This window comes from Leptodactylus fuscus, chromosome 1, assembly GCF_031893055.1.
Source record: "Leptodactylus fuscus isolate aLepFus1 chromosome 1, aLepFus1.hap2, whole genome shotgun sequence".
Classification (NCBI taxonomy): domain Eukaryota; kingdom Metazoa; phylum Chordata; class Amphibia; order Anura; family Leptodactylidae; genus Leptodactylus; species Leptodactylus fuscus.
The window spans coordinates 311,973,209-312,045,297 of record NC_134265.1 but is presented as its reverse complement, the minus strand read 5'-3'; the positions used below and the strand labels follow the sequence as shown (position 1 = coordinate 312,045,297).

Here is a 72,089-nt window from a genome sequence, read left to right as displayed (position 1 = left end):
ATGTGATACTTGCGTAATACATTGAAAGCAATAGGGGAAAAAAGCAGCCCATTCATTTCAATGGGGAGCGCACGTATGTCGGCTCCCATTGAAACGAATGGGATCTGCTTTGTACACCGCTGATTCTGAACGTGTTTTATGTTCAAAATGAGCTGGCGTATACTCAGTGTGCATGCACCCTTATAATTCTACCTTTTGCTCTATCCATTCCATTCCTGACAACTTACTTACTAACTTTTGTATAGCCTGTTTTGCAGCTCTGAGAATGAAAAAAATCTGACAGCACATCAGATTTTTATCATTATGAGACTTTCCTGACACTATATAATTATCGCTTTTCTTCTGCAAATCATTACAAGCCCTAATGTTTCTAACACTATACACATTTGATGATCTCTGGGAGAATAGTATCAGCCAGAATAAAACCCATTTTGCCTTCCCAAGCCACTGTCTGGCATTCCTGATGGAGCATGATGTCATATAAAGAAGCATGGTTGTTCTGAGATCACGACTAGCATGCAACATTATGGCTAGACACAGGTCAGGACAGGCAAACATCTAAAGGCAGAGTCAGGTTACTGGGTCAGATCCAAAAAGCTACCAATTAACACCTACACAAATGAAGAATCAGGAAACCCTGCTGTTCAGGCGAGAAGGGGCAGCTCTGAGCAGGTTTACATAACCAGAGGTAGCTGCATGTGCCTGTCCCTTTAAGATATGCCGGACAGCATAGGACAAAAATTTGGGGTTTTATGTATTAATAAATGGATTGTATGATGAGCGAACAGCGTTCGATCGAGTACATGTTCAATCGGATATCAGGCTGTTCGAGGTCGAGGTTCGATTCGAGTCAAACACCAGGTGGCAAACTCACTAAAAATTCGATTCCCCTCCCACCTTCCCTGGCGCTTTTTTTGCACCAATAACTGCGCACGGGAGATGGGACAGGAACTATGACAACGGAGGCATCGAAAAAAAATCGGAAAAAGTAATTGGCTAGCTAAATCAGGCGACCTCCAATCTATACGAACAGTGGATTTAATATCCAGTTCATATGAGACTGTGAACTATATGAATGTGAGACAGGGATAGATGTATACGCAGGGTTAGCTAGGGATTACCTTTATTTAGGTGGGAATGTCACTCACCCAGCTCTTTGGGGCTCTATACTGTCGGGATCCCTGTCAGCTTGCGATATGCGGGTGCTGACTTTTTCTCATAGGAATGCATTGACCAGCGTTGATTGGCCGATTGCCATTCAGAGTACGCACTGCTACACCGGAGATGAAGCAGAGCTGAGTGTGCGCTGAACCCTGCTGCACACTCAGCTCTGCTGAGATGCAGCAGAGCTGAGTGTGCAGCAGGGTTCAGCACACACTCAGCTTCTGCTACATCTCCGGTGTAGCAGTGCTGTACTCTGCATGCTTCCCCTGCTGTCCCAGTTGCATTCCAGGGTGTTGGCATCATTTCCTGGGGTGTCATAGTGGACTTGGTGACCCTCCTGAGTCGAAGAGTGGTTTCCCCCTAAACGAGTATTTTTTCCCCATAGACTACAGTATAATGGGGTTCGATGTTCAATTGAACACTCGAGTATTGAGCGGCTACCCGAATCGAACTTCGAACATTTCACTGTTCGCTCATCTCTAATTGTATATTCATAAAGTTCACTGTACTTCTGCTTTATTATAGTCAGTTATCAGCATTATCTTTATATTAGATAGAATGACGTTTCATTGAAGATATCATCAAATCGATAAAAAATTTTCTAGGATCTTCTTCCAGGTCAGATATGATAGCGCCGACATCTGCCATTTTCCATACGAGTTCTATAAAGTGAGGGGAAATATAGAATAGTTTATCAGTATCTGTTGTACTAAAGGGATTGTTGCATGAAGATAATCTCTATCCTTAAAGAGCGTATGGATATTATAAAAAGGCTTCTCTGCTTGGGACCCCCCTCCCATTCTATGAGAGTCAGAACAAAGAGACAAGACGGGCATTTACTCTGGCAGATTTGTATAACTTATCCATCACAAGGATAGTCATTCATCTAAAAAGCACTACCTTTCTTTTTTTATGTAGAACTAGCTGGTACCCGCGACTTCGTCTGCAGTGATTGTAGAAGTGTGTAAATACAGGCGTGGGTAAGGTTTTCGTACTGTGTATAAGGGATGGGATATGAAATGTAACTTTGTATCTTGTTTTTGCTGTAATTCTGAGAATACGTGAGACTTTTGTGTTGAAGTTAATTTGTATTTGAGCTGCTATACGGTGTTGTGAGAAACTGTACATAGTGACTTTGGGACAGAGGTATTTGAAGTTAATATACCTCGATATACGACATTGTATGATTTGTTATTTTCTGCCAGTAGTGTGTTGACATTTTTTTGTTAGTTGCCATATTCTGACAGCAGTCTCTTTTTTATTTGTCTGTGTCGGCGGATGTCTTTTTTTGCGGGGCCGGGTGTAGTTTGTAGTTGTTGCATTTTCGGGAAGTGCTATTGAATTGATCACTTTTGATTGATATTTGTATGATAATGAAAATAGTGAAAAAACAGCGTTTTTGGACTTTTCAGTATGTTTGCCGCTACAGCGTTAAGCGTCCAGGCAAAATATTTGTATAGCTTTGTAGAGTGGGTGATTTTGGACACAGGGATACCTAACATGTATGTGTTTCACAGTATTTAACTACTTTTATACACTCACCAGCCACTTTATTAGGTACACCATGCTAGTAACGGGTTGGACCCCCTTTTGCCTTCAGAACTGCCTCAATTCTTCGTGGCATAGATTCAACAAGGTGCTGGAAGCATTCCTCAGAGATTTTGGTCCATATTGACATGATGGCATCACACAGTTGCCGCAGATTTGTCGGCTGCACATCCATGATGCGAATCTCCCGTTCCACCACATCCCAAAGATGCTCTATTGGATTGAGATCTGGTGACTGTGGAGGCCATTGGAGTACAGTGAACTCATTGTCATGTTCAAGAAACCAGTCTGAGATGATTCCAGCTTTATGACATGGCGCATTATCCTGCTGAAAGTAGCCATCAGATGTTGGGTACATTGTGGTCATAAAGGGATGGACATGGTCAGCAACAATACTCAGGTAGGCTTTGGCGTTGCAACGATGCTCAATTGGTACCAAGGGGCCCAAAGAGTGCCAAGAAAATATTCCCCACACCATGACACCACCACCACCAGCCGGAACCGTTGATACAAGGCAGGATGGATCCATGCTTTCATGTTGTTGACGCCAAATTCTGACCCTACCATCCAAATGTCGCAGCAGAAATCGAGACTCATCAGACCAGGCAACGTTTTTCCAATCTTCAATTGTCCAATTTCGATGAGCTTGTGCAAATTGTAGCCTCAGTTTCCTGTTCTTAGCTGAAAGGAGTGGCACCCGGTGTGGTCTTCTGCTGCTGTAGCCCATCTGCCTCAAAGTTCGACGTACTGTGCGTTCAGAGATGCTCTTCTGGCTACCTTGGTTGTAACGGGTGGCTATTTGAGTCACTGTTGCCTTTCTATCAGCTCGAACCAGTCTGGCCATTCTCCTCTGACCTCTGGCATCAACAACGCATTTCCGCCCACAGAACTGCCGCTCACTGGATGTTTTTTCGGACCATTTTTCGGACCATTCTCTGTAAACCCTAGAGATGGTTGTGCGTGAAAATCCCAGTAGATCAGCAGTTTCGGAAATACTCAGACCAGCCCTTCTGGCACCAACAACCATGCCACGTTCAAAGGCACTCAAATCACCTTTCTTCCCCATACTGATGCTCGGTTTGAACTGCAGGAGATTGTCTTGACCATGTCTACATGCCTAAATGCACTGAGTTGCCGCCATGTGATTGACTCATTAGAAATTAAGTGTTAACGAGCAGTTGGGCAGGTGTACCTAATAAAGTGGCCGGTGAGTGTATGTGTTCCAATAAAAAGTGTATGTCTCTTTAAGAAAAATTAACAAAAAAAAAAACATGCTCATAATAAGTCTTTAATATTGGTTTTTAAATATTTCAATTTTTTTTCTTCAATTTTGAGGATTATTGAATGCAGAGTTTTGCAGTTTAGGAAGTGTTCTGATAGTGACTATGGCCGCCTCTGTGTGCCATAGAGCTAAGCTGACAGGGATTTTTCACCCCTCCCCCTTTTTGCCCCCTCCCCACAGTTAAAAGTGTATGTCTCTGTAAGAAAAAAAAATTGGGCCAAAAAAATGCATATAATAAGGCTTTAATATTAATTTTTACATATGTCACTTTTTTTTATTATTAAATTAAGAGGATTATTGAATGCAGAGTTTTTCAGTTTAGGAAGCCTACTGATAATAACTATGGCCACCTGAATACACCCTCCAAATACACCTATATACACCCGCAGACCACCTATATACACCCTTGCGTGTTGGAGGGCATGCGCAGTACGCTTGGCTTGTATAAGCAGTCACAGAAAAATGACTGCAGACATGCGCAGCCGGCTCTGCCCGAGTCCGATAGCAGAACCGACTGCGCATGCCTCAAAATAAAACTATTATTCGCACAGTTTATTAAATGCAGTTAATATACATATTTACATACAATTATAAAGCTTTGATACATCTGAGTAATACATTAATATATTTGACTTAGGCAAAAGCGTATTAAAAATTGAAACTGCTTGAAAGGCCTTAGTCACATCTGTGTTCGGTATTCCATTCAGGGAGTCCGCTTGGGGACCTCCCGAACGGACTACAGAACGCATTTGCAAGCAGTGTGTAGTGAAAGCACATGGACCCCATAGACTATAATGGGGTCCATGTGTTTTCCGCGTGGTGTGCGCATGAATCATGCTGACAGGAATGTACTTCATGAACTACTTTCCTCTCCGCATGATTTGTGCGGACACCACGTGGAAAACACTCGGATCCCATTATAGTCTATGGGGTCCGTGTGCTTTCACTGCTCACTGCTTGTCAATGCGTTCAGTATTCCATTCGGGGGGTCCCCAAGCGGACTCCCCCATACCTCCCAACCGTCCCGATTCCCGCGGGACATTCACGATTCCGGTGATGTGTCCCGCGGTCCCAGTTAGAGGGAGTTATGTCCCGATTTCAACTCAGATCTGCGTCCAGAGGACGCATACGCGGCTAAAGCAAGGAGCTGTCACAGTTCAGCTCCTTGCTTCGCCACTGCACGCCGCCTACTGGCTGTGTAGACGCGATGTGATAACGTCACATCGCGTCTACAACTGTGTGCGAGAGAGAGGCGCGGAGAGAGCGGCGGGGGAGCGAGGAGAAGGTAAGTTTAATGTGTACATCGAGGTGGAACATGAAACTGGGGGCAGATGAAGGAGAGGATGGCATGACACTAGGGGCAGAGATGGAGGGGACATGAATCTGGGGGCAGAGATGTGGGGACATGAATCTGAGGGCAGAGATGGAGGGACATGAATCTGGGGGCAGAGATGGAGGGACATGAATCTGGGGGCAGAGATGGAGGGGGGACATTAATCTGTGGGCAGAGATGGGCGACATGAATCTGGGGAGAGAGATGGAGGGACATGAAACTGGGGGCAGAGATGGGGGACATGAATCTGGGGGCAGAGATGGAGGGGACATGAATCTGGGGGCAGAGATGGAGGGGGGACATGAACCTGGGGGCAGAGATGGAGGGGGGACATGAATCTGGGGGAAAAGATGGAGAGGACATGAATCTGGGGGCAGAGATGGAGAGGACATGAATCTGGGGCAGAGATGGAGAGGACATGAATCTGGGGGCAGAGATGGAGGGGGGACATGAATCTGGGGGCAAAGATGGAGGGAACATGAATCTGGGGGCAGAGATGGAGAGGACATGAATCTGGGGGCAGAGATGGAGGGAACATGAATCTGGGGGCAGAGATGGAGGGAACATGAATCTGGGGGCAGAGATGGAGGGGACATGAATCTGGGGGCAGAGATGGAGGGACATGAATCTGGGGGAGAGATAGAGGGGGGACATGAATCTGGGGGCAGAGATGGAGGGGGGACATGAATCTGGGGGCAGAGATGGGGGGACATGAATCTGGGGGCAGAGATGGAGGGACATGAAACTTGGGGCAGAGATGGGGGGACATGAATCTGGGGGCAGAGATGGAGGACATGAATCTGGGGACAGAGATGGCGGGACATGAAACTGGGGGCAGAGATGGAGGGGACATGAAACTGGGGGCAGAGATGGAGGGGGACATGAAACTGGGGGCAGATGAAGGGTGTATATGAAACTGGGGAAAGATAGAGGGGGGACATATAATTTACGGGTGACTGTAGGAGGATTATACTGTGTGCGGGCACATGTAAAATTAATGAGAATGGGCGGAGTCAACACAAAAGTGGGCGGGGCTAAATCATGTTTGGTCCCTCTTTCGGTTCTTCAAAAGTTGGGAGGTATGCTCCTCAAATGGAATACCGAACGCAGATGTGAACCAGGCTTTAGCAGTTTCAGGTTTTTTAAATACACGTTTGCCTAAGTCAAATATATCAATGCATGACTCAGATTTATCAAAGCTTGATAATGGTATGTAAATATGATCAATTTTATTTAATAAACAGTGCAAATAATAGTTTGATTTTGAGGCAAAATAAGATTTTGACTTCCTGTTGATGCAATGAGGTATATGTGCAATACATAATTTTAGCACTAGATGGCATCCTAGTATAAGCTAAGCAGGAGAAGCAACTATGTAAGAAGCTATTGTAGGTATGAAGGTGCTGTTAAGGACATGGTTATTGGAGTACTAGTGGATGTACCTGATAACCGAGTAAGAAAAGAAAAATGTTCAACCTTTATTTAGCATTTTATTCAATAAACCGGATGAAAACAAAGACATGAGTTACCTGGATATTTGTATCGCTTTCTCATCCGCTTCCAGGAATATGTTCTCGGCTTCTTTTGAAGCAGCTAGGGTCATGGTTTCATAGATTTCACTGAAATAACAAGTTAAATAGATATACAATAATGAAATTATTTTGAGCCCACGCTAGATAAGAAACATGTATTTTCCCACTTTGTGACCTGAGAAGCTTTCTTGTTATCTATGAATCAGACCAAATCTCCCAACTTTCAAAGGACTAAAACACAGGATTTGCCAACTTACGTATCACCTTCAGCCCCATCCATGGCCATTTTGGCTCTGCCCATGTCACCACACAATACAATGTCCCTTTTGTGGCCACAACACAGTGCTGTCCCTTCCTGGTGTCCCTACAGTATTATACCCAATTATTGTGCACCCCCCACTAGTCTGTCAGACTATGAGGAAGGATTAAAAATCCGAAACGCGTCAGTCTGACGCTTCCCCTCTCTTTTTCCTGTGACTCGTGTGTATTGCTGACTTTTATCAAAAGTTTTTCTACAATAAAGGAGAAGTTTTTATTTGACATGCTCCACTGCCGCTGGATATTTCTTTTACTTGGATTTCTTCAGTGTGGCTCTGAACCGAGAGAGTCTTTTTATCCGAGCGGGATCCTCTAAGGAGGCATTGAGGAAATAGAAAGCATTTGGAATACGGACAGGCTGAGTATATTTTTTCCTTTTCCCTTTTCCTACATTACATGACTGATGCTAGTTGTAGACAGATTTCTGATCCGTTCTCATTACAAATCTGGCGCATTTTTTGAACGTCATTTAGACCATTATAAAAGTGATGTAAAATGAATAAAAGTTTCGAAAAGGATACATTTTAATCCTACTAATATTATAAATGTGAAAGTTTGTGTGTTTGTTCGTTAATCACGCAAAAACAGCTGAAAGGATTTAAATGAAATTTGGCATATAGTTTGTAACCTACATTAACACATAGGCTTTATCCCGGTAAATGACATGGCTTCACAACTGTTATGAATTTATGTTCACATACTATATTACACTGCTGCTGCCAGCAGCTTGTCTCAGGTCCCAGGGCTGTTATCTCTCTGTGTAAACACATGCTAACCCTCAGTGGATTGTGTACATGCATTTGCATATTATCTGATCTGCTCCAGGCAGTGCTGACAAAGTAACATGGGCAGACACTTTTCATCCAAATTGGCAATTTGCCTGGAAAAAGAAAATCTAATTTGTCCCAAACAACAAGAGCTATGAAGGTAGCCAGAAGTCAACAGAGTTCTTCTCAAGCAGAGCTGAGGGGGATCATCGATGCCAACAACACACTCATTACATGGCGTCCCAGCGAGCTGCTGAGATGTTGGAACAATCACAGGCACTGTGTGAGGAACAAGTTCAGCAGCAGGACAGCTTAAGAGCTGCTGAGACGCTGGAGCAGCCAAACCATTGACTGCAGCAATTTGATGAATATAGGCGGATCATCAGCACCAACAACCTGCGGGCAAAGGCTATTATTATATATATATTATTCAGGATTGTGTATGTGCATTATTTAGTGAAATATTTAACCTCTTCCTGAAAATGGTGAATAGAAACAGGTATTCCTTTATAATATATATGATAAAAATCGTGCAATACTCCAAAACATTTTAACAATTAAGGTTTAAAATGTTTCCTTTAATGCAAATTTAAGAATGCTCAGAAGTTAGTTTGTTAAAAAAAAAAAAAATCAATTCCAGTGTTGGCATTTTTAGCGTCTGATGCGACAGAAATTTGCCAAAAATCAAATATGTGTGCCAAAATTCATGAAAAATTACAGATTCTTATAGACAAGTAAATAGGAAATTAGATATCGTAAAATTAGACACTTATAGTAAATGTGTCGAGTGTTTGACATGTTTCTGGAGCGCAGCACTGTATTATTCACTAGGATCAGTAGGATCTTCACTGACAAATGCAAGGCTTACTCCCATTGACATCAATGGAGGACAGAATTCAGGCACGCTGTTGCTTATTTTAAGGCAATAAATGCTGCAAAATCTGCACCTAAAAAAGCAGTGTGAACATATTCTTAGCTTGTGATTTGCAATTTTGATAACTGTACAAGAAGAGTATAATTTGATAGCAAAAGATGGGCATAAAGGGAGTCTACCACCACCGTTGCTTCTAAACCAATTATATGGTAGAGGGATGGCTAGTGAAATAGTGAACAGACCTTTTGTGTCAAAGTGCAATCTTGCTATTGAGAAATCAACTTTTAATCCATATTTCAGAACTTTATGTGTTGCGTCAAGTTGTCTTCTTCTGGTAAGTCGCACCCAGATATTGTCCGTTTGATGCACAGATTGTCAATAATGTGTGCCTGCACAGTCTCGCACTGTCACTGCCTATTAAACCGTATTCCACCTTTCACAATAGGATTTGTTACATCCAATTATGAATTTACTTAGACATTTCCAGTAGGAATAACAGAGGAAGGGCACAATGCAATTCTAAGAAAGGCTTCTACACAGTTATGATTTTGTAGGGAATACGAGAATTTACTCCGGAGGCTGACTGATCCTCTATAACATTCCTAGAGACTGGAACGTATTTGATTTTCCTGGTAATAGCCAATATTATACCATCTCACAATGTCTTATTTATCTCTGTAGACTCAGTTTCTAGCTGTGGTTTTATTCTTCATATCCTTAGTGAACCTGTGTGAAACATATCATCTATTTTTAACAATACAAGTGTATAGTGTGTGGTTCGTATCTGCCGCTTGCATCTTTAAAACCAATTTTTCAATTTCCTTTTCTTCTTTTTTGGAGGAATAATCTCACATTCTCTTAAGACGTCCTTCCAGTCTGTGTCTACATTTGGATCCTGTGTCAGTCGGTATGAAATATTTGCATATATTACCATTAATATTTATAATAGCTTCTGCTTTTACTTATTTAATTCAATATTGATGTATACAGATATATGTAAAGCCTAAAGTACAAAAATAAAGTATTGATGCCATCAGCAACATCCGTCTGGAATTTCCTTTGGTCTGATGAGGAACAATAACTCCAACACAGTTGTCTGCAGATGGCAGAGATGTTCAGGTTTGGTTTTCATTATACAAACAATATCATTTATTTACTGAAACTGGACAACCCCTTCAATATCACCAAATAGACCTGACAAGATAGCAGTGGTGCCAGGAATAGTGACCATAATATAAGATGTCTTAATAATATGTCTTTCCGTAGGGTCATTGATTGTTTGGAGAACCACAAAAACACCGATCTCCAGGAAGGTGAAGTCTGACAAGTTTGCTCTTAAACAAGATTTTTTATATACTTCATATAATTATATTCTGCAAAGCTGACAGTGCCCTCAATTTCCTGCTCAAAGTCAACTTTGTAGTGGTATATAACACTTTAAAGGGCTTGTCCGGGTGACACTAGTCTAAACACCCTCCCCCGCCTCCTTTCTAAATTAAATCAATTCTAAAAAATGTATATTTACCCATATCAGATTCCAGAAATGTAACATCACTAATATTCCTCTCCCCACCCCATCATACTTACCTGTTTTCCTTTCATACTTCCTCCTGCGGAATGGCTCCTCCCTCTTTTCTGACTCTGTTGGCGCATGCAATATTCCTGGTGCGGCGCTACATCCGGCAATCTATCTCTACTGCACAGGCATGGGAACAGTAGCCTCCCACACCTGCTCAGTAGAGGTAGATTGCCGGCTGCATCGCAGAGTCAGAAAAGAGGGAGGAGCCATTGCTGGAAGGAAGACAGTTAAGTAAGATGGTGTGCGGGGTGGGCCGAGTTAGTTGAGAAGAGTTAGTGGTGGGCAGGATAGCTAGAGAGACAGAGAGGGGGTGTGATGTGTCACTCCATATTAGCATAGGTTTATCATTCCTTGAGAGCAGCAATATTACAGATTGTAGATTTTATTAGGGTTTTGCCTTCCTCTGGATCAACATTGCAGGATAATAGGCCGGACTAGATTGATGTAAGTATTTTTAAGCCTTATAAACTACTGTATATTATATATTATATTACTAACCAATAGTGATGAGCAAGTAGTATTCGATCGAGTAGGTATTCGATCGAATAGTCGAATATTGAGGTCTACTTTAATCAAATTTTAGAATATCTCACTACTCTCTCATCTCTACTGTATACATTTTTTTTTAATGCCTACATTGTCCTAGTTCCTGTCCCACCTCCCCTGCATAGTTATTGGTCTAAAAAAAAGCGCCAGGGAAGGTGGGAGGGGAATCGAATTTTTACTGCGTTTACCGCGTGGTATTCGATCGAGTACGAGTATTTTGAATACTGTAGTATTCGATCGAATACCTACTCGATCGAATACTACTCGCTCATCTCTACTAACCCAGTATTATGTGCATATGAAATTCAATGCCCGTAATCCTTCTCTCCCACATCATTCCTTAGGGAAGAGAAATAACCCCCCATACACATTAGATAGTTGGATGGTCCTGCCAAAATTCAGCCACCATTAATCTAATTTGTATATCGGCCCTTAGGTCATAGGTCATTAGAGTTTTTTTCTTATCCCTTTAATACAACAGATCAGGAAATGACAACACAATGTGCCTTGTAAAATTTGTTTCTTGTCATATTTTGCATATTTACTTTTTGGAGTGTTTCGATGGAGTCAACGTATATTGTCTTGATCATTCAGAATAACAAACCTGGCCTTAGAATTTACTTTAGTTAATTCTTCTGGAAGCTGACAATTGCAGGGGCTATGGAAATGATGCATGTGAATTATAGGATGAGCTGTGAATAAGTGCATCATGATATTTACCAATATCTTAGGATCTAAGACTAATTTTGCCTCCATCTACCCTCAGGGCAAAATTCATCTTGGGACATATGTATCCTACAAATCTAAAGGCATGTTCCACATGGGAGATAAAGCCTTTGTACTGCAACAGCTGCCGGTACAGTATGATTGGGACAGCGCAGCGAGGCCGGCTGCCTTAATAAATAATAATAGATATAGAACACGTCAGTCATAGACACACAGATTGTTTCTCACAGCGTTCGTTCTCTCTCTGCTCCGTATTATCTAAAGTTACTTTCATGTTTACATACATACAAAATAAATTCATTTTCCTGCAACACAAGGGATGACACCTGCTTGTGGCTTTTCATTTCCACCTTGAATTCAGTTTGCTGTATTAGTAACAAAATCTAACACGCTCTAAGATACTATTATACATTGTTTCGTACTGAAATTCTAATATGATTCCTTCTTTTTATCCTCTCTTTCAAAAGTTCTAAAAGTATTGAGTCATCTTTTTTTGGAGATTTAGTGAATAATGCATCAAAACTGTGAATAGAAGTACTGGTGAGAGGATGTTTTCCTGCAGTGGTTAATATTTTATGCTGGTGCTACTAATAAATAGTCTATAAGGACTGCAAGCCTGTAAAAACGACGGCAATACTGTCACATACAGATCACAGGACAGATAATAAGACCAGAGTTTGATATAGCAGTCTTCAATTATCAAAAGGAGGGTCGTACTGTAGCTATAGGGGGTGCAGAGCAGTTAATACCAGGCCCCAGAGCCTCAGGGGGCCAAAAGGCCTCTCTATAAAAGAAAATGACACTGGTATTATAGATACCACATGGTAAGCGGGAGGCCCGTTAGAGCAGTCACTACCCAGCCTAGAGCCTCAAGGGACCCAAAGGCTTCTCTACAAAAGAAGATGACCCCAGTATTAAAAATAGCACATGGTGAATGGGGGGCCCATTACATATTTTGCATTTGGGGGCCCAGGAGTTTCAAGATACGCCTTGGTCAAGAGAAAGAGACCTTTTAATAATTCTGTTGCATCTAGTGTGGTCTATACACCAGAAACAAGGAGATGGAGGAGATCAGTTAGATGGGTCAGGCAGTTAGGACTCCACCCGGTCCTGCCTAGTTCCCACTCACTAAGAAAGTGGAGTGAGGATCAAAAAGAGGCCGAAATGGTGCAATTTTTGGCACAAATATAGTCTTCACCTAAGATTTCACTTTTTTAACTACATTTTTTTTTTTTTTTTTGCTAAAATAAATATGCTTCAATAAGTATAACTTCACTGGGCACCTTGATATTGATCAATGGGACAAACAGCTATCCAATTATAAACTCACCTTGTTTTTGGATAGAAATCATTCCATGGTCATGTGATATAAAGTCTGTGGTCATGTGATGGACACACAGGTGCACAGCTCGTTATAGTCACAGCACAGTAATCATCCATTTGCCTGGTAATGAGCTGTGCACCTGTGTGCTCATCACATGACCATGGACTGTATATCACATGACCATGGACTGTATATCACATGACCATGGACAGAATCTTATCCATGTAGCATGAACATTGCTTTAGCTAATTACATTTTGCTGATAAAGGCTCAGACAGTCTAGGCTATCTCTCCGTTTTCTCTTCGACAGCCTGTAAGTTTGTTTTTCTTTCCAATCCTGTGTAATGTAATATACATTTACTGTGCATATTAATTGATCGGCATTTATATTAGATTTGTAGTAATCATAATAAATAATCTCTCATGGTAAAGGCAAAGTCTATATTGTGATATTTCATAGTGTTCTGTTCATCAAACAGTCAAAGCCCTCCCATCAGCTTGCTGAATAATACAGGAAGTAAGAAAAAGAGACCGCAGGCAAGCTGTGGAGATAGGGAGATCAGAAAACAATTTTAACTGACAAAATGGAGGGGATTAATGGGATTATTCATTCTTTTGATGTTGATGATGAGCCTCAAGATAGGTTATCAGTATCAGATCATGGTCTGACACCCATCAACCCCATTTAAGTAGCATGGCATGGCAACTGCACAATAGTTGGAGATTTATGCTTCTGGATCCATATTTTAGTTCTGGCAGTGGTGGGTGTTGTGGTCAGCTCATAAGAAGAGGTATGGGGAGTTGGATTGGAATCCATCTGATATTGATGACCTATTCTCAATTTCAAAAGTTTGAACAACCCCTATAATGCAGAATACAGAGCAAAAGACATGACCAGGGTAGGCTTATATTCCAGCCTGTTAGAAATGAAAACATACAACTCCAGATTGCTCATTCATTGTATCCTGAGCTAAATATACAAAGGTTCTCTATGTCATGGCTGGATACATTAACTTTGATGACCTGGATCTAAATGTTTATGTGCCTGGGATATCTTCATTAAAAATGAAATATGGACTACCGTATATACTCGAGTATAAGCCGACCCGAATATAAGCCGAGGCCCCTAATTTTACCACAAAAAACTGGGAAAACGTATTGACTCGAGTATAAGCCGAGGGGGGGAAATGCAGCAGCTACTGGAAAATTTCAAAAATGAAAATGGTCAGAGTTTTTGGGTGCAGTAGTTGCTGTGTGCTGGGAAAGGAGAAGGGGTGTTTTGGTTGTCTCTGCCTCTTCCCTGAGCTTGAGGACTGTCCCCCCCCCCCCCCCACGTGGAATTCAGTCTGGCTGAATATAGGGTATCTGCAGTGCTCCTATTAACCCCCTCCTGATGGAACAGGAGCGCTGCAAATCCCCTATATTCAGTAGACCGGGCACTTTCAGACACAAGGATACCTAATGTGTATCTGTTTCACAGTAAATTTCTACTTTTATATGTATTCTAGGGAAAGGAGGGATATAGAACTTTTATTTATTTTATTTTTTTTACTATATTTTTTAAAGTTTTTTTTCACTATTGTTTGGGAGATTCTATACATTATTATTGTGGCTGGTCATAGACTCCCCCTCTTCCTCAAAAAAAAGAGAAAAAATTTTTTTTGTCTTGATTCGAGTATAAGCCAAGGGGGGCTTTTTCAGCACAAAAACTGTGCTGAAAAACTCGGCTTATACTCGAGTATCTCCTTGTTTCTTGGAAAATGCATTAGAGTTGACTTCTGGAAATACCTTCTGTTTCCTACATTGTGTCTTATAATTCAATTTATACAGTCCTATTTGTATTATTTACCTGCATCATTCTGCGGTGTGTTACAGCAGTGTTTCAGATGCTGGATGATAGACATATTCTAAAGGATGGATTCTAGAACTATTACTATGACAAAACAACCAAAATCTAGAATTAATTATATAGTTGTATAAAACAAATGATTGTTCTATTACCATGGAACAGAGTTTTCCTACATGATGGATATGCCATTAGTCTTGTGGTGGCAAACCAATTGAGATTAGCCCCATCAGGGCCTGACTTTTGCCAACCAAATAAGGTTTTCCTCCTACTGGCCAAGTACCTGCTTGAGTTCAGGAAGCTGTTGTTGTCCTTCGGGAAGTGCCATTGAATTTGGCCACATATTTTTAGATAAGTACAGTGTTGGCCAAAAGTATTGGCACCCCTGCAATTCTGTCAGATAATACTCGTGTTCTTCCAGAAAATAATTGCAATCACAAACTCTTTGGTATTAATATCTTCATTTATTTTGCTTCTAATGAAAAAACACAAAAGAGAATGAAAAAAAAAGTCAAATCATTGATCATTTTACACAAAACTCCAAAAATGGGCCGGACAAAAGTATTGGCACCCTCAGCCTAATACTTGGTAGCACAACCTTTACACAAAATAACTGCGAACAACCGCTTCCGGTAACCAACAATGAGTTTCTTACAATGCTCTGCTGGAATTTTAGACCATTCTTCTTTGGCAAACTGCTCCAGGTCCCCCCTGAGATGTGAAGGGGGCCTTCTCCAAACTGCCATCAAGAGATCTCTCCACAGGTGTTCTATGGGATTCAGGTCTGGACTCATTGCTGCCACTTTAGAAGTCTCCAGTGCTTTCTCTCAAACCATTTTCTAGTGCTTTTTGAAGTGTGTTTTGGGTCATTGTCCTGCTGACCCATGACCCAAGACCCATGACCTCTGAGGGAGACCCAGCTTTCTCACACTGGGCCCTACATTATGCTGCTAAATTTGTTGGTAGTCTTCAGACTTCATAATACCATGCACACGGTCAAGCAGTCCAGTACCAGAGGCAGCAAAGCAACCCCAAAACATCAGGGAACCTCCGCCATGTTTGACTGTAGGGACCGTGTTCTTTTCTTTGAAGGCCTCTTTTTTTTCCTGTAAACTCTATGTTGATGCCTTTTCCTACTTTTGTCTCATCTGATCAGAAAACATTCTTCCAAAATGTTTTTGGCTTTCTCAGGTAAGTTTTGGCAAACTCCAGCCTGGTTTTTTTATGTCTCTGGGTAAGAAGTAGGGTCTTCCTGGGTATCCTACCATACAGTCCCTTTTCATTCAGATGCTGACGGATAGTACGGGTTGACACTGTTGTACCGTCGGACTGCAGGACAGCTTGAACTTGTTTGGATGTTAGTCGAGGTTCTTTATCCACCATCTGCACAATCTTGCGTTCAAATCTCTCGTCAATTTTTCTTTTCCGTCCACATCTAGGGAGGTTAGACACAGTGCCATGGGCTTTAAACTTCTTGATGACACTGCGCACCATAGACACAGGAAAATTCAGGTCTTTGGAGATGGACTTGTAGCCTTAAGATTGCTCATGCTTCCTCACAATTTTGCTTCTCAAGTCCACAGACAGTTCTTTGGTCTTCTTTCTTTTCTTCATGCTCAATGTGGTACACACAAGGACACAGGACAGAGGTGGAGTCAACTTTAATCCATTTCAACTGGTTGCAAGTGTGATTTAGTTATTGCCACCACCTGTTAGGTGCCTCAGGTAAGTAACAGGTGATGTTAATTACACAAATTAGAGAAGCATCACATGATTTTTCAAACAGTGCCAATACTTTTGTCCACACCCTTTTTATGTTTGGTGTGGAATTATATCCAATTTGGCTTTTTGACAATTCTTTTTGTGGTTTTCCATTAAAGACAATTTAAATGAAGATAATAATACCAAAGAATTTGTGATTGTAATCATTTTCTGGAAGAAAATGAGTATTATCTGACAGAATTGCAGGGGTGCCAATACTTTTGGCCAACACTGTAGCATCAGCAGGTAATTGCATATAATAATAATAATTGTTCTTCTGTTCTTCAGAGGAGCACAGTATGAGTACAGCCGAGACTGAACATTGCCTTTTTCTCACCATCAGTATTTATAGAAATATACTGCTGGTATTCTTCACAAGGTAGTGTTTCCAGATTAATTTTTGTCTCTGTCTGTATGTCCAAGCAATGCTCTTGAACATTTGAATATGTCAGAACTTTATGTTTGGATTACTGTTCTTCTGTTTGACAATTTTACTCCTGAAAGCCTTTAAGGAGCTATGTTGTGCTATTGTCTGTATGTCTGTATTATGTTTTAGTTTCTGCATATTATATTTAGACACATAAGTCCTTCTGATATTTATGCTTGGCCCTAGGGTTTCCATATATGTAGCTTTGCTAACATGGATGCTCATGTCCTTCTGCTAAGTATGTCCTTCTGCCATGTATGCATTTCTGTTACCAGTCCTCTGTTATGTGTCACATTTTGCTATGAATTTGGATGTATGTCCTTCTGCTTGAATGTCTGTATGTCTGAGTCTTGTATATGAGTGGTCACTCACACAGTCCCGGATTTGGATCTGTATTTTATCCTTTGATTTTGAGCTATGAATCTTGCACCAAACTGAGATGTGTATCCTTCCTAAGGCCTGGGGTTGAGCCTATTCTTTGAGGCACATATTTGTGTCCTTGGATCCATGGTTCCTGCAGCAGTCTTGCTTCTGTTATGTTCGCCTGTGTTTTGTTCACACCAATGTTACCAATCCTTACGTCCTACCTAGGATTCCTGTGCTGTACCTGGCCTCTGTTATTCTAGTCTTTGCAGGTCAATACTTCTCAATGTCCTGTAATATCCTGCTCATGCTTTGAAGTGAGAGATTTCTAGAGCATATTCTCCCTACTGTCTTTGTGCAGCTAGTCTCTAACCACCAGCTCTGAGAAAACTCACAATTACACTTAGTCTATATTTTAGAAGTTTCCCCTCTACAGGCTCTAAGGCCTGGTTCACATCTGCATTCGGTATTCTGTTCGGGGTGTGCGCTTGGGGACCCCCTGAACGGAAACCTATATGCATTAAAAAGTGGTTAGATAAGAAACCACACGGACCCCATAGACTATAAGGGTATGTTCACACGACGTAAAATGGATTCTGTGTGTGAACATACCGCGCGTCTAGCCGTGACAGAATACCAATGCAGTGCACCGGCATCCCATCGTGGCATTCTGCTCCGGATTAGACCCAAATGAATGGGCCTAATTGGGAGGGAGTCTCGCGCTGTGGACACCACAGCTGAGTCAGCCACGGAATCTGCAGCAATTTAGATCATCTCGCTTCTTTTTTCCGCTACTAGCTAGCAGAAAAAAGAAGCGGATGGCTCCCATTGAAGTCAATGGGAACCGTTTTGGCAGGCGGATTTTGAGGCGGATTCTGCATCAAATCCGCTGCCAAAAAACTTCATGTGAACATACCCTAATGGGGTCCGTAAGGTTTTTTTCTTGGTGTCCATACAAATCATGCGGAGAGAAAAGTACTGCAAGCAGCACCATGTGGTTTCTTAGCTGACCGTTTTAATGCGTATATTTTTCCACTCGGGCCTTAGTCATGTAATGACCATAAGTGGTGGTATGCCTCACATAAACACACTGTATTACTATTTATACAGGTTAGATTAAGTTCAATAAATAATACTTTTATATACACACTATAGATTTTTATTGTCATACGGTTTTATGTAAATTTTTTTCAGCATTTTTCAAATATTTGCTTAAAGTATATCAGCAAGTTGCTATTTTAACCCTGACCTGACATCCACCGTACTACTGTGGTGGAAGTCGGGTTCTCTTTGGCGCTTCTGCCTGAAGTCAGTGGCCGCTGATTGGGTTGCAGGGGTCACATCGGCATCATTATGTACGGCAGAAGCACCAAAGAGAATTGAGCCACTGCGGAGATCAGGAAAGGTGAGTAACAATGTTTTCATTTCAGCCGTGTTTGTTCCCATCCAAACAGCTGGGCAAGGACTCTGGCTGCCCATGCCAGGGGTCAGACATCTACTGATCATTAATTGATGACCCCACCTAAAGTATAGGTCATTAAATGATGAGCCAGGATAACCCCTTTAATCAAACATCTTGAGGAATTGTGATAATATAAGAAAAGATCCTCTACTCACTGATTTACTCAACTGCTCCTCCGGTGCCCCCGATCAGATCCTCCCAACCAAGCTTCGTTAACTTGGCTGCAGGGATGACGTATCCATATTGGCTGCAAAGATGACATGCCCATATTGGCTATAGGGATGACATGCCCATATTGGCTGTAGGGATGGCATGCCCATATTGGCTGTAGGAATGGCATGCCCATATTGGCTGTAGGGATGGCATGCCCATATTGGCTGTAGGGATGGCATGCCCATATTGGCTGCAGGGATGACATGCCCGTATTGGCTGCAGGGATGACATGCCCTTATTAGCTGTAGGGATGGCATGCCCATATTGGCTGCAGGGATGACATGCCCTTATTAGCTGTAGGGATGACATGCCCATATTGGCTGCAGGGATGACATGCCCGTATTGGCTGCAGGGATGACATGCCCATATTGGCTGTAGGGATGGCATGCCCATATTGGCTGCAGGGATGACATGCCCTTATTAGCTGTAGGGATGACATGCCCATATTGGCTGCAGGGATGACATGCCCATATTGGCTGCAGGGATGACATGCCCTTATTATCTGTAGGGATGGCATGCCCATATTGGCTGCAGGGATGACATGCCCATATTGGCTGTAGGGATGACATGCCCATATTGGCTGCAGGGATGACATGCCCCTATTGGCTGTAGGGATGACATGCCCATATTGGCTGCAGGGATGGCATGCCCATATTGGCTGTAGGGATGACATGCCCATATTGGCTGCAGGGATGGCATGCCCTTATTAGCTGTAGGGATGGCATGCCCATATTGGCTGCAGGGATGGCATGCCCATATTGGCTGCAGGGATGACATGCCCATATTGGCTGCAGGGATGACATGCCCGTATTAGCTGTAGGGATGGCATGCCCATATTGGCTGCAGGGATGGCATGCCCATATTGGCTGCAGGGATGGCATGCCCATATTGGCTACAGGGATGACATGCCCATATTGGCTGTAGGAATGGCATGCCCATATTGGCTGTAGGAATGGCATGCCCATATTGGCTGCAGGGATGACATGCCCGTATTGGCTGCAGGGATGACATGCCCATATTGGCTGCAGAGATGACATGCCCGTATTGGCTGCAGAGATGACATGCCCATATTGGCTGCAGGGCTGACGTACCCATATTGGCTGCAGGGCTGACGTACCCATATTGGCTGCAGGGATGGCATGCCCATATTGGCTGCAGGGATGACATGCCCATATTTGCTGTAGGGATGGCATGCCCATATTGGCTACAGGGATGACATGCCCATATTGGCTGCAGGGATGACATGCCATATTGGCTGCAGGGATGACATGCCCATATTGGCTGTAGGGATGGCATGCCCATATTGGCTACAGGGATGACATACCCGTTTACCCCAACTGTCCGCAGCAGCCAATTTCCAATTATTTAATACATGTTACCTTACTAGAGAGCAAATTCCTTTGATTTTTTAAAACAAAATGTAACTTTATTTAGCTTAGATTTTCACTACAGTAATGCAAAAATAAAGTACATGAGCTGCATTCATCTGGTTGATACTGACACATATAATATAACAGCAGGTTAAACAAATAGAAGAACCTAACAGATAAAAAATGTGTTTTTGAAACAGGAGTCAGAGAAATGCATTTATTTACAAGACGTAATAGACGCATCTATCAATACTTTCAGAATGGCAGTGTTCTGCATGCAGAGGTCTTCAACTGCAGCGGTCATCAGTCATTCTCATTATACACCATAGTAATACACAATAGAACACTGAAAAACAATGTTTTAAGATGCTTTTAATATAATTAAGAAATTAAGGAAAATTTGGCAATATTGGCCAAAAATAATTTATGATAATATCCTTTACATTCTATTGTGAAAGATTGTTACAGGTGTTTACAATATGGGGTGTCCAAGTCTGTGTCGGTAGGCCGTCATCATCAACTGCCTGGAAGAGAATAAGAACATAAGAATGACATGAAGTACAGCTGCCTCTGAGAAAATGAAATGTTAATAAAAATTCCTGGGCTAGATGGAATTCATCCACGGGGATTGAGGGAACTGAGTTTGGTAATTGACAGAACTTTGTATCTCATCTTCTTAGACTCTCTTGTGACAGGTTCAATGTCACCGCGTCAGAGGATGGTAGATGTTTAATGCCGATATTTTTTTAAAATATAAAGTGGGCAACTATTTAGATATGCAGTGCTGTGCAAAATTTTCAGACCTGTACAAAGGACCAGGTTCTCTCCTGTTGACATTGCTGTAGGTCTCCCACCACTTGCAACCTTTGCATTGCTCATTGCAAAGAATGAAAGCCTTGGGTGAAACCTGTGCAAATGATTGACATGTTGTGAGTTTAGAATCCGCAGTGCAGGTCACTTTGTGATATGGATTTTAGTTGTAGAAAATAGATGAGATCTGTTTATTCTGATCCAGTGCTATGGTAGATTACATGTTATGATCATATGTATGTGGCCTGGCCTTAGGGAGATGTTTGCATTATGGTATTTGTTTGGCACTACTGGAAAGGAATGCCTTGTTGGTGTGTGATATATAGCGGGTCTGGGAAGGTATATATTTAGAGGACAAGTAAACTTGTATTTTTTTCATGAATCAAGAGAGGAGAGGAGAAGGGGGATAAGGAGAAGATGGAAAGATAGATGAGCGTCTACAGCATTATTGTATAAGGAAAAATATATCTTTGTACCGTATTAGCCTGTGGATATGAAATATAAAAATTGAGACTCTTCACTGAACACTTTATTCCTGTGTCCTCTTGTGTAGAAATATGCATCCCTTCAGAAATTGTGTCATACCATGCCTGATGAAGAGACCTGAGTAGCCTTGAAAGCTTGCAATCTGTCATCATTTTTGTTACAATTATTGTAGTAAATTTTGTCAGCAATGAGCTGGATATTAATTCCTGATAGTCCAAGTGTGTTGTGAAAGAGAACTGTCTCCCTATAGTGAATATATATCTATGCTCTTCCTGCCCTGGTCTCTCTTTACACATCTATTATATTGTCTAATATATAGATATTAGTGACAGGAGGAGGCAAATAAGTGAGGAAACAGGCGCTACAAAAAAAAAGGTATATTATAAAGTTTATCTTCATCTGAACCAAAAAACACTTTAGTTACACACAAAGGGAATGTCTGGTGTGTGACTGAGTAAAGAAAATATGACTATTTTACTGTGACATACTATGGATATAGTATGTGGTGTTTGTATGCCAGGGCTGCTTTATAATCCTTGTCCGGCCCTGCGGTCTACACTACATTTATATCTGTACTACTCTATGCTGCTTGGTATGTTTTTGCAGTCTGTTAATATGTAATAATACTTAATAAGGCTTCTCATTTGTTGTAAATGTTGTATTGGCTGATTCATTAAAAGGAAATAATACAGCTGAAACATAGATTTAGGGTTCTGCATGGAGGGAGCCTACTCTGAAGACATAGTCAAGCAGAACACCACTATCTGGCAATGGTATAGACAGACAGTCTGGATTCCTGCCCTGTTGTACACTAATCTAAATAAGACTGTTAAATGGTCCGATGTATTAAGTGTAATGATCCCCTACATCCTGTCCTGACAGGCTGCAAAGTCAAGACCCAGCAGTTTCGCCATTTTTCATCATTAATTTTTAACACAATAGTATACATGACAAATAAACTAGGAGTGAGGGTATAGGACCAATGTCATCCAAAGCAGGCATGTCAAACTCAGGGTACCCCGAGGGCCACATGAGTAACAAGAGGTTATAGCGAGGGCCGCACACAGCAGCTAATGTCACACACGTATTTTAACAGCAGTCATGAAAACAAGATATGAAGTAGTAATATGTAACAGCAACATATATTTAACAAAAATACAGCAATTAAAAACGAAACATTTATTTGCTATAATTTTTTTCAATCTTTTTTAGATAAGTGGTGATCAGTCAGCCTTGTTCTCTGAGAAGATTTTGTTAGTTTCATAAAAGAAAATTATCTGTTTACATATACACCCTTCATCTGCCCCCAGTTTCATGTCCCCCCTCCATCTCTGCCCCCAGTTTCATGTCCCCTCCATCTCTGCCACCCAGATTCATGTCCCCTCCATCTCTGCCCCCAGATTCATGTCCCCCCATCTCTGCCCCCAGATTCATGTCCCCTCCATCTCTGCCCCCAGATTCATGTCCCCCCATCTCTGCCCCCAGATTCATGTCCTCTCCTCCATCTCTGCCCCCAGATTCATGTCCCCACACCTCTGCCCCCAGATTCATGTCCATCTCTGCCCCCAGATTCATGTCCCCCCCATCTCTGCCCCCATATTCATGTCCCCTCCATCTCTGCCCCCAGACTCATGTCCCTTCCATCTCTGCCCCCAGATTCATGTCCCTCCTCCATCTCTGCCCCCATATTCATGTCCCCTCCATCTCTGCCCCCAGACTCATGTCCCTTCCATCTCTGCCCCCAGATTCATGTCCCCCCATCTCTGCCCCATATTCATGTCCCCTCCATCTCTGCCCCAGATTCATGTCCGCCCCTCCATCTCTGCCCCCAGTGTCATGTCGTCCTCTCCATTTCTGCCCCAGTGTCATGCTGTTCCCTCCTTCATCTGCCCTCTGTTTCACGTTCCACCTCTATGTGCACACACATTAAAGAGGACCTTCTTCACAGCACAGCCAATCGCGCTGTGCTGTGAGAGCCGGGAGGAACGCCCCCTCCATCTGCTCGCAGTACTCGTCCATTATCAGGGATGGAGGGGGCGTTCCTCCCGGCTCTCACAGTACAGCGCGATTGGCTGTGCTGTGAAGAAGGACATCTCTGACTGAGTGTCAGAAATGCCCTTCTGACCATAGAAGAGCTACGGTACCGGGACCCACATCCCGGCACTGGGCCCACATCGGGAAAGCCGACACTGCGCTGAACTCAGCGCACTGTCAGCTTTCCGGCAGTATATAGAACTGGGTTCTGCATGGAGGGAGCCTACTCTGAAGACATAGTCAAGCAGAACACCACTATCTGGCAATGGTATAGACAGACAGTCTGGATTCCTGCCCTGTTGTACACTAATCTAAATAAGACTGTTAAATGGTCCGATGTATTAAGTGTAATGATCCCCTACATCCTGTCCTGACAGGCTGCAAAGTCAAGACCCAGCAGTTTCGCCATTTTTCATCATTAATTTTTAACACAATAGTATACATGACAAATAAACTAGGAGTGAGGGTATAGGACCAATGTCATCCAAAGCAGGCATGTCAAACTCAGGGTACCCCGAGGGCCACATGAGTAACAAGAGGTTATAGCGAGGGCCGCACACAGCAGCTAATGTCACACACGTATTTTAACAGCAGTCATGAAAACAAGATATGAAGTAGTAATATGTAACAGCAACATATATTTAACAAAAATACAGCAATTAAAAACGAAACATTTATTTGCTATAATTTTTTTCAATCTTTTTTAGATAAGTGGTGATCAGTCAGCCTTGTTCTCTGAGAAGATTTTGTTAGTTTCATAAAAGAAAATTATCTGTTTACATATACACCCTTCATCTGCCCCCAGTTTCATGTCCCCCCTCCATCTCTGCCCCCAGTTTCATGTCCCCTCCATCTCTGCCACCCAGATTCATGTCCCCTCCATCTCTGCCCCCAGATTCATGTCCCCCCATCTCTGCCCCCAGATTCATGTCCCCTCCATCTCTGCCCCCCAGATTCATGTCCCCTCCATCTCTGCCCCCAGATTCATGTCCCCTCCATCTCTGCCCCCCAGATTCATGTCCCCTCCATCTCTGCCCACCAGATTCATGTCCCCTCCATCTCTGCCCCCCAGATTCATGTCCCCTCCATCTCTGCCCACCAGATTCATGTCCCCTCCATCTCTGCCCCCAGATTCATGTCCCCCCATCTCTGCCCCCAGATTCATGTCCTCTCCTCCATCTCTGCCCCCAGATTCATGTCCCCACACCTCTGCCCCCAGATTCATGTCCATCTCTGCCCCCAGATTCATGTCCCCCCCATCTCTGCCCCCATATTCATGTCCCCTCCATCTCTGCCCCCAGACTCATGTCCCTTCCATCTCTGCCCCCAGATTCATGTCCCTCCTCCATCTCTGCCCCCATATTCATGTCCCCTCCATCTCTGCCCCCAGACTCATGTCCCTTCCATCTCTGCCCCCAGATTCATGTCCCCCCATCTCTGCCCCATATTCATGTCCCCTCCATCTCTGCCCCAGATTCATGTCCGCCCCTCCATCTCTGCCCCCAGTGTCATGTCGTCCTCTCCATTTCTGCCCCAGTGTCATGCTGTTCCCTCCTTCATCTGCCCTCTGTTTCACGTTCCACCTCTATGTGCACACACATTAAAGAGGACCTTCTTCACAGCACAGCCAATCGCGCTGTGCTGTGAGAGCCGGGAGGAACGCCCCCTCCATCTGCTCGCAGTACTCGTCCATTATCAGGGATGGAGGGGGCGTTCCTCCCGGCTCTCACAGTACAGCGCGATTGGCTGTGCTGTGAAGAAGGACATCTCTGACTGAGTGTCAGAAATGCCCTTCTGACCATAGAAGAGCTACGGTACCGGGACCCACATCCCGGCACTGGGCCCACATCGGGAAAGCCGACACTGCGCTGAACTCAGCGCACTGTCAGCTTTCCGGCAGTATATAGAACTGCCTTACCTTGTCCGACGACTCCGAGTCGTCGCTCCCCCGCCGCACTCTCTCGCGCGCGCTAACAGTCGTAGATCACATCACGTCTACACAGCAGCATGAGTTTTGCACCTCTGCGGCCCGCACAAAAGTTTCAAACTTTGTCTCTAAACTTCAGAGACGAAGTTTGAGACTTTTGTGCGGGCCGCAGATATGCCTGTAAAGGGCCGAATGCGGCCCGCTGGCCGCATGTTTGACATGCCTGATCCAAAGTACATTCTTATGTATGGCACAAAACATTATTTATTGCATAGAAAAATACCTACAAGTGTGGGATATCACCATTTCAATCATACAATTTAGTGTTTTTTTGGTTTTTCTTGCTGGATTCTGTCTATGTCTATATGATAACACTTCCTGTCCCACCCAGTATTTAGGCTGAGGCCCCACATTGTGGAAAAGCAGCTTTTTGTTGCAGATTTTGCGCTAAAACTAAGAATGGCTACAAAAGAAGTGAAAAAATATATAGGAAGCTCTTAGACTTCTACCTGTTGTTCAATCCACTCCTGATTTTAGCTCAAAAAAATGCAAAGAAAAAAAAAATACTCTTCCGCAACGCGAGGCCATAGCCTTAAGGAACACTAAGGGTAAGTTCACGCGGAGTAAAATGGAGTGTATTTTGGAGTGTAATTTTACACGTGTAAAAAATTTACGTGCGTATTTTGGAGCGTTTTTTTTTACACGTGGCGTTTATGGAGTGTTTACGGAGCGGTCTTTGGAGCGTTTTACGGAAGCGTGTTTTTCTACACGCGTAAACGCTCCAAAAAAACGCTCCGTAAACGCCACGTGTAAAAAAATTTACGCACGTATTTTGGAGCGTTTTTTTTTACACGTGGCGTTTACGGAGCGTTTTTTTGGAGCGTTTACGCGTGTAGAAAAACACGCTTCCGTAAAACGCTCCAAAATACACTCCATTTTACTCCGTGTGAACTTACCCGTAAGCCTTATAGCTAAAGACAAGGATCAGCCTTCTTTTGTTGCACTGGTAAGAAAATAAAAGAAGACGTGAGGATCATATAAGGCCCAGTGTGTGCCAGCGGTTCAGTCATCCTGCAGGCGCAGGTACAGAAATCTCCCTCATTAACCTCCCTGATAAATCTGCCTAGAGATAAGATACTTAAATATAGTTTCACGTTATTCAAATCCATTAAAGAAATGCTAATGTAGATCTGGGAATTCTCCTCTAAAGAGTGCTTGACAGTTCTCCTGACATATCTATTTTACTAAATAATTATATTCTCCACAAAAATCTGATTTTTTTTAGATGCCTGAATTGTGCCATTCCTCTGTTATTCCTCCTAGAAATGCATGAATAAATTAAAGGGATTATCTACCTTTGTATTATTAATGTCCTATCCTTATCCTGAAGACGGTCGGAGCACCATGGCTCCTGGTATTGTACTCACTCGCCATACAAACCATAGCGGCAGCTTTAGTTACTGCAGCACTTTCTCATAGATTTCAATAGGGCAAATACAGTACCTATAGATGACGCTACACTGTGAATGGCGAGTGAGCAGAGCGGTCTCCAGCATGGGCGCCTCACTGTCCTAGAACAGCTGATCTGTGGCAGTCCAATAGATCTAATATCCATGGCTTATTTGAAGGCTAGGCCATGAATATTACTCAGGTGGGTAACACTAAACCACTAGGTGTAACTAATGGAAGGGTCACTACACGGTCTTGCACAGTCCAACGGACACGATCACACCTCTTTCACGATGGGAATGATAACCTGATATCAACTTATTTCTAAATATACTGCTCTTCGATCAATCCTTTAATAGAATCTTAAGTGCATTATATATATGATGTGTACTATACTCAGATAACCGAGAAAGTATTTGTATTTTATTCACTTTTAGAAGCTGATGATTTTATGTTACCAGAGTTTTATATGAAGTTAGTCATGCAATATCATTCATATGTATAGATATACATATGTGTATATATATATATATATGTGTGTGTATATATATATATATATATATATATATATATATATATATATATATATTAGATATAAATACCTCTTAGCGGAAACCTGCTGATCTCCTTCCATTACGTGGCTAGAAAGGAAAGATAAATTGGATAATAAGCGCTAGCGGTTACGTAAAAACCTTGATAATTAGCAGGTAACATACATGATATCTTCTTTCTAATGAGAAATTTTATTTTTAGATCCTCAAGTCATCAGCCATATCATGCGATGAAGGAAACAGCTGAGGTTTTCATAGTTTATCATACATGTAGCTCCTAAATAACTAACGCTTGGTTCACACTACTGTTTAGGTCGGGTCCTTTGGTGACCCGAAAGACAGAGAGCCTATTTGCTTTAAAAGCAACCCGTGCCCCATACAGTGTAATGGGCTCCGCCTGGTTTCCACCATTTTTATACAGAAACCCGGGGGGAGAGAAAAGTCCTCCTTAATTTTAAGCAGAATCTGGAACAGAGTCTCCTATGGAGTGGGTGTGAATCTAGCATTAGAGGAGCATTACAGTACAGAGGATACAGATTTTTTTTTTTCTTTTGCTATGCTATAAAATGAGAGTGTAATGAATATTTAAAGGGAGTCTGTCAGCAGTAAATGTGTTATTAATCTAATCCCAATACCTTGTGCAGGTGGTTCTACAGATTCCAAATATGCCTCTGTTATTCAACTTTGCAGCCCTATCTTAATGTAAATAGACATTTTATTCATATGCAGATCTACATTATATTCATATGCAAGCTATGGCACTCTCCCAAAGCACTTTCCCCTCATTTACATATATCTGAAAATGGTGATTTACAGTGAAAATAGGGCCCCAAAGATGAATAAGAGAGATATATTTGGAAACCGTAGAATCACTTCTACAAGTTACTGAGATAAGGTTTATGCTGAATTTACCACTGACAAACTCTCTTTAAAGGGAGTCTACCACCTCTACCAAGCATACTTAACTGTCAATATTGTATTACTGAGCACATTACAGTGATAAATAATATACCTTTGTTATGTATGTCACTTATGTAGATTTGGAGAAAAACAACTTAGAAGTGTTATGCAAATTAGGCAGTTGGTGCACTGGGGGCGGGCCTTCAGCTCCCTGGATGGCTGAGCTTTTACCACTCAGATTCCTACCATCTCCTGCCTGAGCCAAACCTTCCAGTGGGAGTTGATCTTCACACTACTATGACATCACCCATATTACAAAAGCAGTAAGTGCAGTACTCCCAGAACTAGGGGAACGCTTTTCAGGATAAATTGTCATATGAATGTAATATAATGGCCACTATATCTGGGAGTCTGTCAGGTCCAAAATGTCTTCCAAACCAACAATAGCTCTGTGTAGGGGCCAATAACAGCCACCAAACTGATGAAGCAATGCAAAAATAATCATCTTTTTATGGATATACATATCAGCCTCCAAGTGCATCGAGGTCGGGGCCAGATTTGCCTACTGAAAGCTGTAACAAAGACTCAAGTTTAAACTGTAATTCACTGCTAAAGGGGCAGCATTGGCCAGCTATTTTAGATGACATTCAATGCACTTATGGCTATCTGTAGGCAGATGTGGCTAATCAGTCCCTGCCCCTGAGGAACATGAGGCTGATTTGTATATCCAGATGGTTATTCCTGTATTGCTTGATTGGTTTGTGGCCACAAATGCATGTTTCTGCTCCTGTTAAAGGTTTTCTAATTAACAGAAGGGTTTTTCCTTCTGTTAAAAGCCCCTACACAGCAGTACTATTGGTTTGGGAGGTTCTTTAGACCTAACAACTCCCTTTAGTGACTTGTATCTTGAGTGTGAAATGCCAAATTATCACTTTCTTCTATAAAAATATAAAGTTTTCCTGTACAAAATAATCCTTGCTATGGAGTAATGGAATACATGATGAATTCTTCAGGAACCATCAATGAACCTGCATTGATATCTCAGTCTATGAATATTTGTCTATTTCCCCCCCCCCCCATTAATATAATTAAATGAATTACATACCCTGAAGAGAAAGTACCCCCTGCTTAAAACTCCTCCGGGCCCCTGGACCTCCTCCTGGAATTAAAAAGAAAAATTGGAATACATTAAATCTACGTATTTGGATTCACTTTCAAAGCATCAGGGTTGACAAGATTTAGTACCTTGTACATGATCTGTCTGATTGGATGGTATAGAAGTTTAATAGGCATTAATAATATACAATCGTAAGTTATTGGTATCACGACTACTTTACTACCTGGGAAGACATCCCATATCCCAACTCATCACATGAGTTATTGGACAATGTACAAAAGCATCACATAAATGCACGAAGACACAATGCACATATGCAGCACAAAACCGTGAATATGGCGATGAGATAAAATCATCATACACAGAATATGAAATATTCAGCTTTATCTCTGGTTTATAGTGTAGAAATCATCATAAATTACTATCTACAGTCAACAATTACATACATACAAGAACTTTTTGTGAAGTAAAAGGTCTTATCTATGGTAATACACTTCAACGGCATTAGAATTTAAGACAGAAAACTCAGGTTCCCACACCATGGTTACATTGCAGTATAACCTCGTTGCTGCTCACTTTTTTGGGATAGGGATTAACAGGGGAGCAAGTAAAACATTTTGTTAAATATCTCACATCCATTTTTGTTCTCAATTCTAATCTGATAAAATCAAATAAAAATAAAATAAAGGAAACCTGCATGCTGCTTCCATGTTGTGTGAACCCAACCTAAGGTTTCTTAACAAATAGCTAAAGTACCTAAGAGGGATACTAGAGTTATTAGGAAATACTATACTATACTATTATATATAACTAAGTCCATCCAGATTATGGGGATATTGTCACTCCTCCCTATTTACATCTTAGGAAACATATTTGCATATTCTTCCCATAAGTCCATCCAGTAAAGCTGGAAGTCAACCCATGCCCCTTTGTATACCAGTCTTTGGAGATAGCCTGCCACTATATGCAAACACTACCCTACTGTGTATGAGTGAGGGAGTATGGACTGGGATCCAATGCACCAGTGACTGGTCAATGGGTGGACACATACAGTTCAGTGCCCCAGTAAAGGAACAGTAATGGGCCCTTAGTTTTCCAACATCCCAACATACAGCATGCCCTTATGTGTCTCTAATAATACGTCAGTAATTGTTAGGACTCCTGGATCTACTGGGCTACCTGTAGGTGCACCAATGGTATGTCTATCCCTGGATCGGTAGGAGCCTAACATTTACAACCAAATCAATCCAGTGATAAATGGTTTCAACAGAACTACCCCTTTAAGATCCTGGCCTTAGTTAAGCTGTTAATCCACATGAGTTTAGTGTTAGCTGCAGTGGTGTAACTAATGTCTTGTGGGCCCTGATGCAATCTTTTGTCCGGGGACCCCTACCTTGATAGTGATGGTTATGGGCATTAAGGAGTTTAATCCACCTTAGTGTGGTTGGGTAATCTGTGGGTCTCCTTGACTTATGGGCCAGATGGAAGCTGCAATCTGAATACTGATGCCATTACTTATGAGCCACCTAAGGCTCCTGGGCTCTGGTGCAACTGCACCCCCTCAAGTTGCGCCCCTGTTTAGCTGAACCCACCACTTTTAACAGTAGTGGCCTACCATCCAATATGTATTAGCGATTCCCAACTCTCCCCAGTGATAGATGGTGGCCAGATAAGCCACAACCAGAGGTATTGGAAATACATGCATGCCCAGCTGGGAAGGTCATGCATATATGGGCAGTCAGGAGGATTAGCTGTTGTATAAAAGAACTTTCAGGTAACAGCTATATAAATTATATATCACCTTTATGACTATGTAAAAAATCATTTAATCTATAAATGGACAGCCTTAGTATATTTCGTCATCTGTGAATATATGAGAATATGCAGACATTACAGAAAATACAATATGTTCAAGTTGTAAACGTGAAACAAAACAATAACTCATGGCAAACAATGAACAAGCAAAAAAATAACGTTACATACTTCAGGTTTGAATCTCTTCATCCTTCTGTCATGAAGCTGAGGAACGAGTTGCAGCAAAGGATGCAGGACAGACGACTGAGAGGACATGAAGACAGACAAATGAGCAACAATGGACTCCTGGATGCACAGGATGTCTTCAGCACTATGACATGGACAGACCATGTCATAGAAAACACTGAACATGTCCTCTTACACAAGACAACCCAGAGACCAGACAAGAACATATTCCATCTACTTTTGGGCCCTTTGCAAACAAAAGAGTATTTTGCCCAAACAGCCAATAACCAGACATGTTACTGCTTTCGAAGTCAACCATTCAAAAACTGCAGGTCTCACCAAACTTGTGCCTTCTTAAAGAGTACAAGACGCCAGGTCTGAAAAGCCCAATGGTATACATTATGTGATAGGTGCACCCTGAGCATTTTGGTGTTTTACTTATCCATATCCGTTCAGCATTTCCAAAGTTATAAGCCCTTTTATTGTTTGACACAGGACATCTATCCCTATGATTGGTGGGGTATCAGTAGTTGGACTCCACCTCGCAGACACTTGTCCTGTACATAGGTGGTAACTTGAATACTTGGTACATCCCAATAAACTGGCCTCTAAATACAACTATATAATAATCCTATCTTATATTATTTATTATGTTGTTATCACATTGCTCTAAGTAAAGCAATTCAGCGCTTAGCAAAATAATGCATATGCATATCTCCAAATGTCTTCTAATAAGTGCTCATCTTTCATGTAGAAATCTATCAAAGACCAAAGTTCAGAAGACCATTTTATGAAGAGACTCACAAATTACTCTCTTATTAGACAATGCTCAAAACACAATAAAAATATCTGCAAAACAAACGTCTTAAATCATTTACATCCAGACAGCCTTATAGTAACTGGAGAACGTCGGTTCAACAAATCCAATATTCATGTTTATGGAGAAGATCATTTCATTATTCTCTATATAAATATTTCTTTTTCCCAGGATGATCTGTCTACAAATTCGACTTGTCTTGGTTCCTGGCGGTATTAATATTTAGCATTGTTTGCACTGAGAAAGTACCCAGGAAAAGAAATACTAACAAGGATGTCTTCAGATATCTGCAAGCAGCTCGGTGTTATACAGATAGCGGGTACAACTTACTGTACAAAATGAGACGTGTCAGGAAATAAATGTGTTACAGGAATGAAACTCCAGGCCTTCTCCCTCTTGTAGTACACTAAGGGTCTATTCACACTGAATTTTTCTGTTGCTGAAAATCCACAAGGAAAAAAAAGCCTCCCATTGACTTCAATGGGTTCCTTCCATACAAAGGAAGCCATTGAAGTCAATGGGAGGCTTTTTTTCAGTGCTGAATCTGACGCGGATTCCACACCAAATTCAGCGTCATTTTCCTCCATGTGAATGCACCCTAACACATCTCCGGACAACTGCTATGTTCTATCGTAGTTTGCTTAGTTTCCGTAGTTCGCTTCCTTCCAGCAAAGCCATCACTAGTTTTGTGTCGAATTCTTGGTGTTTGATGCTTGTTGACACCTTAGGCACATCTTTATTGGAGTATTACAAGACATGTATTCTACATGGGGGTCCTGTTATCTGAAGTTGCCCCTACTAGCTACCTGTTGGTGAAGCTGCCACATTAATGGTTTACCATGAATGCTTATACGTCCTCTTAGATCACTTTGTGCAAGTAAAGATGAGGATGATATAGATCCAATAAACTAAACTTCCATCCATTCTTATTTATAGATAGTATGGACAGTTTAATCAGATTCTAGGTTTCAGTTATTACATGGGTTCCAGTTTGCAGAATTCTTATGTCAGCTACACATGCAGAAGATGGCCACATGACCCAGGATTTGTCTTATAGCATGTTACTGTTTATGATATGGCGGTGCCAAATACTAAACTTTCAAGTCCCGGCATACATTTGAGCTATAATGTATGCCAGCTAGGACAATTCATAGTAAACTTGCTGGGCTGCAGGAAGCGATGCCCCTCCAGATAAGCTTCACCCCCATTCCAATCTACTTTTGTTAAAAATAGTCTAGACCAGGTGTCCCCAACCAGCGATCCACAGACCAGGGCTGGGCCATTGGGTGGGATGGCTGGCTGGCCTCAGTCTTAGCTGGATACTGCACGCTACGCCACATATCTATGATAACATGTAAACTATCGGGTAGCACAATGTCCTAAGGATGCCATGTTACCCGATAGTTTACATGTCCCCATAGCAACGTGGCCTAGTGCAAGGTATTCCGCCTCAGTGTTTAGCGATTCGCCATGTCCGCTCAGATGCTCAGGTCACGCCCTCCTGCCCCGCAGAGTATCCCGGCGGAGAGCTTTCCCATCCACACAGTGGAGCCCGCCTATAACTTCGCCCTCATATGATCAAAGCCCCACCACTGCTCCAACCCCACTCCGCCTTGCCGAGCCATGGAAAAATGGTCTTGCTTGAAGCCGCTCCCTGGTGCAAAAAAGGTTGGGGACCACTGGTGTAGACAGCGCAAAAGGGTAAAATGATCCAACTTTGTTTTTATTTTTTTTTTACATTTTTCTAAATCTGAAAACTGGTATAAATATCATAATAAACTACCCCAAGTTAGTTTTTAATGAATTCAAAGAGTGTAAACTCATTAGATGTAAATGAATAAAAATGTGTGATTTCAAGTGTGATGAATATTTGTTGGGTGAAATATAATAACAAATAAACCAACATTCGTTGTATCGGCCATGTTAGAATTTTTTAAAAAGAAACTAAAGCGGGGATTTCTTTGACTTTTTGCATATGAAGATTTTCTTGTTATCGTTCACTATGTAAATGACAATACCGTTTCTTATCTGGTGTTATTGATTATTGCGTTGTTTCCTTATCTCGTGTGGTATGGCTCCAGGTCAGCTATTATGCCTTCCTTCCAGTAATACTGTAATCTTGGAGGCTAGTAATATTACCAGCATAGGTCTCCATTACACACCTTCCCAGATGTCTAGAGGAAACTGGAGAACGTCTATCATCTAACACAGCACAGGATGGGAGCTAAAGTTTGGATGTTTTCTCCCCAAAACCGCAACTTACCGTGATGTCTGAGTTTCCTGAGTCATGACTCTTAGAATAATGAAATAAGAACTGTGCAGAAAAGAAATTAAGACGCTATTTTACTTCACAAAAAGTTCATCAGGTAAGGACATGTTCACAATTGTACTGCAGTCTAGCAGAACTTACCCTTTTAGAGTCATCTTTTTCCTCTAAACCCTGTAAAATAGAAAGAAACAATATCTGTAACATCTCTGCCTGTTCTGGTCTCGGCGTCACCCTCTGCTCGCATGCTGCGACGCAGAAGGCGTGCACAGTTTGATAACTTGTTTAGAGTTTTTGGTTGCATTGTCTAAACACTGTCCTATTCCTTCACCTTGTTAATTGATTTTTCACCACACCCATCTCCTTTCCCTTCATTTCCTTCTGCTCCTCTAAGAGTTAAGTTTTGTTTTGTGATTGACATCCTGCCTTCCTCTCAGGTTCAGGGCGGGTTCTTCCTCCCTATTTATTCTTGGTTCGCATTCACATTGTTGCTTACTATTGCCTCGTGCTTACTGGCTTTTCTCTTGCTGTTTTGTTACTTGTATTCTTTATCCTGACCTTGGCTTTTCCTATTGACTATTCTTTTGGACTTCGATTTGGCACTGCATTGATCGACTGTTACCAAACCCTGGCTAGCTGACCTCCCTTTGTTGTTGTTTGTCTTGTCTGTGTTTTGTGTGTCACATATATAGGAAGGGATCGTCTTCTAGTTGCCGCCTATTACATAGGATTGGGCCTGGCAAGAGGAAGGGACAGTGGGGGGGCTTCAGTTTAGGGCTCACGGTCTCTTGTGCCCCTTCCTCCAGGGTTCTCCAGCAGCTCCTGGGGAATTGTCATCTACGCACTGGGGAACTGCTGTCTGCACTTCCCTAACAATATCTTTATTTAATATCTAAGTTTTTAATATTTTATTTAAAGTATAAGTAAACTTTTATTTTTTTTTTCATAAAGCTATAGTGCAGGTTAAAGGAACAAAGTTTGCAATGTACTCCACTAAAGAAAAGTGCCTGCATCTATACTGTAGGTCTATAAGTCTGTCTACAACATTACATCAGTCATTTCTGTCAGGAGAAAGATGAAGTGTAATCCCTGGTAACCCAGCTGTATTCTGAAAGAGAACTGTCTCTCTATAGTGCACATGTCTCTCTGCTCTCCTCTTCCTCCCCTCTCCATAGACATCTTTTGTACAGATTTGATCAGAAGCAAATAAGTAAAGAAACAGACACTTTCCTTTAATAAATTATATTACAAAGTGTGTTCCTTTCACCTGCACGGTGGGTTTATAAAAAAATAATTAAAAGTTTACTTATAAATAAAAATGTCTTACTTGCCATACACCCTTTTAACATATGGGTTAAACCAAACAGTATAAATTTCAGTTCCTTCTTCTTTGACATGGACATAGCTACATGAGAGCTTGTTGTTAGACATGTATTTTCTAAAGGCACAATTCAATTTTACTTGTAGTGTAAATCAGTATGGTAAAAAAAAAATTGGGGAGAGTAATAGAAGAAAAACCACAATTCTTCTACTTTGGGATCTGCTTGTATAGCATTCTAACGTGCAATAAAAATGATGTTACTTTTATGCTGCAGGTCAGTATGGTTACAGCAATACCAAATTTAGGCTGAGGCCCCACGTTGCAGAAATGCAGATTTTTTGTTGCAGATTTTGCTGCGTTTTTTTGAGCCAAAGCCAAGAATGGCTACAGAAGGAATGGGAAATATATAGGAAGTTCTTATACTTCTACCTTCTGCTCAATCCACTCCTGGATTTGGCTGAAAAACACAACAAAAAAGCTGTGTTTCTGCAACGTTGGGCCTCAGCCTTATATAGATTTTGTAATGCTGATGGAAATATAAAAATGATGACCTGGCACCCATCTGGTGGAAATAATAGACTCTAGTCAGGAACCCACCAGGCCAATTGCAGCTCTTCCCCCACAGAGGGTGCTGATGCAAAATGGAAAAGATAAATGGAAAACCTGCTTATGGCAGCAAGATCCGTAATAAACGTAAAAAATAAAATAAAAATAAAGTATGGGGAGGGTTAAGATAAATTTGTTCTCCAAGGACATGAACAACAGCATACGCGTTTCCACACCGGGCAGGTGTCCAGCAATAGACTTTCAAAGGTAAGTAATCTTTTTTGTGAGAATTTATGGGTATTGTGGAGTACATACAACTTTTTGAACTATTTACTCCTTTTTTAGAGGAAACAGGTGAGCAGAAAACTGTGTTTTGTGTATAGTGTTATAACGATGCATTGTGTTGTTCTTTTTTATTCTTCATATTAATCTATGAATACATTAACAACTGGGTGTTATCATTTCACACAATCTCATAGGAGTGCACTACAAACTGATAACCCCCACATTTCATTTCATTTCAATTCATTCATTCATTCCAAAAGGAATATAGTCTGAACTAGCCTCTATTAATAATTAAGTCTTATATAATTGTTTTTCTTACCTGAGTTTTCTGCAGAATTCCCATTACCATAAAGCAGAGTTCTTCTAGAGCACTGGATACCTACACCATAAAATACAGGAATTCCCATCACCTCACAGTTCTATTATTGTACAATAGTAAATGAAGACGATAATGAATAAGCACTCACCGCAGGCTGAGAATCTGACAGCACTGCAGAACATGCATCATCTATCTGTAGACACAAGAAAATCACAAAAATACATATAAACCAAATAATAGAAATGTAACCTGCTGTCAGCACAGGTAGGAAAATATACATATTATTTAACAGCTAAATATGTTAACCCTATATAGTAAAATAGACCTGTCTAATTCCAGATGGCCTGCCTTATGTATTACTCAGGAGTGATGCTTTCAAAATAATGATAGTCACCTTAGTCTTATTTAATAGAGCATGTTATTCTGGACCAAAATGCGATGCACTTTAATTAAAATTGTTGCTGTTTTCTGCCTGAAATTTTTCTATAAAGTTCCTTCCACTAAGTGTCTCCCTTCTTGCTAATTTGCTGTTCACTTCCTATTACTAGGGAAGTTCCATCCTTAGAAACCTGCAAGCTCAAGACCCCAGGAACACAGTAAGTGGAGAGGGGAATGACAGATCTCTGTTCACATCCTCTTTATGTTTATGCACAATTCTCAAAGTATGCAGCTTCTCACAGCTTACAATGAATGTGAAAAGTCGCTTTACCTTTATTTTCTTCTGACTAGCTGCTTGTGTTATTGCAGATGGGATATTTGTCATTCACAGCAATCAGCTTTCCTTATTGTGTTCAGGGTTCTCTTTTTATATTTCAGGGATCTTTTTATCTTATCATAACCTGGATTTGTCCCTAGATCTCCTACATAATGTTCACAAGAGCTTTTCTCACATCTGTGCCCGGTCTCAGCTTTAGCCAATCTGGATGATTTCCGTCTTCTGCCAAGAAACTGGACAGGAGACGTAAACCAGGCAGTCAGTTTTCAAACCCATCCACTTGAATGGGTTTGCAAAGTGTCCGCCTGTGAGCGTTTTGTGGTCTCCGTGGTGAAACCGTTTTTTTCTTTAGCCGGACACAAAGTCGAACATGCAGGACTTTGGTCCGGTTAAAAAAAAAAAACGGTTCTGCACATGGGCGGTCACTTTGCAAACCTATTCAAGTGAATGGGTTTGAAAACTGACCGCCGGGTTCCCGTCCCCTGTCCAGTTTCTCAGGGCAGAAGATGGAAACCCGCCGAATTGACTAAAGTGGAGACCGGGTGCCGATGTGCTCTTACCATGGTAATGAGATTTTTTTTTTTTTTTTACAAAGTGCTGTACTAGTGCATCCTATGAAATTTTCCTACAAATAGCTAGATATACAAAGAACTAGAAATATGTTTTAGCATCAAGCATTAAACTAGACATATACTTACCCCACTCCACAACTGCAGTTCTTCTTCAGCTCTAAGCACAGGGGATGAAAATGGGGCACCTATAAGACAAGTACAATAAATAGCATGAAATATTTCAGATGGTGCGGTTCAGCTATACAATTCAACTAATATACAACTATGCATGAGCTGATAGAGATTGTTTAATGGCTATTTTCAGCTTATGTAAGACATTCAGTGTATCATTTGCGGGCTCTGTTTCTTCCCCTCTTTCCCTTGCTGTTGGGGTTCCTCAGGGCTCGGTCCTAGGCCCTCTGCTCTTTTCTCTCTACAAAGCCCCCATTGGACAAACCATCACCAGATTTGGCTTCAGGTACCATCTTTATGCTGATGACACCCAATTATACATATCTTCCCGTGACATCACCCCTGTACTCATACAGAACACCAGCGACTGTCTCTCTGCTGTCTCTAATATCATGTCCTCACTCTATCTGAAACTAAATCTCTCCAAGACTGAACTACTACTGTTTCCACCATCTAATAGATCTGTCCCTGATATATCCATCGTAGTCTCAGGCCTTGGTCATGCCCGCTGCCTCAGGGTCATATTTGACGCAGACCTTTCCTTCACCCCTCATGTTGAATCACTCGCACGTTCATGTCACCTCCACCTCAAAAACATCTCCATAATACGCCCTTTCCTTACCAGAGATACACTGAAGACACTTATTGTCTCTCTGATTCATTCTCGCCTTGACTACTGTGACTCCTTATTAATCGGTCTTCCCCTCACTAAACTCTCCCCTCTACAATCTATTCTGAATGCAGTGGCCAGGCTCATCTATCAGTCTAGACCAGGGGTCCTGAAACTTTTTAAACAGTGGGCCGGAGACAGAGCAGGTCGCACAGACATCGGGAGCGGTGCCCTCCAATAGGTAAAGTGAAGTGCGCTCCATGGCCTGGCCCAAGCTCCCCAGGAGCTTCATTATAAATGCACGCCTGCCGGTGTTGTCGGCGGGGCCAGACAGAAGTGCTTGGCGGGCCACATGTGGCCCGCAGTTTGAGGACCCCTGGTCTAGACGCTACAGCGATGCTACTGGTCTGTGACAGTCGCTATACTGGATGCCTATTCATTATAGAATAAAATATAAAGTTATCACCTTCATCCACAAGGCTCTCCATAATGTCGCACCTCCATACATTTCCTCCCTCACCTCTGTCTACCGCCCAACCCGTGTTCTCCGTTCACTTAATGACCTAACACTTACATCCTCTATTATCAGAACCTCCCACGCTCGTATACAAGACTTCTCCCGAGCTGCACCACTTCTCTGAAATTCTCTACCCCGGGACAATCAGATTAACGCCCAATTTCTACAGTTTCAAACGCAAACTAGAGACACATCTTTTCAGACAAGCCTATCACAGTTTCTAACGTAAACCCTTAACCCTCCTCTGTCCCCACTCCCACATTTCCCCACATGATATGATGTCATCTCAGGCTAACTTTATAGGTCCAAGCTCCATCCACATGTTAAAGGACACGACTAGTGACGGCTCATAAAGTTTTATGTTTGTGTAATGACAGTAACCTCTATTACGAAAGTGTCTGACCTCTGCATAAGCAATGCCGCCCCTGCTACCTCTTGTGTCACCCCCTCTACCTCATAGATTGTAAGCTCTTGCGAGCAGGGCCCTCAGTCCCATTGTGTGAAATTACTTTCTTTGTAATGAATCTTTCTGTCTGTATTTGAACCCTACAAATTGTACAGCGCTGCGGAATATGTTGGCGCTATATAAATAAAATGTATTATTATTATTATTGTTATGATCTCCCGAAATTTCATCCTTAGCTTAGCTCAAATTTCATTTTCAAATTAAAAAAATACACTATTTCAACATGCTAACAAAATTCTTGACAAGCTGCAATTCACAAAACAACCAGTGAGTGACCATATATAGGACAGTGACAGAATATCACAAATATTAAGTGACACAATATCACATCATTTTGTTTTGAAAAGCTAGTGACACACATATCTGGACATGTCCAATCAAGATTAAAGTTGTTAGATTAATCACGGTACTCCAGAAAATAGGTACGGCAATGAAAGGATTTCACCCAGGATCCGGATCAATATTTAATTCAAGCATTTGATAATGTAGCTTTAGGTGAATACTTTATTTTCTCAAATCAGTGTTATCTAATTGTACATCAAAGAAATGTAATCCAATAAAATGTTAAAGGGGTATTCCCATAACTCTTGTTCTGCAGCCTGAAGGCTCTGTACTCTCTTCACTTCCTGGATTTCTCGCACATTGGTGGGCCGGGTTTCACTTGCTCTGCTATCTGCTATGATCCACAGTATGAAGCTGATGTGGAAACTGATGTAGCAGAGCTGGATTTGAGTCAGCTTGTATTACATACAGAGGTAACGGACTCCTTATCTCAGCCCTTATCAGCCAAATTCAATTAAACCGGCTGATAAGTGGAAAAGCTGAAGATACACAGCACAGTAATCCCGGAGCTCTCACCTCCCCCTCCCCTATATGAGGAGCTCCGTTTTTTGTCAGCACCTCCCTCCCCCCTGAGAGCAGGCAGCTAGTCACTTGACAAATGAGCAGATAATCCCAAGGGCCAGTGTCAACAATGAAGTGAATAAATTAAGATAGCAGCCAAACAAAGCAGTTTCGCTAAAGCAATGTATTTAGGAAAAGTCTTATATCCACATAAACTAGCAGTATAGATAGGATCCTTGTTGTGGGACAACCCCTTTAATGTTTTTGGTCCACAAAGAACCTTTATCAGACCAGATTGCCAATGAATTTAGGAGAAGAATCTGGAGATAGATGAAGAAAATGTGTGGGTATACCGCTATAGGAAAAGTCTGCTCAGATTAAGATTAAAGGGACCACACAGCTATATGATTTCCCATGGAACAATGCTAATAGAAATGTGTTCCCGCTAGAACCCTTGTCTCTCTATGACAAAAAGTTGGTTCAACTTCCTCCAAACAATATGTGTCATATCTTTCAATGTATGCTTCATCATTGGTATCAAAAATTGTATGTACATCTATATGTGTTGTTCATATTTAAAGAGGACCTTTCACGGTCTGGGGCACAGGCAGTTCTATATACTGTCAGAAGGGTGTTCCTCCCCGCTCACACTGTACAGCGCGATAGGCGCTGCTGTGAAGAAGGATGTACCTGACTGACTGTCAGGAATGCCCTTCTGACTGTAAAGAGCTACGGTACCCGGGACTGAAAGCTCTTTACCCGGGGCACAGATCGGGAAAGCCGACAGTGCGCTGAATTCAGCGCACTATCGACTTTCCAGCAGTATATAGAACTGCCTGTGCCCCGGACCATGAAAGGTCCTCTTTAACAACGTTACCACCAGTTCACACTATGAGATACTGCCTCTTTGCTATGCAATAGAAACACAGTATCATTTGTGATACATTATTTTAAGAAGTTGCAGTATGACAGCCACAAGACTGTATTGGAAACACTGTCTGGAGTTGGACAGGAGTTAAAAGGGCAAAATCTGCAGTTGTCTTTTTGTTTTTAACCTTATAATAAAATTTTAATGAGATTCCATTAATAAAACCGTATATAAACAGGAAAAACACAACGTGTGAAAAGATTGGTATAATTCCCCAAATCCTCAGATTTTCAGCTCCTTTAAAATGTAATAGTATTCATAGTAACAGTTGATAAGATTGAATAAAGGCACAGGTCTTTCATGTCTAACTATTAAAGTGATTTTCAATTTTCTTTAAGATGATGCAGCTAAGGGTTCAGGGTTGGTTCCAATTTCAGGTCATGGGTTTGGCACCCAGGTCCAGATTTGTTCCACCTCCTCCCTCCTCTTTTTTCACTTGTAGTTATCTGTGATAAGGTAGTTAGCAGATTGTAGCAAGCCCAGAAACCCTTAGGTACAGCATCTAAAACCCCTGTAGAAAGCAAATAAAAAGACTCCCTGTAGAACCCCTTTAACCCTAACATGTTGATCCAGAGGAAGGCCTTAAACTCTCTTAAGGTGGCTCCTAACTGCCTAAAATTAGGGGGGGGGAACCTTTCAAATGTGTCAGTCAGAATGAATTTCTTGATCAACTATCAACTTCCCATTCCAAAAATCTAATAGCTGTAACTTGTGATATTGTTACATGCAAATAAAGCATCCAGGTCCCTCTTGAACTTTCATAGTATTTTAACCAACACAACATTGTGTGGCAGAGAGTATCAAAATCGTACTGCTCTTACAGTAAAGAATCTTTATCTATGACAATGGTGAAACTTTTCTCTATTAACAGAGGATGCCCTTTGTAATTGTTACCAGCCTAGAATGTAATGTAAAATGATTATGAAAAACACTTCGGTGTTTATAATGGGAGAAAGGATGTGTAGGCGGCAGCTGCCGGCTACTGTAGTTTACTGATTTATTGCCTTATTCTGTGCACTGGTAGCCTGTTATCTACAAACATAGCAGTGTTAAAAGGAATCCCCGACTTAAAGAGTAGCAGAGTATAGGAGCAGCAAATAATTTACTGTTTTTTCCGGTAACCTCTTTCTCCCTCCTCCACTTTTCATAGACTAAATGTAGACAGTAACTCGGCATGAAACGTGGAAAAGGAAACATTTCTTTAATAAGATATATTACAAAGTTTCTTATATTCACCTGTACTATTCATTTATGCAAAGTTGTTTATAACTGAAGATATGCTTTAACTAAGAATACTGAAGGATCACTTCTTATATGTCTGCATTGTACTGGTCTTCTGTTATTCCTCTTGAATACTTAGGAATAAATTGACAATTGAGTATTCCCATTCTCCTTATCAAAGGGGTATGTCCCTATGCAGTCTGTACATTATAAATCTTTCTTCCCTGCTCGCAGATGTGTTGAGATCTTTTGTGGAGGAAACAAGGGAAGAATATTTATGATACACAGCTATATACTGTCAACAATAAAATATATAGATTTAATATAGCACACCAGATTGTAACTTCCACGTATAACTTGGTATATTTAGCAGTATGTAAGGCAATGACTTTATATCTAGGAAATATTACAAAGTTCAGAATTTTTATAGCATTGCTTATTAGCTGCTACAATAAACCTTCTTATGCTTTGACTTGACGGATGAAAATAAAGCAATTCCACTTGTGTTAAAAAAAAAATAAATGCAAATATCCAGAGAATATAAGATAATGTGAGATACAGCGGTTCTGCTTCACTGAGAAAATTCTCTTAGCAATCCAGAGAATAAAGCAATTTATCTCCGACATTCTTACTTACTTGTTACAGTTATACTAAGCTATAATGTAGCAGTAAATAACTGCAGTCATCATATATATGTTAGAAATTACACTTCTCATATGATTCATTTGAAGGGAATGTCTACACACCATGCATTCATTGGACCTGGAAATCTCTTCAATAAATTAATTCATACTACTCTGGACCCCTCCAGCTCCCATCCTGCCTCCACTCAGGTTCCCTGTTGGTTTCTGTAGAACCTTTCACCAATTCCACCAACTCCAACTCATTGCATCTTTAAATAATCTCCATTCCCCTGATTCTGGCACCACTGGATTTTTTTCTCTAGCTCTCACCATTCACGAGCAATCATTTCAGCACAATTATACAGTCTTCTTTCACATAGGTGGTCCTGAGCTGCTTGCTGCATCTCAGGACCACCCACTTGACAGTAGCATGCATAATTGTGCTGAAAGTAATGATTGCTTGGGATTGAAAATTCCAACTGTGTTGAAATCAGTGATATGGAACTTAGTTACGAATACAATGAGTTGGAGTTGGTGGAGGTGGTGAAAGGTCTGTAACACATTTATGTGACTGCTGTGGCGAGACATCACTGAAGTCTATGCCACAGCCAGCGGTCACATGTCCATGATTCAATATCAGGCTCTGAGTGCAGTCATTCAATAACAGCCTTCAGCCCCAGTCGCCTGATGGACACAGAGGTCTTCACTGTGTTACACTACAGTTATCAGAGATGTGTCTTGTGTACATGTGGCCATGTGTTTGTCACATGTTCAGGACTGAAGGCTACTATTGAATGATAGCAATCAGAGATTTTAATGGGAGTCCTGCAAGCCTTCCCCTACCCCAAGAATATTAACCTGCAACCAAAGCAGTATTATAGATCAAATGACCTTGGCAACCAACATATCTTTCCCATGCTGTTGTAGCCCAGACCTATCCCCTATCTTGCCCGCCCACCAGGGCAATCGGTTTTGATTTCACTAAATTGGATACATGCAGGATCAAATTCCACTGTGCTGGCAGAGCAGGTGTGAGAGAGAAAGGGTAGAAGCTCCAGGAGTGGTGCCCCAAGTTTACCAACTACATCACTTGCATATGGCATCAACGTTGTTTCTCTCATAATTTTCTAAATGAACCTATATAAGAAAGGTATCAGTGTGATGTGATCTATAATGCTCTGGAGGCAGATTAATTGTGGGTCGGGGCATAGTTACAGTGGGTACCAAGGTCCCAACTTGTTCCAGGACCTGGAGCCTGGGAGAGTCCAAAGACCTCTCTAAAACAGAAGAAGGCACCAGTATTTTAGATAGAACATGGTAAGTGGGGGACCATTAGTGATTTTACATTGGGTTCCAGGAGATTCAAGTTACACCTCAGCTTGGGGGAGGTGGTAGACCCCTTTAAAAACTATAAGGAACTGATAGAGAAAGTATACTGGACAGTGGTATAACTTTTTACAATACAAAGACTTGTTATTTGCTGAAATTGTGATATACTTTAACTTATTGTCTACACTTGTCCTTAAACATGATGCTCATTGATGTTCAGCCAGTTCCTACATGATATAGACTCCCCTTTGCACAGACATCTAGTATATGCTTCTCTATAAAAATTGATGTGTTTGCAGAAAAATCAGACTATAGTGAATTATTTATAAACATAAGACAATTTGCTGCTAATGATTCAGACCTCACTCTGTACAGGACTATTACTCCAAGTGACAAACAACTTATTGTCCTCAGACTTGCATTAGAATATTCCTCATATTGCCTGGAAATAAACAATAGATTTTTTTTTATTGAATATGTTGATGAGAACCCAGTTATTGCTTTGTGTTACCTTAGTAATGTCGTTTTTTTATTACTTGTGTCTTAGATCTAATTGTCACATCTGCACATCAAATAATATGCTCTTTCTTATCTTTGGACAATTGGTGACATTTAAAGTTATGAAAATGTGTCATTCAATATGACTCCCAACAATATACAATATATTCTCTCACCAATGCTGGTAATACATCAACCAATATACTAAACTAGACATTGGCCAAGCCAAGCTAAACAAGGTAAACATGAGCAAAACTCCGGGTCCAGGTGAATTACACCCACGGTTACTTAAAGAACTAAGTTCCATAATTTTGGGGGATTCTCTAGCGACTGATACAGTATCAAGGGACTGGCACAGATTTGCTGCTTATTTTCAGAAAGGGATCTAGGTCTACCCCAGGTTATTACAGACCAGTGAACTTAACATCCATTGTGGGGAAACCGATTTAGGTGTGTAGAAGTCTGGACAGAGGGGAGGTTGTGAATATCGTGTTCCTGGACTTTGCTGAGGTGTTTCACATTGTCCCTCATAGATGTTTAATGGGTAAAATCAGGTCCATTAATTAGAAAATTATAGTTTGTAATTGGATTGAAAAATGGCTAAAGGATCATATCCAGAGAGTTGAGGTTAATGACTGCAGCTCAGACTAGTCTCTGTTACAAGTGGTGTACCCCAGGGGTCAGTGCTGGGTCCTCTCTTATAATTGGTGTACCCCAGGGTTCAGTGCTGGGCCTCTGTTATAATTGGTGTACCCCAGGGTTCAGTGCTTTGTCCTCTGATATAAGTGGTGTACCCCAGGGTTCAGTGCTATATCCTCTGTTATAATTGGTGTACCCCAGGGTTCAGTGCTATGTGCTCTGTTATAATTGGTGTACCCCAGGGTTCAGTGCTATGTGCTCTGATGTAAGTGGTGTACCCCAGGGTTCAGTGCTGGATCCTCTGTTATAAGTGGTGTACCCCAGAGTCCAGTGCTGGATCCTCTGTTATAAGTGGTGTACCCCAGGGTTCAGTGCTGGATCCTCTGTTATAAGTGGTGTACCCCAGGGTTCAGTGCTGGATCCTCTGTTATAAGTGGTGTACCCCAGGGTCCAGTGCTGGATCCTCTGTTATAAGTGGTGTACCCCAGGGGTCACTGCTGGGCCTCTGTTATAAGTGGTGTACCCCAGGGTTCAGTGCTGGATCCTCTGTTATAAGTAGTGTTTTACCGCTGGGATTGCTGTTATTTAACTTATTTATTAATGATATAGAGGATTTGATTAATACCACTGGTACTATTTTTGCAGATGACACCAGACTATGTAGTACAGTGAAGTCTATGGAGGATGTATGTAGGTTACAAGCAGACTTGGACAGACTCAGATTTTGGGCATAGCAAATGAGGTTCAATGTGGATATATGTAAAGTTATGCATCTTGTTAAAAATAATCTGCATGCAACATATGTTTTAGGGGAGTAAATCTGAGAGGGTTACTGGTAGAGAAGGATATGGGTGTACTTCAGGATTATAGGTTCAATTACAGCATGCAATGTCATTTGGCTACACCTAAGGTGCTGTTGAGTCAGGCTCAGTACCAGTTTTGGGTGTAGTTGGAAAAATGTTCCCAATTCTGACTCCAGTTTCAGAATAAAATCATTAATTATTGTATATTACATTATACAATGATCAATAATATCTTCCATAGGAATATAATCACTAGACTCTTTATGAATTATAGGAGTTTAGAGCTTCTGTATGACCATGACTGTTAGCCATTTATGAATCAGAGTTAGGCTGTAGGAAGATAGAAGGGTTGGAGTCACAGTATGCGAAACCCCCTGCCCTAGAGAGGTGCCCACACATGGCCATGGACACCATGGCTTACATTAGAACCACAATGAATTCCATCAGTACCCTTGGAGGAGCTCATTGCTGTTATTGGTGTCCTGGGACAAAGTGCTGAGCTGCATTTCTTACTCACCACTATGCTATGCTAACAGAGAGGAAATGGGGTGCAGATTGTTGAGTTATAAAGGCAGCTTACCACTCACTACCAGGACACCAGTAATGGCAGTGAACCCCTCCATCTGTACTGATGGAAGTGCTCATACACTTCTAAAGGATTGTGCCCACAGCCATGCAGGGGCGTCTGTCCTAGGCAGGGGGGGCTGCATGCAGTGCAACATATAATTTAGACATCACTGGGTGTAGCCACTGTAGAGACAATTATGTTACATGTTGGGGCCATTATATTACATGTGAGGGCCATTATATAACTGTTATAAGCCATTTTTTAAGAGATCGCTTCTTTGGGGGAACTCAGTTGCACTTTACACGAGCCTCATTTACATAAATTATTTCTCATCTCATTATAATTTCCTTTCTATAATAAGTTGTAGTTAAAACATTTTAGAGTTTTTCAAATAAATCCTCCCTGGACATGATTTACATGTATAGAATAATAAATGGTAATAAATGAAAGCTGACACTATAAATGAGTTAGCGCAGTAAGCAGAGAATTGTATATCGGCCCCTCACCATCACCTGGACAAGCAGCGCTGGCCAGATCCCAGTTTATATTACGACTATAAGTAATTCCCCTGTGTGCGTACCTGAGGGAACCTCCAACACGCTCATGTGCTACACACTGGCAAACTTAAGAGGATAATTCTGTAACGTAAAGCGGAGGGATAAATCCTGCACCGATCCCCTTAATGAATTATTTGATTTGGTTACAGCTTATTGCTGAGATTATTTTAGCCATAATTACATAAGCACATGCTGATTTTATTAGCGCCATGATTAGTTCTGTTCCTGGAATCAGCGGCTTACACCGAGTCCAGGTTCTACAAGCCAAGAGCAGAAAATAACATTTGACAACTCCTGACTCATATGTTTATACTCTAGTTATAACAGGACATTAAATGCTCCACACTGGCTACATACATAGCAGCAGCATGTTTACTGGCAATGTAAGATTGGTTAGATTGTAGTCAGTGATAATTGTACTCAGGGGCTTTACAAGTAACCATGGGGATCTACAGCAAAACTGTCAGTGGCGCCCTTCTCTAGTGTGACCCGATTTAGAAGCAAGTGGCAAATATGAAAAGTGTATGATTATTTTGGTGCACATAGCGGTTTCATAGTAAAATGATAATGGCGATGTCACAGTACAGGGATAATATACACAGTGATGTCACAGTACAGGGATAATATACACAGTGATGTCACAGTACAGAGATAATATACACAGTGATGTCACAGTACAGAGATAATGCACACAGTGATGTCACAGTACAGGGATAATACACATAGTGATGTCACAGTACAGGGATAATACACACAGTGATGTCACAGTACAGGGATAATACACACAGTGATGTCACAGTACAGGGATAATACACACAGTGATGTCACAGTACAGGGATAATACACACAGTGATATCACCGTACAGGGATAATACACACAGTGATGTCACAGTACAGGGATAATACACACAGTGATGTCACAGTACAAGGATAATACACACAGTGATGTCACAGTACAGGGATAATATACACAGTGAAGTCACAGTACAGGGATAATATACACACAGTGATGTCACAGTCCAGGGATAATATACACAGTGATGTCACAGTACAGGGATAATACACACAGTGATGTCACAGTACAGGAATAATACACACAGTGATGTCACAGTACAGGGATAATACACACAGTGATGTCACAGTACAGGAATAATACACACAGTGATGTCACAGTACAGGGATAATACACACAGTACTGTCACAGTACAGGGATAATACACACAGTGATGTCACAGTACAGAGATAATGTATACAGTGATGTCACAGTACAGGGATAATACACACAGTGATATCACAGTACAGGGATAATATACACAGTGATGTCACAGTACAGGGATAATATACACAGTGATGTCACAGTACAGAGATAATACACACAGTGATGTCACAGTACAGAGATAATGTATACAGTGATGTCACAGTACAGGGATAATACACACAGTGATGTCACAGTACAGGGATAATACACACAGTGATGTCACAGTACAGGGATAATACACACAGTGATGTCACAGTACAGACATAATACACATAGTGATGTCACAGTACAGACATAATACACATAGTGATGTCACAGTACAGAGATAATGTATACAGTGATGTCACAGTACAGGGATAATATACATAGTGATGTCACAGTACAGGGATAATACACATAGTGATGTCCTAGCACAGGAATAATGTTGCCACAGTGGGATAATGTGCACAGAATTGATACAGATTGTTGATGTCACAGTGCAAGGTTAATAATATAGGAATACACCTGTACAGTATGATGGCATAAAAAAATAAAACACATTGGTGTTACATGTAAGTATAATGAACACATGACTTCACACAGAAAAAGGATAATGCACATAATAAAACCATTGGACTCCACAGTAAAACTTAGGGGGGGCCCTTATTTATTACCCGTAGGCACCACTAGCTGCCCCATAGTTGTTAGTACCCATAGCAGTTGCTATGTCTTCTACCTTGCTAGTTACACCCATGCTTGTGCTCTTTAGTTTTTTACAACAATGAACACAGGTGCAACATGAAGCTCCTGGGCCCCTGTGCAAAATCTGTGACCGGTCACTGAAAATGCAGGGCTAAAAATATATATATTTTTTTTCACGTTTCATAGCATTGCCTATTCAATTTAGTTTTTAAAGGGAGTCTACCAGGTCCATAATGATAAACCAAAAGTAGGAATAGAAACCTACTCTGTGGTTGCCTCAGCCATCTTTTTCGGTGTGGCCTGCTGGGGAAGCAGTATATCAACCAGGGACAGAAATAGACTTGACAGGCTGATCAGGAGGGCCAGCTCTGTCCTGGGGAGCCCCTTGGACCCAGTACAGGTGGTGGGTGACAGAAGGATACTGTCTGTGGTGACCTCCATGCGGGGGAACAAATCCCACCCCATGTATGGGACCCTGATGGGACTTGGCAGCACTGTAAGCGACCGTCTGCTTCATCGCAGGTCCTTCCTTCCAACCGCGACCAGGCTGTATAATCTACATCAGACCAAACGAAGAGCTCTCCGCACAGAGAACTAATGATTATGAGGATGACCATGAGGTCTTCCTCTTTCTCTTCTGTTTTTCCTTAGCTGCCATGGACTCCTAGTATATCTTCTCTTCTCAGCTTATCTGTGTCTACGTCTGTAACATATTACTCTGTATTATCCTGTATCTGTATTACTATGCTGCTGTAACACGCTGAAATTTCCCCAAGGTGGGACTATTAAAGGATTATCTTATCTTATCTTATCTTATCTCTTACCTTTGTAGCCACAAACCAAGGAAGCAATGAAGAGATATAGGCTATAGGAGGTTACAAGGTAGCCATCGCTACTGGCTCTGGAGCCTCAAGGGGTCTCTATAACATGACACCAGTAGGGTTGAGCCGATCTTGACTTTTCAGGATCAATTTTAAAATCCGATTTCCGATCATTTTTCATTCGAACCCGATCTCGATCCCAATTCCGATCCCAATGCAAGTCAATGGGATTTTTTTTTATTAATCGGAGATCGGATTTTAAAAGCAATCCTATTCACTATATGGCATGGAATCTAACAATTGAACGCTTTAATTGTTAGAATCCAGGCTGTGTAGTGAATCACTAAGTAGCCAGAGGATTTTTTTTAAATCCTCTGGCTACTTAGTCCCCCCTGGTGTCCACTTACCTCCAGAGATGGCTGGTCCACTGCTCCGGTGTCCTTCTCGCTACCACTCCACGCTGCAGTCTTCTTTGCCTCGCTGGTCCCTGCCTCCCAGGTTAGGAGAGTGTGGGCGTGTACTGGGAGGGGAGACGTCATGTCTCCCCGCCCTGTACCTGCCCACACTCTCCTAAGCCACAAGCCCCGCCTTCCTAGCTCTTTAAACACTAACTTGGGAGGGCATTGAGGCAAAGAAGACTGCAGCGTGGAGTGGCAGCGAGAAGAACACCGGAGCAGCGGAGCAGCCATCTCTGGAGGTAAGTAGCTATGAGACATGTTAGTTTAGTCTCCCTTTAGAATGAATGAAAGCAGCCGGCGCGCAGGGGTTAAGGCTGTGTGCCGGCTGCTTCCATTCATTCCTATGGAACCGCAGCGGAGTGTATACTCAGTGTGAAGGCTAAGGGGAAATAGTGGGGAAATAATCCTTGATCTCGATCCCACCTAAATAGATCGTGTTCAGAATTCCGATCGCGATCGTGAAATTTTCTCGATCGCCGATCGGAATCCGATCTTTTCCGAACACGATCGCTCAACCCTAGACACCAGTATTATTATAGATAACACATAATAACTGGGGGCCCCATTACATATTTTGCATAGAGGCCTAGGAGCTTCAAGTTATTCCTCTGGTGGTGATGCTGGGTGCTGGAACCCACAAATCTGATATCGGTGACCTGTCTTAAAGATTGTCCATCAATATCAAGTCTTAGTCAAACCTTTCAGTGCAATATAATCCCATGATGACTGGACCTAGAGTAAGTACAAATTAAGGGACTGTCACAACCCCACCCCTGGTACTACACCCTGCCAACTTCACCAAATACTAAGATAGTTTTTGAAGTGTCCCAAAATTATATTCAACCCAGGGGATGATGAAAGTGAGTGCTATTTGGATATTTTATGCCCGGCCAGTTACAAAACTGTATTATATCTAAAAAAAAAAGTCTAAGTATTAATGCTGTATAGTCACCATAATATGGTAGTGGTTTCTCTAAAGCTTTGTTAATATTCATTCATTCATTCATTCATTCATTCATTCATTCATTGGTTAATGCACCAGGATGACTTTCTTCCTAAAGAAAGACTTGCAGATGAACAAAATGTGTATTTTGCTATCAAAGGCAATATTATATGAATATTTTTTGTAAAAACATAAACTCCCCACAGCATTGCAGAGTTGTTCAGAAAAAGTGTCAATATGAGTAGATGTATTTCTAGATACAGTAGACTAAGGACCAGAGTTTCTCAATATTTTACAACTTGTTAAAGGCAAGATTGGATGACCAAAAGTGTAATCACTACCCAGTGCACGACGATTGTGGCGACCACCATGAGTAGTTTCTGCAGTGAGATGACCGCACTATCCTCTTCCACAGCAAAAACCACCTGAAATCGGGTTGCTTTTGCTATGGCTGACCATCATATTTCTGTGCACCTTTTGCAAAGCTTTGTAAGAGGATGCACTGCAAAAATCGACACTGCAATAATAAGTTGGCATACTGCAAAATTAAAACCTACACGCAAGTCACTTCACACTGTTTACCGGGGTTTAGACACAAATATAATTGTATTTAAATGTATAGGCAATTAAAAGTAAAACTTTTTGTAAATTTTAGTAATTCAAAATTTTCAGAATATTTAAGATTTTCTCTAACCAACTTTTTGGTTGCCAATGGATACAAACATGAATTCAGCATCTTACTATGGTCTGAAACTTGTCAGAAACCCAGCCATGATTTCCTCATTATGAACAGGTTGTCTGCTCGTGCATGTGTGGTCCCTGCCTGATACTTTGTCCTCATGGCTGGGTTTCTGACCATAGAAAGATGGTTTGTATTCTTAGGTATTAGACCAAGACAAGAGACTCACGACTAAGATGGCTAAATCACTAAAACCTTGGAATGCTTATTCCTTTCCCCTGCACCTGGAAATCATCTTATTTCTATGGTTAATTTTATCCAAATTATTCACATTTATGCTGCTGAAGGCTACAACCTGCTGACAGTGTACATGGCTTGTCAGTACCAGGATGCTGCAGATCATTAATATGTTGATGCATTCACATCTTCTACGCTATATAGATGTAGGTGTGACAGTAAATACTAAATAACTAGAATAAAATATCAACCCAATCAATGACATTTCCATAATGTAATGTTATAACGTAATAATATATTTACCTGGAGACTGAATATGTGCATATAAACTAAGGTGCTAAGTGAAAACGAATGGGCAAAAATTAAAGATGAAATATGTCATAAAAACATCCAATTGCTTATTTGTAAAGGTTGTGACAGCCTCATGGATGTCAAAGATATAGTGACCAAATCCCAATAGGGCAGATTTACTAATACTGACTAAGGGTGCATTCACACTAAGTATACGCTGAGCTGATTCTGAACGTAAAACATGTTCAGAATCAGCGCGTACAAAGCAGATCCCATGCATTACAATGGGAGCCGGCATACGAGCACTCCCCATTGAAATGAATGGGCTGCTTTTTTCCCTATTGGTTTCAATGTTATACGCGCGTATTAAATCTATAGGGACAACGCATCACATGACCTATTATTTGACTTGGCTTTCAACAAAAAATGTGCCTAAATTTTGGCATATTTTTAGCACACAGTATTGCATCTTAAGCCATGCCAATAACACCTGCATGTTGGGCAAGGTGAATAAAGTGTCTTGGACAAGCTCTTTGAACCCAGAGAATCCGTTTAGATGTAAAGAGTAACATTCGACTACTAGTCCTAAGTATCAATGGACAAAGTTCCCACTTGTGCAGGGTATTTTGATAAAGGTCTAGTAGGGATGACTACTGATCCAGAGTTAGTGCCAGTTGTAATCCTGGAAGACCAAACACAGTCCTTCTACGTTAAAACAAATGCGAATAATTAACAAAGTGCCAAATGAGAGTGTATACATGGTCTGTTCTCTTACCAATGGTCCCATTAAGGTTCTTGAAACAGTTCATGGCTAACCTGCTAAAGGAGTCTTTGGCAACCACTAAACAATAAGCTCAACTAGTATATAGACAGATAGGAAATCCTGGAGTTTGGTCATTGTCTAGCCTATGCTGGGATAACCAAAAGTTCATTATATAATTTTAGAAAATAAACTGTATTCCATATAATTTTCTGAAAGCACTGTGATGCCTATTACTATGCTAGAAAATCTATTCAAAGAGTAAGGGGAACTAGCCGCAATGTATGACATCATGATCTGTTTACAACCATTAGCTTCTAGTGAACCTTTCACTGCCTCCTCCAATTCAGGTTATTAGCAGCTGTTAATAGTCACCGCTCCAACAATTCCAATACAGTTGGAACTTTATTTCTAGCCCCCACCATTCTTGAGTAACAAGCACAGGTAGTTTTGGTGCCCGATGTGCTATTTAATCTCTGTAATGTCAGGTGGGCGGTGTCAGGCAGGGGGTGTGATTCAGAGCTCCAATCAGAGGCAGCCAGTGTCAGAGCTCAGAGTCACACCCCTTGTCTGCTCCTGCCTGACACCGCCCACCTGAGAGTACAGAGCCTAAATAGTATATCAGACACTAATTTAGCCTGAATACAGCTCAGTCCCATTCAAGCGAATGAGATGAGATATGATAATAAGCACAGCCTAAGGATAGGTCATCAATTAATAATACTGAAAACCCCCTTTAAGATAACATACATGTTATAATACTATATTTATTTTATTTATTTATTTTATGTAGATTTTGAGCCCCATATAGGGATCACAATGTACATTTATTTTCTATCAGTATGTCTTTGTAGAATGGGAGGAAAACCACGCAAATACGGGGAGAACATACAAACTCTTTCCAGATGTTGTTCCTGGCAGGATTCGAGCCCAGGACTCTAGCGCTGCAAGGCTGCAGTGCTAACCACTGAGCCACCGTGTTGCCCCATAATACTACATTTCTATAGAGGTTCTGACTCTGTTCATAGATAATTCCTCTGAACAAAGAACGTAATACTTGAATCATTCTGGCATGTGACTACTTGCTTAGTTGCCTATTGCTCACCTGGTAGCCCAGCACACCGGTAGATCAAGTACAGGTATCTAGACTTTCCAGTGAGGTCTATATGACTATTAATGTAAATAATGTTTATGACCTCTAACGTTATTTTTCCTACCAGCTGTAAGCATGCATTGTATACATTATATACATTATGAGGAAGCTGACAGTATCTAATAATCCAAACAGATGGATGGATTGGAAAAGACATCCGTCATTCTAGATGTAAATTCTGAAACTTAATTATGTATTAAATGTATATTATGTACAGTATAGGAATCTCTCAATTTCAAAAGATGTCATACAATATATCATGGAAGTGCACAAGTGCACTTTGGTTTTTCCCAAAATTATGGTCCATGCCGAATAAAAGATAGTCTATGGGTCCTCTGAATGGACTATCAACAACTGTTTCTATAGACCTTGTGTCCTGTTTCCATATAATCGTGTCATTTGTCATGTCCAGGCCAATGATAGAAAGCAGTAAAGCCAGGAAAATGCATCAGAGGAATATAAGCAGAAAGTCCCAAAAATGACCACGTTTCTCAACTAGAATTGTTATATCAAATATAGGAGAAGTTAAAGTATACGTGGTGGGGGTCCGAGTGTTTAGATCATGACTGATCACAAGATTAGGGGTCCCTTTTTAACCAGAATGAATGGAGTAGGAGGTGCGCAGGATTTCTACGAGGCTGCCGATGAGAAGCCGAGTACAGCAGTTGCCTATATTCAGCACTTTCATAGAGATGACTTAGGCACATGTGTGATTGTTGCTCCATGTAGAAAGGGGGACATGAATTCCCCTTCTTTCCCAATGGTCAGACCACCACTGATCAGATAATATCCAGTGTCTCCTTTGTAGAATTACTTACTGTATTCTTAGTTATGACATCTCCAAAGGGACGCCACAGTCAGCAAGTTACTATCTAAGCATTTAAAATACAGAGGGAAGAAGCAAGGCATAGCGCCCACACAAGGCCAGGCACAATAATTCACCAACTCAAGCATCTCTTAAGAATATGATCTGTTATTTGCATTGGTGGCTCACTTTGACTTATGGAGTAGACCCCCCCCCCCCTACCAATTTCCTATACTACAAAGAAACCATGGCACATGTAGTAGTAGTCCTCATAGTGGCACCTCATGGGGGTATGATATACTCAATAATTAAGGATTAGTAGGACTTGGATAAAGATGTGAAGAAGCCTTGGCTACTCCTATACTTTTTGTGACTATATGGTTTCTTTTTTTCTTTCTTTTTTTTTATATTGTGATTTATTAGAGATTCTGTTAGCATAGTTTTCAGTTTATACCGTCCGCTTTAATACCTTATAACCTACTCAGACTTCTGCTCTGAAAATGATCTATTTGTGGCATCTTCAATAGATATACGGAACAGATGAGTCTGAGCTGTTTGCACATGAAATTTCATTGTGCAGAATATAATGTTTGAGAGATATAATATTACATGTGCTTCCAGATGCAGGTACTAGACTTTGGATACTAGCTTATCCAGTATTGAGTATGCTCCAACCATACACATTGGTATTAATACTAAAAGCCTGAATGATTATAGAAACTAAAGATAACAAGCATCGAGGCCATTCAAAATCCTATATAAGTCCAGTATGGAAGCGCAGTATATTACCATTGTCCAACCATACAAGTTCCACACTGCGGTAGACAGGACTAGGTATGTGATTGCATTTTGGGAAGATTCTGTCCATTTTATACTACACTGTCTATCAATAAGTATTTGGACACCCATGCAAATGAACATATCTGCGGTCATGATGTACGTTACGCCTTCTGCCGTTAAATAGGAAACAGCATTGGCATTAGTCGCATGCAAGATGCTACGAAGTGCAGAGTTGTCTGATTTTGAGAAAGGGGTAATTGTGGGGTACCACAGAAATGGTCGATCCTTAAGGGACATAGCAAGCGAACTGAATTATCCAAAATTGACAGTGACCTATGTGATTATGAAGTGGAAGGTGAACAGTGATTGTCGGAATGTGCCCCGAGTTCGCAGACTCCTGAAACTGGGAGATAGAGACCAACGAGTGCTGAGCAGGAGTTTCACCAGGCATCTGGGAGTATTGTGTCGATCAATACCATCTGTAAGGAAACATCTGCTGGGTTCTACCAACTATTGTATATGAAATGTTGCTTCTATTCTACCACAGGTGTCCAAATACAGTGTATTAAAGGGGTTGTCCAAGATTCTGAACAACCTCAGGGGTGGTAGGGTGGGTGTGAAAGATTTAAGTAAGACATACTGTCCTGTCCCTAGCACTCTTTTCACCAGCTGGGGAACATTGGCCCAGACGCCGGAAGCCTTTCATGATCAGTGAGACCAGTAAGTGGCCTGATTGGTCACTGGAGCGGGACTGGTGTCACTCACATCAGTGGTCTCTTACCAGCAACTGCTAAGGCCACAAGTCTCAGTGGTTACATAAGCCTCAAGGCTTCCAATTTAGTGAGTCAGATAAAATTTGTTCAATTTCATCCACTATGCTGCCACTGTAGATCACCATAGAGTTCATATCTAGGCGTATGCTTCACTTTGCCCCCAACTTTTACTCCACTCTCCCATAGGATTCAATGAACAATGCCACAGATCAGTGCTTTAAAGGAATTCTGTCAGCAGGAAAATTAGTAGCAAACTAATGACAGCACCTTTAAAGAGCTGCTTCTACACTTTCCAAAAATGTATTTTTTATTCTTCTCGCAGCTCCAGTTTCATGAATATCAGTGTTACGGTGAAAAGGGGCTTTAGGGAAATTTCTTCTCTTGCTTGGACTTCATTGCTCGAGATAACCATTCCTAATTGCTCCTCAGTTTCGGTCCCCCATTGCTTGAGTGGCATCTTATATGTTGTCACACTTTCTCTGTAGTTGGGGACCATTATCTAGAACAGAGAACAAAGCCCTTGCAGGAGAAGACACGCCCCTAACGCCCTTTTTGGCTAATTTGCATATAAATAAAATACAGATTTTCCTGAAAATGGAACTGTAATAAGGAATAAAAAATTGGAAGATCTGGAATAAGTGCAATTTATTGCAAATATTTTTTTTTCTCTTTTCTTACACTGAGTTATATTTCTGTACCCATGAACCTTAAATCGTATCTTCAATTAATTTGTTTTTTCTCAGAAATGAATAGTACAGGTGAATATAATAAACTTTTTAATATATCTTATTAAAGAAATCTGTTTTCTTCTCCACTTTGCAGGCTGAGTTACTTTCTACATATTAGTCTATAAAGAGGGGAGGGGGATGAAGAGGCTGCTAGAAAAGACTCAAATAATTGCTGCTGCTACACTCTGCTACTTTGTGAGTCAGGTAGCATGTTTAACACTGCCATACTTGTAAATAACAGGCTTACACTGCACAGAAGGAGGCAATAATTAAAATATTAACAAATAATTAATGAAACTATTAATTATTAATTTAATAATGCAACTAGCTGGCATCACTTGCTCTCTCCTCCCTTCTCCATAGACTTCTGTATGATCTGGATACAGAGACGGATTCTATGTAAACAACAGTCTGATTGAAGATATGGAGGAGAAAAGCAGCTTAATAAGTGGTGAAGAAAACAGATCCCCTTAAAGGGACATCTTATACTATAAAGCAAGAACAGGAGGTCACTGTACATAGGTATGACTTATGGTAGACAGTGCGCCCTGTCCTTGTATCTCTGGCTCCTATTGGGAGTGCCAAAGATAGCTGAATCAAATCAAATCAATGCTTTATTTCAGCTGTATTTGGTGTTCCCATTGAAGTGAATCGGAGCCCCATTCATCACCAGTCATGCCTTCATCTAGCCTGGCTATGGTCAAGCTGAATGCACAATGGAGGGAAAAGGACCCCTGTTCTTGGGATCAGGGGGGTTCTCAGCATCACAGATCAGCTACAAATAAAGGATAAATACTTTTTGTGGCATAAACTCTTTAATAAGATATCATACACAGTGTCTTATATTCACATGCACTATTCATCTATGAAAAGCTTATAACTGGAGGTACACTATAAAAATCTACACTGTATCATTCATCACCAATGTCACCACTAATGCACTGCTGTTCACCACTTATTCACTACTGTTCACCACTTATTCACTACTGCTGAATTCCCTCCTGTAATTTACTGTATAGTAAAAGCAGTTTAGTACGACTTCATTCAGACCTGTGTAACTCAATTACATTGAAACATTGAGTCCAAAGACACAACCTCGGGAGATTTATCACATTATGAACAAAACCAATTATTCTTACATCTTATGATCCACAAAAACAAAAACTGACATTGCAGAGTAGAGTCTGTTATTAGGTATATCTTTTACACTGTATATATTAGCCATTATGTAGCGCAAATGTGCGAATTTAGCTCCGTCACCTCTGAATTTATAACTCACCAGGAGTATCTGCTACTATTACTGATATACACCCTTGCAATAAAGATATATAATACCATCTTCAACCATCCAGTTATAAAAATATCATTATCATGCTTCATATTCACTTATTTCCAATAATTCATTAATTAGTTCATATTAGATAGATAGTTAGATAGATTAGATAGATAGATAGATAGATAGATAGATAGGAGATAGATAGCTAGATAGGAGATAGAGAGATAGATAGATAGATAGATAGATAGATAGATAGATAGATAGGAGATAGATAGATAGATAGATAGATAGATAGATAGATAGGAGATGGATAGATATTAGATAGATAGATAGATAGATAGATAGATAGAAAGAAGATAGACCGACAGACAGATAGGAGATAGATAGATAGATAGATAGATAGATAGATAGATAGATAGGAGATAGATAGCTAGATAGGAGATAGATAGATAGATAGATAGATAGATAGATAGATAGATAGGAGATAGATAGATAGATAGATAGATAGATAGGAGATGGATAGATATTAGATAGATAGATAGATAGATAGATAGATAGATAGATAGGAGATGGATAGATATTAGATAGATAGATAGATAGATAGATAGATAGGAGATGGATAGATATTAGATAGATAGATAGATAGATAGATAGATAGATAGATAGGAGATGGATAGATATTAGATAGATAGATAGATAGATTGATTGATTTTGTCTTAACCAAACTTCCCTGCTCCAGTCCACGCAGTGCTGGCCTCTAATAATCTCATTTTCTGAGGCTGTCAGTTCCTACTTTCTCTGATACATGGCATTTTAATGAGCAGTATTTGGAGAAAACCAAATTATGAGAACAGACAGGAAAGAGGACTTCTCCATGTGTCTATCGAGAGGTCAGTAGGTTGTGTAGAGTCAAGAAACCCAACAACAAACATACAGATGGCATCTTGACTTTACTAACCTTAATGGGCACCATTTACATTAATACATTTTAGAAGGAGTTGGAAAACTGGCAAGAAGTTACTATCTATGAAACAGCACACAATGTATCTAAAATATAATGCGGCATATAACTAATAAGGTGAGTGCGGGAAACCCCATCAAGTACCTGCTCTCATTGTATACTTATCTAAAGTCCCATTGCTCTAATACCACAGGTTGTATACTTTTACACTTAAGAAGTAACTGAAGAAAACAAATGTAGGTGTGTGAAGCATGCTGAGACTTATAGTTCTACTTAAAGTGTTGATAATCTAACTGAATACACAGAAGCTACTAAACCCTCAGTGTACTTAACAGGATTCATAGTTCTACAGTACATGGGGACACAAGCTGCCAGGGCATGCTGAGATTTGTATTTCCACAATGTCTTATTGAAATGAAACCTCATGAGGGGTCATCTCATTTCAGAAAGGTTATTAAACTTATCGACAGTTTATATAATATAGCTTTATCTACTCCTAGGTTATCTACACCAAACCCTGCAGCTCTTATATACCTACAAGTCCCAAATTGTATAAGCCACAGGTTGCGTGCTATAGCTTTAACCATCCCTAGGTTATCTACACCAAACCCTGCATTTTATCCATATATATATATATATATATATATATATATATATATATATATATATATATATACAGATCCTATATACCTACAAGTCCCAAAGTATATGCCACAGATTGCATGCTATAGCTTTATCTACCCCTAGGTTACCTACATCAAACCCTGCACTATATTCAGATGGATATCTACAGCTGCTGTGTACCTACACATCCCATTAACTTTCAGACTATATGAGCCACATGTTGCATATAGTTTTGCAGCCTAAGCTAAACTGAACCAACAAAACACTCTGAAACTTGTAGTTGTACACTAGATGTAGACATTTAACAATATAACAAAACAGATCAGCCTGTAACTATTAGCAATGCAGTCACCTGTTGCCAGTCCCATCATTACCTTCACAGATGCTTGTCCAGGATACTAAGATGATGAGAAGGAGCAGCCCATAAGTAGAATGCCCCCTGATTCTGTGCTGGTGGCCCCTGTCCTGGCATGGCTCTTCACTGACCTTCTGCATAGCCAGCTGCCTCTTACAGGAGCTGGGGCTCAGCATGGCACAGTCTCCACTAACTCTGGATAAGACGCAGCACTGAGGATCCTTCCACCTGTGCACAGTACCCAGCTCCTTATTGTGTGAACTCCAGCTCTGCGCAAGCTGCTGTGCGCTTTTATAGTGTAGCCATGTGGAGGAGCTTAAGGGACATGCATAGATCTATGGGAGAAGGTGGGGGCGGATGGCTAATGGCTGGGGGAGCAGCATCAGAGGGACTTTATTAGAGTAGACTCCCCCTCCCTGCTTCTTCTTTGGACGTCTTCAGCAGCAGGATTTTGTACTCACATCCCTTGTGCTACAGCTTCACTGATTTTAGGACAAACATCAAGTCTGACACTTTTACTAGATCTCCTGATGAAGAAACTAGTGAAATTTCCTATTTCGATAGCGACTATTGAGACGTCACGCCTTGCATGGTAGTTCCACCCTCCTGCACTCCTGCAACTTCCAGGATCCACTTTTTGGCTCCTGTTATGGCTTTAGTCCCTGTTTTGGCCACGTCAGAGAACATAGCTCGTGGCAGGAAGTGGAGTGAGTCACACACATGGACATATTCCCATGGTGGCTACCACTGATGCTCTTCACAGCATGGCGGTGGCAGGTGCCCTTCCATTCCCAGAGACATAGAAAACTGAAGACTGGCCATATGGTTTGGGAGGAGAGATTCTTCCCTACCAACTCTACCCACCAACAATGCGGCCCCTATTTGGTTACCTAAAGCTAAGTACCAGCGGACGATACCACCTTTAGAATAGTTTGGGTATTTAGTACCCTCTGGTGATACAGGGGCAATATTTTATAAAATAGGGTGGGGGGCAATGCATTGTGGCATGCAATGCCAGTTATGACCAATGTCAGGAGATGGGTAAACAGTAACTCTTCCCATGGGGCAGTTCTGCCTGACATGCATATAGCACCACTTCAGTTCCAATTGCCATACAGTCTAGATCGGGGTAGGGAACCTTCGGCTCTCCAGCTGCTGTGAAACTACAACTCCCATCATGCTCCATTCACTTCCATGGGAGTTCCAAAGACAGCAGAGCAAGTATGCATGCTGGGAGTTGTAGTTTTGCAACAGCTGGAGAGCCGTACGTTCCCTACCCCTGGTCTAGATTCTCTCACAGCAAGGATCATGACTGGTCACATGTGGTAGACACAATATGAGGGAGTTGCAAACTGTTCATTGATCCCACTTTTCTTTGTGCTCCCCAAAGAATCTGTCCTTAACAATTTTTGTATACCTCTAGTTATGTTACAGGTGTCACAGCTGGCGATGTGGTGGGACCTTGTCACATTAAGGTTAGAGACAGCACCATTCGGATCACCTGACAGGCCAACTATGACATGCTACTGTGGCTGGGGTGCCTCGGCTTGCAAGTTGGCCCAGGGAAAATGTTATGTTGTCCAGTGCACCAGATTCTCCATATCCATAAAATCTATGGCTTACCCCGCTTTAACCACAATCCTTGTCTGGCCTGGTTTATTGCAGTTAGCATTATGTATGACTTAGCTGCTTGTTTTGAGCCCACTCTTGTTATAAATGGTTTCATTCTGGGCAGTCAGAGCGGATCACAAGTAGAGAATTTGCATCATCAGTACATTGTTCTCTGCCCACTCTCCTTAGTGTATCACTGACAGCAGCGTACATGTGGCGCTCTATGTGTCCAATTATTCTCTAACCATCCTGACTCCTGTCACTACAACATAACTAAGAGCATGTGCTGGAATAATGAGAAAATTCATTAAAAACAGGGTGGAGTGGAAGTTTTCAGTGGTGCACTGTGCTGAAATATACCATACATATAGACAACATACGAGAAGTTCAAGATGGTTTTATGTCCCATAGAGAGCAATAATATCCTATGGACCTTTAGTCCAATCTGGTTGCATAGTATTTGACTCAGGGCTGGACAGTGACTAGATGGACAGTTCCATGGTGCTGATATGGTCCTCCATTTATTAAATCTCTGCTCATGTTCAGCTACCTATACCGCACAGACTTATTGAAAATACACTCTAATTTATGGTTATTGTAGTAGTTAGTTATGTTGGGTCGCAACAATATATTTCTTTATTCTGCACCATATTCCCAAATTAAAAATTTAATTTTTTCTATTAAGAATTTAAAAACATTAAGAACCAATAGAAATAATTATATGGCAGAAATCTAGTTAATTGGCTTATAGTAGACTCATTTTTAATATGCGTATTAAGTAACGTTTCGATCTAAAGCTATTTACATCTATCTACACACACATATTCTGAATGACCACTTTATTAGAAACACCCATCTACTAATGAACCTCCTTCTTTGACTCTAAGGCATGCCACAATTTATACCCAGGATATGCCAAGAATACTTTTTTATAAAACACCATTATTCCACCTGCACCAGATTAAAGACTGACACCAAGGTTGACCAATTCTGTCCCTGACACCAACGTGGTGTAACACAAATCTGGATACACCTTACCAGGCCACGTTTCTTCACTGCCATACTTGCAATGGTTGTCTTATCTTATAGCCCATGGCCACGGTAACCCATTTATGCTAAGGAGCAATAAGTTGTGTATTCAGTTGGCGCTACAGCGTTGTATTCAGCTGCAATTTCCTTGATTATGCCCCTTCCTTCATCTTCCTCTCTCCCTGTTTGTCAATGACAGGACGTGCTTTGGATATTTTCTCTCGATCAGATCATTTCTTGTTTACTTTCAACAATGGTACATGAGAAAACCCCACAAGGCTGTCAGTTTTTGAAATATTGGTCACAATGATGCCCAAAGTTACTCAGATTTCCCATTCTAATCTGGATACACACTGAAACTAATCCATGGAAAGACTTCTTTTAATGGTGCACTATGGGGTCATGTGTCTAATTTCCATACACGAAAGCTCCAATTGTGAAAGGGCAGGTGTCTCTAATAAAGTGGCCATTCAGTGTATGTTTGTATATATATATATATATATATATATATATATATATATATATATATGCGTGTGTGTGTTTAAATAATGAAAATTTTATTTTGGTGGAAACTATACTTTTTTAAATTTGCTGTTGAAGTTAGAAAAAAGTTGCAGCAACCTACTAACCTGGGATATTTATTACAGTGCAGCTCTTGGTCATCTCTAACAGAGACCCACAAGCACACTGTCTGTCTAGTTACCAATTTACCTTTGCTGAATTTAGCACAATGTATAGAAGTATACGGCCACACAGTGTAGTGGACATGGCAAGTTACCACAGCTGAATTCCCATTCAAGTGAATAATTTGTGGCTGTTATCTACAGAGTAAGGCTGTATTCACACTTCTGCTAATTGTCCATTGTTGTGATCCATTAGAAGAGCTGAAGAACAGATGTATAAAGAAAACAAATAACTCCTAGCAATAGTAATAAAAACCTGGAGGAAGGAGGACATGACAGCCTACAGCAGTATTGTGAAACCAATTTATACTGAGTAGAGTGCAAGTGCTAACAACTAAATAACAACTAAATAATATCCCTCCCTAATGCAATATACAAACACATATACCAACCCATAATAGGGCAAGCAGAGTAACCTCTGACCTCCACCTTTGACCCCAAAGATAGAAAAGGTTACATTGTTAACAGATACAAATGGAAGACTGCATCTTAACGTTAAGAATGAAAATAGAAGGCGACTTCTGTCCGGCTTCCAAAATAAGGATGCAGTCTGAAGAATTTTTTCCGCCTAAAGAAATGGAAACCACAAGGAAGTGACTGACCATCCATTTTTATTTTAAAAGGAATTTATCACCATTTTTTAAAATGTATTTATTAAAACCAATAGTGAAATCTATCACTTATTTCTAATTTTATTTTATTTTCTTTACATGGTTATAGGGGTGGCCATCTTGTTTCAGCTTCTCTTCTGCTCTGTTAGCAGTATTTAGTGATGGCTTGGGGCAGCAATAGAATGGAGCCTTTAGACTAAGCCCCATGTTGTGGAAACATAGCATTTTTGTTGCAAATTTTTTGAGCTAAAGTCGGGAGTGGAACTAAGGACTAGTTGTAATGTCTCTGCCTTCTCGGGTCACTACGCCGCCCTCTGCTCACATGCGGTGGTGCAGGAGGTGTGTGCAGTTTGATTCCTTGCTTACAGTTTTTGGTTGCACTGTGTGAACACAGCTCTAGTTTCGTAATTGATTTTCCACCACACTCGTCTACTTTCACCTTCATTTCCCTCTGCTCCTCTATGGTTAAATTGAGTCTTGCCCTGTAATTGACAGCCTGCCTTCCTATCAGGTCCAGGGCGGGTTCATCTTTCCTATTTAGTTTTGGTTCACATTCACACTGGTGCTTGATATTGCCTTGTGCTTGTTGGCTTTCTCTTGCTGGTCTGTTACTTGTATTCTTAATCCTGACCTTGGCTTTTCCTATTGACTATTCTTTTGGACTTCGATTTGGCACTGCATTGCTCGACTGTTACCGAACCCTGGCTAGCTGACCTCCCTTTGTTGTTGTTTGTCTTGTCTGCGTTTTGTGTGTCACATATACAGGAAGGGATCGTCTCCAAGTTTCCGCTTATTGCATAGGATAGGACCAGGTAGGCAGGAAGGGACAGTGGGGGGCTTCAGCTTAGGGCTCACTGTCTCTTGTGCCCCTTCCCATGGTTTCCAACAGCTACTGGGGAATTGATGTCCTAGCAATTCCCTAACACCGGTTCAAATCTGCATTCAGTATTCAGATCGGGGAGTCCACTTGGGGCCTCCCCCCGAATGGAAAGCCATACACATTAAAAAGCGGTTACCTAAGAAACCACACTGACCCCATAGACTATAATGGAATCTGTGTGGTTTGCACGAATCATGTGGAGAGGAATGTGGTGCAAGCAACACTTTTTCCTCTGCATGTTTTGTGCAGAAACTGAATGGAAACCACACAGTTATATAGGCCTTCCATTGAGTACAAATAAACATAGGTGTTGTAAAATAAGTTTTTGTACAAAAATTGCCAATAAGACATAGGAAATTGCCGATATCCCCAAATATATAATACTTGGGATGACTTTCCAAAACCCCATTTAACTGGAAATAGAATAGTAATAAGGATGTGCAGTATTCCTGCAAACTACGTAAAATTAATTTCATCAAATCATTACATAGAAAAGAACAGTCACTTAATGTTTAATTACGGGTGTTGTGTTTCTGACCAGTTTGCTAATATTTAGCCTCTTTTTCCTGTAAGTCTTTCTCTCTGTCATGAACTAATATGTTAATCCATGTGTCACTAATGGCAGTGTCTCGCTTTAGGTTTTTCCATATTATGATTCATATACATGTAGGAATTTGGAGGCTGACGTTCCTTCTAAATTCCTTTACTCATACGGATTGTTGGCTGCTATATATCCTGCGTATTCTGTATAACTGCGTATAATCTGGATAGATGAGTTTATATCATAGACTTAGAGGCTGCAGCTTGTTGTATACAGTATGTATCACTTAGGTCTCTAGATTTCATTATGTCATTGGTGAATTCTATTGTACTGTATATCTCCCTATTGTAGTACCGTTGTTTGGTAACCTTTGGATTACATAGCCAGTTCACTCGTATTCTTATCATAGGATTCATATTTAGTTTTATTACTCAGATTTAGGTATATGTATTATAAATAAAGTATATGGGCTTTTTACAAATCCATACATGGCATGCTGGACAGAAGCAAACAGAAACGAAGGGGCACAGTTTTCAACTAAGCACTACTGCCCCTTCATTTTAACAATCAGTGGGATCTTAGCACCCAGACACCACCAGTCAGAACTCCTAACATGTCACACAACTTTTTACAAATGATAGGTTCCATAAAATTTAATTTGCCATTTCTCCACTTAGGCTAAGGCCCCATGTAGTGGGCCGCAGCAAAAAAGTGCCTACGGGAAAAACTACGGCAGCAGCACATCCAAGGAGTCCAAGGAGGTTTCCTCTGTGGACTTTCTGCTTCCATTATACATATAGGGAAACCGCCAGGCGTATTTTTCCACAATGTGTAGGTGGGATTCGCTAGAATGCCATCCACTATGCAGGAACTGTAAAATGCTACATGTTTTTCCGTAGTGTTTCAACCACAGCCAGACCGTGACATTTATGTCATGTGGGGCCCCGGCCTCGGAGAGGTTTTCTAACTCTTAAGAAGGAGCACACGACTGCTGTGACGTGCTGTTTATGAAGAGATGACCACTGAGACCTGTAACTGACTACAGCAATCACCTGGCACAAGCAGCCCTGAGACACTGAGACCAGATCTGGAAACAAAGGCTTGGGGAGAGGGGAGTACAGTGTTTTTATGTTCATGGCCTCTTCTACAGCCCTCCTAAATGATAAAGAAGAGTCATATCCAAATTCTAAACTGCATGTCATCTAAAAGGTCATTAATAAAATATTAATAAGAAAAGAGCCCAATGTGGTCCCCTGTGACACTCCACTGGTGACTGACCCAATCTGAGTATGTATGGGGGCGTTCACACTACCGTCTGTGTCCGACAGGTAGTGTCCGCTCCTAGTGTCCGCTCAAAATCTGGCACGGACATTAGGAGCGGACACTAGCTGTGTCCGTGACACCTGTCATTTATTTAAATGTACATCGGGTGCGTTCTTTTGCACTCCCTGCCCTTCCTTCCCTGTCCGCATGTAAAGATGTCCGACTTCTCAAGCGGACAGAAAAACCCTACATGTTCTGTCCGCTTGAAAAGTCGGACATCTTTACATGTGGACAGTGAAGGAAGGGCACGGAGTGCAAAAGAACGCACCCGATGTACATTTAAATAAATGACAGGTGTCACGGACACAGCTAGTGTCCGCTCCTAATGTCCGTGCCAGATTTTGAGCGGACACTAGGAGCGGACACTACCTGTCGGACACAGACGGTAGTGTGAACCCTCCCTATCATGTGAATAACCACCCTCTGTTTCCTATCCGTGTGCCAGCTGTTAACTCAGTTCTACATGTTTTCCCTTAATTCCAATATTCTCATATTCTATATCAACCTTTATCAACTTGTAACCTTTATCAAATTCCTTTGAAAAGTCCAGATATACCTGATCCACTATCCAGGCCCATATGGAACTTAGCTCTGCAATGTAAACCATTACAGGATGAGAGCAATGGACACTAAATGACTGATACAGGCGAGTGTCTGCATTCACCCCAATGTAAAAACATGACAAAAGCTTTCCTCTATCATTTTTCTTACTTTCCTGATGGAACCAAAGGTCATGCATGCAGGACGTCTTCATCCATTACAAACGTAAACAAACATGTCAGAAGAAAATGTCCGTCATGTTGTTTACCTTAGTGTCGATGGGAACAAACAAGGACCTATTCATACATCCGCGTTTGATGCTTCTACAGTTTCTACGGCTTCTATGGCTTCTGCATTTCTCAGAGCATATGGATCCATTCATTTTAATATATTCATTCATACGGCTGATTTTACTGTGAGTCCATAAAAACGTAAATTCACACCTATCTAGCATTTTCTGGCTAAGATTTAGTAGAGAGACTTGTCCTGCTCTCTGTACTGCTTTGAATACTTATATATGGCTGTGTATTTAATAAATTGATATCTATTAAATGGGGTTTAATAAAGTTTAACTTATTTTCTGGTCGTTGTGATATTTCTGTAGTTATTTCTAATAGGGATTATATATGGAACATGTGTAGGGTCATACGTTCTTCCAAATGTCACCTGGTCACCTGGTCACAAAGGTAGAAAGTAGCTGTAGGAAATGTTATTGTCTCCATATATCCTTTTCTAATAAAGTTAATATCATCTTCAGCTTTTCTTCAGTCTTGAGAAGTTTCTGTCTCTCGATAAGATCCACAAAGGATTGATTGTTTAATTAGTATAGGAATATAATGATGGCATAAGGATGGCTTGGCCGACTACTTGTGTATGGGAGGTAATACTATTACTTTCTGACCTGGTAACATTACAGGGTTAACTATAACTTTTTATGTACTCTTGAATACATGAAGAACAATTCACCACCATATAGCATGATTTATATCTTCATTTTCTTTCTTATTACTCCAGTGGACTGGATTTTAGCAATTCCTCAAATAAGTATGGCAAAGGAAAATAATAAGAACAATAAGGAAGTGTTAGACAGACTTACCGTATCCCATGAAGAACTTTAGTACAACAGCTATAAGTTTAGGTTTACTAGACATGTCAACAGCCATCTTGTCGCAAAGGCAAAAATCATATTTATCGGTGAAAATCATTCCTATTAACCCTATACAACATGGATAGGCAAGCAAAGTAAAAACTTGCTTCATTGATTGTCATTCTTAAAGGGAAGCCATTCTGAAATCATAAAACTATAGTCTGTAACATACTACTTTCCATTGCCACGAGATGTAGGAATCAAAGTTTGGAGAGCCCAGGGGCTTACAGAGAAAAGACGGCAGTCTTAAAAGAATATTTTGACAATTTTTTAGTTATCTATTTATTAAAGCCAAATCTATTTTGCCAGACCCATTTTGATTTTTCGATTGTATGTTTTTTAATTCTAGTTTCTATATATGATTATGGGGGCTGGCATTTAGTCCGAGCTCCTGCTTTGTTAACACCATTTAGTGATATGCTTTGTAGGTCTATGGGAACGTTTACTAGATATTCTCTGTACATGGGGGGAGGAGGAGACAAGCGGTGATATCATCTATTGTCAGTACTGTATACAATGTACAATGATGGCTGTTATCTATAGGGGTGCTATCTTCTATTGTTATGTCTGTTATGTAAATTAGGTGGCTGCTGCAAAGAACCCCCTTAGAGAATTGACAAATGTCAATCTAATGTTGAGTTAGTTGCCTAAGTGATGTTAAACGTAGGACCGGAGTCTCCACAGCGCTGTGCAGAGGCTGCCGGCCCTTTCCCCGCTGCGCTCCCGAGGTCCCCGCTTCCGGGTCTCAGTAGGCAGGTTGGAACCTCGACAGAGTAGTGTGAGGGTTGCCAGTCTTCTCCTGAGCAGGAAGGGGAACTTCCAGTTTCGGCCTTTAAACAGGCCGGAGCCTGATTAAGGAGGGCACTGGACCGCCACTGACTATTCAGTTGATCTCCATATCCAGATAGTAAGCTGATCTGACTTGTGTTCCTGACCTTTTTGCCTTGACCTCTGACTCTGCCGTTGCCTTTTTGCAGTTGAAAATAAATGTCATTCTTCCGAATGTGGCTGTCTCTGCAGTATGTACATGGATTTCCATAAGCCACATTGAGATAAATAGGGCATTTCTCTAACAAATCTCTTGCGTGTGACTATACCCTTAAAGCGATCTACTAAATCTCAATAACTTAATCTAATGATAATATTACATAAGATGAACTCCTTATTAGTGGCTCTTACCATACGAAGTATATAGGCAGTATGTAGTAGGGATTAGATATGATTCTTTCTAGGCTATGTCTTCTTATTTTCAGCAATTCTACAATAACACCAGTTCTATTGCATTATTTGGAATAAAACCTTCCACCAGTCATCAACCACGTAGAAAGTCAGAAGCAAAAGAATAATATTAATAAGATCAGGATATCAGAGATCACATGCCTTGCTTGACAGATGACCCTCTGTTGTGTCTGTCTGCTCAGTCCAGTTTCCTGACATTGGATCTGTATTGTGCTAAATGACTTAATATCAACTAAACAAGTTACTGCAGCCCTGGTACCAATGTGAATGTATCCAATGGAGGGTCATCACAATGTAACTCTTAACGGTCTGGTTAATTAGGTCACTGAATATGAAGAAATATAGATATATTAATGACTATTTTTTCACAACCTCAGAATTCTCTGTCACAGTTGTAAAATGCGCGACATTACATATTAGCCCCCTAAACAGTTCACTGCATTGGCCACAAGACTCCGTTTCACAGATCAGCAAATAGCAATAATGAGATTAATATAATATTCTCAATATTGTAATTGTTCTACCTGATGTCTGCATGCTGTGTAGTGGGAGGACATCAGAGAAGAATGACAATGGGATAGGTGGCTATTCTCATCACA

At 41.1% G+C, this 72,089-nt stretch overlaps 1 protein-coding gene across 3 annotated transcripts; it reads right to left on the bottom strand.

The window, feature by feature from the left end:
• Positions 1 to 20,546: 20,546 nt before the first annotated feature.
• On the bottom strand, positions 20,547 to 62,137 carry NMU (neuromedin U). 3 transcript variants are annotated; one of them, XM_075266085.1, is made up of 10 exons: positions 61,906 to 62,137; positions 38,657 to 38,715; positions 37,392 to 37,436; positions 37,244 to 37,303; positions 34,917 to 34,946; positions 34,770 to 34,820; positions 31,693 to 31,767; positions 29,698 to 29,751; positions 27,744 to 27,782; positions 20,547 to 20,959 (listed from the first exon to the last, which is right to left on the bottom strand). In XM_075266085.1, exons 1-9 carry the CDS (start codon positions 62,060 to 62,062, stop codon positions 27,747 to 27,749), a joined length of 567 nt encoding a protein of 188 aa, XP_075122186.1. In that variant the 5' UTR covers positions 62,063 to 62,137; the 3' UTR covers positions 20,547 to 20,959; positions 27,744 to 27,746. The 3 variants fall into 3 exon arrangements, with proteins under 3 accessions (XP_075122186.1, XP_075122204.1, XP_075122196.1); XM_075266103.1 differs by lacking the exon at positions 31,693 to 31,767; XM_075266095.1 differs by lacking the exon at positions 34,770 to 34,820.
• Between the last annotated feature and the right edge of the window lie 9,952 nt (positions 62,138 to 72,089).

Bases quoted from the DNA above. Each gene is read 5' to 3' on its own strand.
- NMU (XM_075266085.1), bottom strand. From the start codon at position 62,062: ATGCTGAGCCCCAGCTCCTGTAAGAGGCAGCTGGCTATGCAGAAGGTC. The intron at 34,947-37,243 runs GTAAGAAAAACA...TCTATTTTACAG, and splicing joins GAATTCTGCAGAAAACTCAG to GGTTTAGAGGAAAAAGATGA. The intron at 34,821-34,916 runs GTAAGTTCTGCT...TTTTCTGCACAG, and splicing joins AAAAAGATGACTCTAAAAGG to TTCTTATTTCATTATTCTAA.